The 72,089-nt window shown below is 35.9% G+C and overlaps 3 protein-coding genes and 1 long non-coding RNA gene across 4 annotated transcripts; all 4 read left to right on the top strand.

Annotated features, from left to right (window-relative positions):
- Window positions 1–16,265: 16,265 nt before the first annotated feature.
- Window positions 16,266–26,184, top strand: LOC117317947. Its single transcript, XM_033872917.1, has 3 exons — window positions 16,266–16,668; window positions 20,860–20,950; window positions 24,759–26,184. Exons 1-3 carry the CDS (start codon window positions 16,363–16,365, stop codon window positions 25,331–25,333), a joined length of 972 nt encoding a protein of 323 aa, XP_033728808.1. The 5' UTR covers window positions 16,266–16,362; the 3' UTR covers window positions 25,334–26,184.
- Window positions 26,185–26,191: 7 nt separating this feature from the next.
- Window positions 26,192–28,690, top strand: LOC117317948. The gene is made up of 2 exons (XR_004530277.1): window positions 26,192–26,578; window positions 26,949–28,690. It is a non-coding gene; the product is annotated as an uncharacterized LOC117317948 (long non-coding RNA).
- Window positions 28,691–32,906: 4,216 nt separating this feature from the next.
- LOC117317417 lies at window positions 32,907–47,056 on the top strand. The gene is made up of 3 exons (XM_033872227.1): window positions 32,907–33,973; window positions 34,205–34,386; window positions 46,974–47,056. Exons 1-3 carry the CDS (start codon window positions 32,907–32,909, stop codon window positions 47,054–47,056), a joined length of 1,332 nt encoding a protein of 443 aa, XP_033728118.1.
- A 1,072-nt stretch (window positions 47,057–48,128) lies between these two features.
- On the top strand, window positions 48,129–70,982 carry LOC117317945 (acetylcholine receptor subunit delta-like). The gene is made up of 6 exons (XM_033872915.1): window positions 48,129–48,221; window positions 56,275–56,426; window positions 57,782–57,826; window positions 58,308–58,423; window positions 62,990–63,523; window positions 64,001–70,982. Exons 1-6 carry the CDS (start codon window positions 48,176–48,178, stop codon window positions 64,191–64,193), a joined length of 1,086 nt encoding a protein of 361 aa, XP_033728806.1. The 5' UTR covers window positions 48,129–48,175; the 3' UTR covers window positions 64,194–70,982.
- Window positions 70,983–72,089: the final 1,107 nt, after the last annotated feature.

The following is a 72,089-nucleotide window of genomic DNA, read 5'->3' as shown; positions in this document are numbered from 1 at the left end:
ATTTTAATTTTTCTTACAAAGTTGGAATGGGTTTTGGAAACCCCATTTTCATTCCGTCAATTTGGGGGTAGGAAAGAAATTCGGGGGCTCCGTAATGCGATATAAACAAAGTCGCAATTTTTTCCCAGGAAATTTTTTAAACATTTTTCCCGGAACCTTTTATTTAAAAGCTTTAAAGGCCCCCCCTTGTAAGGATATTACAACTTTTAAGTTATACGGATGTTGGTTTCCGGGAATTTAAATTAAAAATTTAACCCCGGCACGTAAATTTTCCCATCAGGGAAATCACTTTTAATTCATTTTCAGGCCCCCGGCACGGAATTTTCCCCTACCCCTCACGTAATGTCAATCCCCGGCACCACTGTAAGTCATATCACGGGCCTCACGAATGGCCCTATTTACGGCAAACCCCTTTACTGTAATGTATAAACACGTTTACTGTAATGGGCATATCACAAATTCCACTGTAATTTCAATACGGGGACCTCACTGTAATGTAATCAACCCCCTCAATGTCGGGTTTTTCAAGGCATTTTACGTAAATTTATATCAAGGCACTTAAGGGAATTAACGGCACCCACTGTAATGTCAATAAAGGGCCCTCACTGTAAAGGATATCACGGCATTTCCCCCGTAAAAGTCATATCCAGGCACCCCAAATTGGGAATTTTAAAAATCACGGGAAATCCCGTAATGTCATATCACGCACGTTAAAAATTTCTATGGCCCCCCCAATGGAATGCATATCACACAATCACTTTAAAGTTATAACACCACGCATGTAATTTTTCTATCAACCCCCTTTACTGAAAGTCATTCACGACCCTTCCCCTGTAATGTTTTTTCACGGCACCCCCCCCTGTAATGTTAAAGCACGGATTTACTGTAAGGGGATATCACTCATTTTACTTAAAGTCATATTAGGTTACTGAATTGTCATTCAAATCAAGACAGAAAGTCCCTGAATAACAAAACCCCTCAATAATTATACAACCCCTCATTTTTTTCAATTCCCCTTTGTACACTTCAAAACAAAGTCTTTTATTTCTATTGCCTTTAAGGGAAACAAAGGGGACGCAATTCTTTTCAGGAGTATTTTCCCCGGGAACCCTATTTGATATTACCCCTAAAAATGCAAAAAGGATTTCCCTAATTTTCCACGGAAACTGTTTTTACAATTTTCCGGAAATCACGACCCGATATTGGGGTTGCCACAAATTTCATTTAGGACCTCAATTTTTCCGTAAGGGGAGATGGAAAAATTTCCCAGCCCCCCGAATTTTATACAGAAAGCATTCTACACATTACCGGATTTAAGTCAACAATTCCCCTGTAACTTTCATGGACGTTACTGTTTTTTTTTCCCCCTTGTTTTTTATCACCAAAAAATTTTTTTTGTTATACCCCTATTTGGGGTTTCCGGGAAAATTATTAATGGGGCCCCACTGTTAATTTAATCACCACGTCACGTAATGCCTATCAGACAGGGCCCTTAATGTCCCAAACAGGGCCCCTCCCCTGTAAAAATTTATATCCGGCATTCCCCTGTAATGTCCCTATCCCGACCCTCATGTTTTTTAAAATAAGGGAAAGGGCACTGTAATTCCAAACACGACACTCCCCTGTAAAATTTATTCACCACGTAAGGTAATGTCATATCACGACACGTCACTGTAAGTCCCTATCCCGGGAGCCCCTGTAAGTCATTCAAAGGCACCTAATTCCAAAAAAATTTAAAAATCAAGGCCCGATCCTTTTTTGTTATTTCACCCAAAAAATTCATTTTTTCACGGTTGCCCACTGAATTTTTCATTCTTAAGGGGGGAAAATTTTTATGTAAAAATTTATAAAAGGCCCCCCGAACGTAAATTTAAAATCATTACCCGGGTCCCAAATGTATTAGGGCCTTAAAAAAAGTTTCCCTTTTTACGGCAATTTTACCGTAATTTATACGGCCCCCACGTAAAGTCAAAATTAAGGGCCCCTTTTCCGGGCGGGCATTTTTCAATTGGGGTTTTAAAAACAGGGGCCGTTAAATGGGAATTCCATTCCCCGGACGTTTCCAAAATTTTAAATTATACAGGAGGGTTTTAAGTTCATTTCCCGGGCAACACTTAATGTTTCCATCCAAGTCACGTAAAGTCAATCAGACAAATTTACTGTAAGGGCATATCAAAGGGCCCCCCCCTGTAAATTAATCCCCGGCAAGCACTGGGAAAAGTCATTTCACGGCACTTTAAGAAAGTCCCTATCAAGGCACGTCCGTTTAAAATTCCCCCTTCACGGGACAAAACGTCACTGTAATTTTTTAAAATCAAGGGACGGCATGTAATGTCAATACGGCACGTCACCCGTAATTCATTCAGGACGTCACTTTAATGTAAATCACGGGATGCACTGTTAAAGGAAAACACGGCCGTCACTGAATTTTAATCACGGCCCCCCACGTAATGTCATATCACGGGCCCCCGGCAACTTTAAAATCATAAGTAAAACGGTAATTAAAATTTGGGCAAAACAACCCATTCACTGTAATTAAAAACACGGGAACCCTCACTGTTAAAGTCATATCACGGACCTTTACTGTAAAGTCATATCAAGGGAAGCACTGTAATGGTCAATCACGTCACGGAATGTCCTAAAACTACCTTTCCCGTAAGGGCCCAAACCAAAGCACGTCCCCGGAAGGGCATATCACGGGAGTCATTTTAAAGAAATCAGGCATGCCACTGTTAAATTCCCCAAACACACATCAATGTAATGTAAAATCACGGAAACGCCCCTGTAAGGGCATTTTCAAAGGTCCCCTGGGAAAGGGAATACGCACCACGTAAAGTAACTCACGCACGTCACGGGAATGTATATTAAACCGGGACCCCCACTGTAAGGGCCAATAGGCCCCTAAAGGGAATGTCATATAAAGGCACGGGCCCTAAAGTAAAACACCCTTTCACGTTTTGTTGGACTTCTTTTTCAAAAGGCAGTCACTGTAAAGTCAATCACGGCACGTCACTGTATGTATAACGGAATTCAAATGTATTTTTAATAAACACGACTCCCTGTAATGTCATATCACGGGACTTTTACCCGTAAAGTCATATACGGCACGTTTACTTGTAATTGGCAATTAATAAACCCCTCACTTCTTTAAAGTCATACCAACGCCGGCAAAAAGTCACCCGTAATGTCATAACACGCTTAAAATTGATGTTTTATATCACGTCACGTCACTGTTTAAAGTCCCTATCACTTTCCTAAATGTAAAGTCATATTTCCCCACCTCACTGTAAGTAAAAAAACGGAGTCCAAAGTAATGTAAGCACGGCAGCCCCTGTTTTATATCCCCCTTAAAGAAAAGACACGTCACTTTTAATTTCAAAACAACACGTCACTGTAAAGTCATATTTCCCCACTTTACTGTAATTCCCTATCACGACCGTTTTAACTTTTATGTTCATATCCCTCCTTTACTGTAATGTTATATCACGGCACCTCACTTTTAATGTCATAACAAGGGCATGGGCACTGTAAGTAAATACGGGACCACGTAAGTCATAAAATCCCCCGAACAACCCCCAAAGGTTAAAGTCCAAAAGCACGTCACTGTAATGTCCCTATCAGGACCTCACTGTTTAAAGTCAATACACCACGGGAAATGTAATGTTAAAATTTACCACCACTGTAATGTCATATCACGATTACCAAAAACATTCCAAAATGTTTAAAGTCATTCACGGGCCCCCCATGTAATGTCATATCAGGGACTCCCCGTAAAAACATAAACCCGGGGGTCACTTTGGGATTAAATTTTAAGGATTCCAAAGGGACAAAAGGTCAACTGGTAAATGTTCATATCCCGGGGCGTTAAATGTAATGGATTCACGGCACGTCACCCTAAATTTTAAAACCCCGGCAGCACCTAAAGTCATATCAAAGGCACCCCACTTAATGTCATATCCCCGGCACTTTCCCCCTAAAAATCAATAGGGCCCCACTGTAATGGCCTACACCCGGAAAGTCACTGTAATGGCATATAAACGCCTGTAAGTCAATCACGGCAGCCACTGTTTTAGGCACACGGCCCCCTCACTTTAAAGGCATATCACGGCCCCGTAATGTTAAAATTTAGACACGTCCTTAAGGCTATCACGGCACCCCCCCTGTAATGTCATATCACGGCCCCCTCCCCTGAAGTCCCTTACGGCACCTTTACTGTAAGTTATATCAAGGCACTCATGTAAGAACATAAAACACGAAAAAAACCCCCCCCAAAAAAATCAAAGGCACCCCTGGAAAATTTAATCAAGGCCCCGCACCTTTAAAGTCATTAAAGGCCCCCTCAAGGGAAATTTATATCCGACCCCGTTTTTTTATTTTTATCACGGCCGGGCACGTAATGCAATTTTCCCCCCCGCACTGTAAAGTAGACAAGGCACGGAAAATGTAATGGATATCACGGGACCTCCCTGAAAAATTTATTCAGGACCCGGGATTAAAAATTTTCACCAACCTCACTGGAATATACACGGGACGTACTGTTAAAGTTTCATAAAATCACCGGAAATTTACTGTAATTGGTTCCCTTTTTTCACGGAAAAGCACTGTAAGCCCCACACGAAACTTTACGTAATGTAAAAATAGGCACTCAAATGAATTCATATCACGGCAGGGACTGTTAAAGTCATATCACGGAAAAAGTCATTAATTTCATATCACGGACCCCGAATGTAAAAATCACGGCACGTCACTGAAAAGTATATCAAAGGAAATCACTGTAATGTCCCAAACCGGCCCCGGCACTGTAATGTTTTATCACGGCACTCCCCGAAAGTAAAATTTACACCCCGGAATCAACCCCGGCAAGCCCCTGTTAAAAATTTTATCACGGCACTCACTGTAAGGTTTTTACAAGGGGGACGTAATGTTGTCAAAATAAACGGCCCTCAAAATTTAAGGGGGTATAACGGCCCCGGGCATGTAATTCAATCACGGCACCCCACTGTAATGTATATCACGGGAAAGTCACTTAAAATTTTTTCACGGCCACGTCCTTTTTAAAAGTTTATATCACGGCAAATTTACTGTAATGTCATAAACAGGCCGTCCCTGTAATTTCTATCACCCCCCACCGACTTTCATTTTAAACGGCACCTCACTGAATGTCATATCACCAAGCCACTAAAGTTATATCACGCCCCGCCCCGGGAAGTCATATCATCCGTCCCTGTAATGTTTTAAACACGGCCCCCGGGACCCGGGAATGCCATTCAGGGCCCCGGTTTTTTTTTAATGGGCATTTAACGGCACTTTACTGTAATTTCAAAATCAAAGGAAAGTCACGTAATTTATATCACGGCCCCCTCCTTTATTCATATCAGGCATTTCCGGGAAAGCCCTATCAAAGGCCTCACTGTAAGTCATTACGGCACGCCCCCTTAAAGTCATATAAGCCCCCGTCCTGTAAGTCATTCCACGGCACGTCCCCTTTAAAGTATTCAAAAGGACGCAAGAAAAGTTAAACACCCCCGTTTTAAAGTCATACCCGGCGGATGCACTTAAAAATTTATTTTTTCAGGGACCCATTGGAAAAGCAAAGAAACATGGCCGGAAAAAATTAAATTTTAATTTTCAAAAAGGCCCCCCCAACCCAAGCCCTTAACTTAAAAACCATTTTCCCCGGAAAAGGCAAAATGTAGGTCAAAATTTCAGGGAACGCCAATTTTTAAAATCCGAATTCTGAATGGATTTCACCCCCTCCACTGAAATTTCATAAAAACCCGGCAAATTCCCCTTTAAGGGCATTTTCCCCCAAGTAAATTTTTTTGGATCCAAAATGGGACTCTTTTCCTCCCGTCATTTTTTAATTCCCAACCGTTTGGGGTTTAAAAGTTTTGTCCAAAAATCAAACCGGCACCTTTATAGAATTTTACCGGGCATCACTGTAATGTCAATAAACACGTCCCCCTTTTAATGTCATATCCCTTTTCCTACTGTATGTCCCTATCACGGCACGTCACTGGAATTCCTATCACGGCACGGGCACGTTTTCATATCACAAAATTTTTTTAATTCAAACACGGGACGTACTGTAAGTCATATCACGGCCGTTACAAATAAGGTATATCACGGCACGGCCCTTTAATTCTATCACGCACGCCAACTGTAATGCAAATCCCGGCCCCTCAAAAATAATTCCAAACACGGCAACCCACTGTAATGCTTTTCACGGCATGTCAATGTAAGGGCATATCAGGCAATCCTGTTAAAGTTATAATCACGGAAGGCAAACCTTCAATTTTATGTTTATATAGCATGTCCCCTGTAAGGGCATATCACGGCAATCCTGGGAAGTATCACGGGGAAACCCACTTAAGGTATATATGGCACGTCACTGTAATTCAAAACACGCAGTCAATTTTAATTTTTATTCACGGGCCCCCTCACTGTAAAGTTTTTCACGGCAGGCAATGTAAAGGGCATATCCCCGGCATGCCCCGGGAATGGGATATCACGGCCTCACTGTAATTTCTATCATTGGGACTAAATGTAAGGGAAAATAGGCAAAGTCCCTTTAATGTCATATCGGCCCCATGGGCGTAACGGGTAATTTTCATTTTCACGGCAGTCACCCGTAAGTCATATTTCCCCACGCCCCTTTTAATGCTTTTAAAGGGAAGTTAATGTAAAGTTATATCACGGCACGCCCCCGGGAATGTCATGTCACGGCACTTCAATGTAAAATCATTCCCAAAAGAAAAAACGTCCCCTGTTAAATGGGCCCCTAATTAAAAAACATGGGACTCAATGTCAACACGGCACGTCACTGTAAATTTTCAATATTTAGTTTCACCTCCCCTGTATGTCAATCACTCATTTCATAATTTAAAAGTCATTTCAGGCACTCCCTGTAATGGCATAAAACGTCCATTTCAATTTTTAAAAGTCATACAAGGCAAAATTACTGTAATGTCCCTAAACACGGCCCGTTCACGTAATTCATATCACGCACGTCACTGAAAGTCATATCACGGCAGTTTACTTAATGCTTAGGGAAGTCACGGGCAAAAAAAGAATGTAAGTTAATTTTCACGCAAAGTCCCCTTTTAATTTTCAAATTTACCACGCCCCTGTTAATTTTATATTAACCCGGGATTTATGTAATGTCATATAAGGGAGTTACTTAAAGGGCTACAAAAATACGGAACACTGATGTCACGGGGGCCCCCATTCTTTTAAAAAACAATCCCGTCCCTACCGTTCAATTCAGGGCATTCCCCCAACATGTTTTAATTTTCCTATTGCTTTTGAAATTCCCCCCAAACGCAATTTTTTTGTTAAATATTAACGGGGCCAAAGTTATCTTCCCCCCCTTAATTATTGAACCAATTAGAAAATGCAAAATGGAAAAGCCGGTATTCCACTAAATGGAAAAACATTACCCCGGAAAACAAGGGAAATTTCCCGAAATATTAGGCTCCCTTTTACAATTGGGGAAGTTGGGTTTTGGAAATCAAATTTTTATTCCGGAAGGCCCTTTTAAAGGATTCCGGACGCCTTTCCAAACACGAAAGGATTAAATTTTTTGGGACACCCCATTAATTTATAAACTTTTTTCCCAAAGTAATGCATTATCGGTTAAATGGGAATTTTTTCCCCGGGAATTTGGTATTTACCAAACTTTTTAAAATTATACCCCGGAAAGTTTTTCCCCAATTAATTAATTTTTAAAACCGGCCCCCTTGTTTAAGCATATCACCACGTCACTGTAATTCTATAACACGTCCTGTTTCTGTCATAAAAAGGGGGGTAATTTTAATGTCAAATCACACCTCACTGTAAAGTCATAATCAGCAGTCAATTGTAAGGGCATATCACCCCAGTCAATGTAAAGTTAATCACGGACCCCTCACCGGGGAAACATTCAGGCCCCCTCACTGTTAATTTATTTTCCGGGGTTTTAGTAATGTCATATCCCCGTCACGTAAGCTATGCGGCCCCGTCACTGTAATGTATAATCACGGCCCCCGAAATGTTTAAAGGGCTATCAAAGGCCAAAAAACCTGTCAAGGGAATGTGCTTAACCCCACCCATTTTAATGTAATTTAACAGGGCCCCCTTTACTGTAAGGGCATATCAAGGCAATTACTGTAAAAACATATCATGGAAATCCCTTTTAATGTAAAATAAAGGGCCCCCGTCCTGAATTCATATCAAGGACGTCAGTAATGGTTCCCCTCACGGCAAAAGCACCCCTTATGTCTATCAGGCCGTCATGGAGGGTTTTTCACACCTGCCATGTAAATGTCAATATTTAACCCCGGGGCCCCCCCCTGTAAAGTCAATCACGCCCCGTAAAAATAATGTCCCTTCACGGCACTCCCTGTATGTAAAATTTACGGCAGCCCCTGTTTAAGTTATATCAGGGCACCTCACTGAATGTTTTTATCACGATTTTAAAGTTTAAAGTCCCTATCCCCGGACCACCCCCCAAATTGTCTTAAAAACCAAACCCGTCAATTTCAATGTAATGTAAGAAAACCGGCAACCCACTGGAATGTCAATACGGCATTCAATTAATGTCATATCAAAAAGGGGCCCCCTTTTTAAATGGAATGTAAAAATAAAATAAAGGAAAAATCACGGGAAAGTCTAATTTAGGCCTTTAATGAATTTTATATCAGGCACCTTTACTGTAATTTTCATTAATTTGTCAATGGAATCAAAATCACGGCCCCCTCCCTGTAAGTCATAAACAAAAGGGCATTTGTTTTAAGGTAATGTCATATCACGGAAGTTAATTAAGTCTATCACGGCCCACTGTAAAATCAAATCATTTTGGGCACGGCACTGTTTTAAGGGAAAATCACGGCAAGGTTCACCGGTAAATTTTAAAAACGGCAAAATCATTTTTAAAATCATATAAGGGGACGTCCCCTGTAAGGGATTTTACGGGGATTCCTGGGAATTCCATTACGGCACGTCACGGAATTGTCATACACGGCCCCGTCAATGTATGTCATATCACGGCAGTTTATTGTAAGTAAAATCCAAGGCAATTAAGGGAAAAACAGACCCCCGCCCCTGTTAAAATTCAGTCCCCGGCAAATTTATGAATGTCCTATCAAGGAAGTTACTGTTAAATTTATATCAGGCACGTCACTGTAATGGGCATTCAAAGGGAACGTCACGGGAAATTTATTTTTAGGACCCCCGTAATGTTATACACGGCCCCTAAAAAATAGGGCACCACGGGCATTTTTATGTCGTTCAGGCCCCCCCCCTGTAAATTTTATAATCAGGCAAAGGAAAATTTTAAACGGCATTCAATGTAAGCCCTAATTTACCAATTTAATGTAAGTCATATCACTTTATTTTCAATGTTTAAATCCTATCACGGCCCCCTCACTGTAAGGGCATATCAGGGCACGTCACCCGTAATTCATATAGGCCGCCTTTTTTTAAATGCCCTATCAACAGTCCAAAAGTTTAAAGTCATTTTCATGGGAAGCCCACTGTAAAGTCATATCAAAGGCCGTCTGTAATGTTTTTCACCGGGATTTAATTTTAATTCAAATCACGGCCGCCACTTTAATTTTAATCAGGCACCTCCTGTAATTCTTTACCCATGTAATGTAAGTCATATACGGCCCTCACTGGAATGTCCTTTTCACCAGTCAATGTAAGGGAATCAGGCACTCATGTAAGTCAAACACTCATGTCCAAAGGAATGTCATAACGGCACCCACTTAATTATGTCCCATTTACGTCCAAAAGGCAATTTTAAAGTCCATATAAGGAAATCACTGTAATTTTCATTCACCCCAGTCATGAATTCCCTATCAGGGACTCACTGTAATGTCCAAAATCCCCCTCACTGTAATTCAAATCAGGACGTCACTGTAATGTATCAGGGCTTCAAGGGAAATTTATATCCGACGGAACCCTTTATGTAATGCATATCAACTTCAAAAAGGGTTTCCCCCCAATGTAATGGGCTATCACGTTGTCATTAATTTTTCCCAAAATTCACGGGCACCTTTATTTTTAAAATTTAAAATCAGGGCCCCTTCCCCCTGTTTAATGTCATATCACGGCACGTCACTGTAATGTCATATGACGGCACGTCACTGTAATGTCATATCACGGCACGTCACTGTAATGTCATATCACGACACGTCATTGTCAAGTCATATCACGACATGTCAATGTAATGTCAATTATCACGACACGCCACTGTAATGTCATATCACGGCACTTCACTGTAATGTCATATCAAGGCAAGTTACTGTAAAATCATATCATGGTACGTCACTGTAAATTTATCAAAGGGGCCCCGGGCACGGGAAAATTTTATCAAGACGAAGTCTACAGGATGGAAAATTTGTAGGCACCTTTACTGTTTGTCTAACCGTCATGTAATTTTTATATCAGGCCCCCCTCAGTAAAGTCATATCACTTTATGTCAATGTAATTCATATCAAGGAAACCCCCTCCCCTGGGAAAATTTAATCAAGGGGGGTCCCGGGAATTCCTATACGGCCTCATGTAAGGTTTTATACGGCAAGTCACTGTAATTTTTTATCAAAGGGACGGTTTTCCTGAAGTCAATCACGGCACCTTTATTTTAAGTCATAATTTTACGGCATTCAAGGGGAAAGTCAAAAATCAGACAAAGCATTTTAAGTCATATCACGGACTTCCAATGTTTTAATCAATTTCACGACAAAAATTTCCCCCTGGGAATGTTATATCAAACCCGGGACCTTCACTGTAATCATAAACAAGGCAAGTTCCGTTAAATTTAATTTAGGACGGCAATGTAAATTCAACCCCGGCAAAGTCACGTTAAAAACTATCAGGACCCGCCCTGTAAAGTTAATCAGGACACCTACTTAAGGGCCCTTTACGTCAAAGTCAATGTTTAAGGTTTATATCAGGCACCCCACGTAAGGGCTTTTCACGTTTATTAAATTTTTTAAATTTGGTCAATTAAAATCAAGTCAGTCAATTTTAATTGGGGGTTTTAATAATTTAAGGGAACAAACAAGGGCCCCTCACTGTAAAAATCATATCACGGCACGCCACTGTAATGTCATATCACGGCACGTCACTGTAATGTCATATCACGGCACGTCACTGTAATGTCATATCACGGCACCTCACTGCAATGTCATATTCACGGGCCCTTTTTGTAAGGTTTAAATTTACGGCATGTCAATTAATGTCTATCCGGAAAATCCCCCTGTAATTCATAACGGCACCTTTACTGTTTTGTCATATCAAGGCAAGTTACTGTAAATCATATCCGGAAAGTCACTGTTTTTTCAATCACGGCACCCACTGTAAAATTATATCAGGGCCCTCACTGTTTTTTGGGCTTAACGCGGAAGGGGAATTTTCATATCCCCGGCACCTCCCCCTGTAATGTCTTTTTACTGGTCACTTTTAATGAAAATCACACCGGGGGCCCCCCTAATGGGAATTCAAATTGGGCTTCAATTTTAAAACCAAAAATTTTACGATGGGGAATTTTGGGTTTTTTACTGCCACCCTGAAAAAGCAAAAATTCCCCAAAGAGTAAAATTTTGGGATTATGGAAGACAATTTTTTGGGTTATTCGTTTAAATTTAAATTTTTTCAAACGGAAAAAACCCACCCGTAAAGCTATATCCACCGGTTAAATTTTCAAAAAGTAAGTTTCCCCGGTTTATGTAATTAATGGGGGTTTTTTTTTTTTTTTTTTTTTTTTTTTTTTTTTTTTTTTTTTTTTTTTTTTTTTTTTTTTTTTTTTTTTTTTTTTTTTTTTTTTCACGGCAAATTTTAAACCCCCCCGGAAAAAATTAATCCAAAAAAATTTAAATTTTTTTTTGGCAACCGGTTCAAACGGGTTAAATTTGGGTTTTATTAATTTTAAACCCGGTCAAAAAAGCCCAAAAAATGTTTTAAGGGGTTTTTTTTATGACGGCCAAAAAAAAAGGGGCAAAAAAATTTAAAAAATTTTTTAATTTTAACACTGTTATGTCGTATCAGGACGCGTCACTGTATTGTCATATCAGGACACCTCAGTGTAATGTCATATCACGGCACGTCACTGTAATGACATATCACGACACGTCACTATATAGAGGATATCTAACAGTGTCTTCAGTAATACCAAATATATTTCACGAGTGGGGCTAATACTTTGATATTTTTCACGAGTGCGCAGCACTCGTGAAAAATATCAAAATATTAGCCACACGAGTGAAATATATTTGGTATTACTGAAGACACTGTTAGATATTCTGTTTATTACATTTCTTATCAGCGAAAAAACCTACCCCGTATGCTAACTAGGCCTACAGCGATAATTTGTAAACAAAAAAAGTAGTTCCCCATGTTCAGGTGCTGACATATATGTCGGGCTTTCTGATTGGTCAATTATTTTGGTATTTTCTAATCATTAATTTGATTGGTCAAATCAGCAAAAGTGATATTTGTCACTAGTGAAAAATATCACTTTTATAAAATGAATAATTTTTGATATTTCACTGGTAAAAATGTAATAAAATGTTATATCACGTCACGTCACTGTAATGTCATATCACGGCATGTCACTCTAATGTCATATCACGGCACGTCACTGTAATGTCATATCACGGCATGTCACTGTAATGTCATATCACGGCACGTCACTGTAATGTCATATCACGGCACGTCACTGTAATGTCATATCACGGCACGTCACTGTAATGTCATATCACGGCACGTCACTGTAATGTCATATCACGACACGTCACTGTAATGTCATATCACGACGCGTTACTTTTATGTCATATCACGTCACGTCACTGTAATGTCATATCACGACACGTCACTGTAATGTCATATCACGTCACGTCACTGTAATGTCATATCACGGCACGTCACTGTAATGTCATCACGACACGTCACTGTAATGTCATATCACGTCACTGTAATGTCATAACCCTGCTCGCCTTCCTGTCACACTACACATGAACCCCTATAACGCTATTCGAACTACGGAATAATTGATAATATCAAAGTGAAAGTTACTGTCAAACCTCGTTTTCTCGAGCTTTTGTAATTCGAAGATCCTGGTCTAAAAGCAAAATTTCGATATAAGATACCCTCTGTTACCATGAGTACTCGAAGTTTTATCATCGTCCACTGACTTCGAGATAACGCCATTGTATAGTCATAAGCTAGATGCCATCATTAGTATTAACATGAATTATGCATTTTGTGTTCTATGGATCCTTATCACTATAATAGAAATTAGATACCGATGCTATGGTTTAACACATAAAATCTATGGAATTTAAAAAGAGAAAACAATATTACTGTAGGAAATGTCCAAGTAAAAATTCCTCTTAAACTATGTAAATAACAGGTTATTTGAAATGACGATGTAATGCCATTTGAACATATGGCACATGTTAAGTTAGTAATATACTTAGTTTTACACGTCTTATTTCGGAAAGAAAACCTTTACTCTAGTCATTTGTATATATTAACCAAAAATGATCAATACGCATCCGTCCATCGAGCGCGCAGATGTGTACAGATAGTTCGCACATCGTCCACGTGACTCGCGCAGACATGTAACAATGGAAAATTCCTCATTTGTTATTTGCATTTGCTTTTCTTATGTCTCTATTACTACCAGTTACTGTGTGATTACCACACTATATCGTATACATGTAATGAAATGATTTATGAATTCAAATAAAACATGTACAATAAATACCCGTTACACTGTAAAAGTGCAATGAAACCAGACGCTAAATAATTTATTCCATCATGTCATCTGCCACCGACACCAGGGAACAATATTTACTTTATTTATTACCAACTCTTATAAATCATGTATATAAAACAATTTTACATCCATGTTAAACAACAGAAGCAGTATACAGTATATATCATACCCAGAACAAGTGCACATGGGGATTTCCATTTCCATATAAATTCCTTTATGTTGCACATAAATACAATTATACTATCGTGTTTAAGCTGTAATTTCCCCAGTGTACCACACATGTGAACTCTACTATGTTTTATGCTAACAAAAAACGCACAACCCAATATTGTCGAAAATTGAGCATTTATTAAATGCCATTAGATAAATCAACAACAATATCAATAAACTCTTTGCATAAAAGGTTGGGTAAAAATAATACTTAAAAAACGCCACTTTATATTGACAAGTAAACACTATTCTACATCTGAAAATTACCTCTTCGTACATAATTATTGTACATATACCAATTTGTTTCAATGCAATACGTAAATCTACGGCATTCTGTGGCAATGCAGACAATTATTTGGCATAAAAAAAGAAATGGATTTTTGTTTTTTGTTTTTTTCAATGTTCACTTAATACATGATACTTGATAACATAGTCATAATATATGGCACAAGCATACTGACATTATACCAAACTGTAGTATTAATACATATAAATGTTTATCTTAAGCAAAAAGAGTTCTCGATTGTTCGTTGTGTTCAGATAAGCATCTTTCTAAATAACGTACACTTTATATTGTTTTTGTTTATTTTTGTGCATTTTATTCAACTGCCTGATAGTTCAGCTTGACTTTCTCCTCTTGGCGATATGCATTCGATTTTCAAAAGTATACCAGAAACGCCCGGAGTAGGACTCTGTACAGAGGCGGTTTTCTTTCTAGGAATAGTACAAAAGATACACTATGGAAAGTACGACTCGTGCAAAGCATATTGATTTAACAAATGTGTATGCAAAATGCATCATACAACTTTTTTCCCCAGAATTCATCATTAAACCTCACTGCGCATGTGCTTTTTGAGCGACGGCATGAACGGAAATTAAATGCAATGTCTATATATGATTAAAACTTTTGCGTTGCACCCCACACGTTCACAGACAAAAGACTATACCCCATAACGCATTCTTGTCTGTATGTCCGTCCTCAAAAACCAAAAGAATCTTCGAATTCGAAAGTGATTTTAAAAACTAATTAAATGTACTTAATCCATGAGTGTTACCATGAAAATGTATTAAGCCAATCTCTTTGAGAACTTTCCAATAACAGAGATATTGCCCAATGGTTCTAAAAAATACACCAAGATATCATATTTCAGCTTATATATTTACGTGAAAAATTGTATTTATTACATTTTTACCAGTGAAATATCAAAAATTATTCATTCTATAAAAGTGATATTTTTCACTAGTGAAAATATCACTTTTGCTGATTTGACCAATCAAATTAATGATTAGAAAATACAAAAATAATTGACCAATCAGAAAGCCCGACATATATGTCAGCACCTGGACAGGGGGAACTACTTTTTTTGTTTACATTAGGCCTTGTTACCATACGGGGTAGGTTTTTCGTTGATAAAAAATGTAATAAACAGAATATCTAACAGTGTCTTCAGTAATACCAAATATATTTCACTCGTGTGGCTAATATTTTGATATTTTTCACTCGTGCTGCGCACTCGTGAAAAATATCTAGATATTAGCCCCACTCGTGAAATATATTTAGTATTACTGAAGACACTGTTAGATATCCTCTATTTATCAATTTACCACGTGATTGGTAAATCTATGTGTATACAGGCACATCAATGGCCGTTAGACGATTAATGCAGTGTTGCAAAATAATAAAAACATAGATAAATTGTCCTGTCAAAATCATGTTACGCAGTTTGTATTTATCAGTCATACTTAAATATGTTGCATCTCGCGCAGAAAATAATTTGGACAATAATGTATTACCTTTCATATAATATAAAGCCGAAGATAGGCAAACAGGACCTCTATCATCGGTCGTGTCAAATTCGATATTTTGATTTCTCCTTCTGTTCCGATTTAATTTCTCTTTGGCCTTCATGTTCGATATAATTGTCAATTTATTTTAGCGTTTCAAAACAATCAATATTCAAAACAATACCTTTCTAATTCATTGTGTACACTTCATACAATGTAATTTCATTCTATTGTTAATGAAACATGCAGTCACAAATACGTATACATTTGGGATGATCTCGGGCGGAAGTCATCTCTGATATTGTCATAGAAACGGCACAACCGACGCGCGTATTGCCACTGAACTATAGACATTACCTGGAAATCGAGCAATACCTGATATTGATTAGCTCTTACAAAGTTTGGCCAGTGGTTATGACGTCAATATCATTCCGTCAATTGGCTAGATGGATTTCAAACGCCTTCTATCAGTGCTAGAGATATATATAACTGTTAAGTACGTCACTTATCCAGGATTTAGATAAACATTTATCCAAGGTAACATTCGTTGGATACTGTTTCAGGTACTCTTTCCTCCCGTGTACATACAGATATTGTGCCACAGTATGAAAAATATACAGACATTTCTCTTGTGCTTTACTTTGACATATACTTCAGCTTCAAACTGCATAATGACAGAACGCCGTAATCAACAACCTGGATACCGGATAGATCATGGTGTCTTTAAAACAATAAACAGTATCGGAATTGCAGGTTGTCAAAAGGCATGCCTAAAGCTATCTGTGTGTCAAAGTGTCAGTTATGATAAAGTTACGTTAGTCTGCTTACTTGGACAGTTCCTGGACAATAAAACATTTACTGGACTCAACACAGACATCTTTATCTGGCGAAATACGTCGGATGAAGCATTTGTAAGTATGAGCTTCTTATATGCACATACAGTGTTTAAAACATCAATTTCGGATTAACAAATGTTCTTAATGAAAAAAATAGTTAAATAGCCGTTGTTGGGTCTTCATGTGAACATGCAGATTCGGAGAGTATACTGTTATTTTAGCTGATGTGATTACATTGTGTCATCGCGCTCGTAAGACAAACACTTTAATACAATATAATGATAGGATAAAAGATGTTATATAATTACGCAAAATATGTTAAATGATTGTAAGCTACAAGTACATGTCTTGATGGCGTTTACACCAAATAGAAATAACATTTTGGGTTCTTAGCCGCTTATCAAGTTTTAATTAATTGTAATAGTTGCAGGATACTCAATATAAATGTACAGTTAACATTCTTTTGTATTCCAATATTAAATATCATGACCTTTATTTAATCATTGATCTTCACACCTCACCATCTAGACTTTTTTTGTTATTCTCTTTCGAGTTTTATGGTCGCCTCCTGTTATCATTACAGTACGCACCCCTGACGAGTCCAAGCAGGACAAAACCGCTGGTGTATCGTGCTGTTTTATTCATTTTGTCCTACTGTATATAATATTCAATGAGATTGCTTTGAAACATGTGAAATGTCTTCTTTTTTGCAGTTCTTCAAAGCTCTCGCTTTAAATAATAGTTGAACTAGGTTTAATAATCTAATAAGGTTATTGGTTTGTGTATGGTAGCTGGTTACGACCATATCTTGTAGGCGCTTTGGTGTGGTGGCGCATAGGACGACATTTTTGCTATCAAATCTCGCTTTTGCGCGTTTTGAGTAACCACCAACATTCCAACACGAGATGGCCGTAATCAACATCATATTATTGATCTTGTCTATCACCTATTTATGCTTCAAATTTGCCGAGAAGAATGTTTTTTTTTTCGGTTTTATTCAGATGGGAAACTAAAGGAAAACATGAAGCATACCACATTTAAAGAAACGGTTGATCAATTAAATCATGCTGAAACTGTTGTATATGAAGATCATGCGATATTGTTTTACTTAAATTTATCACTTTGAAACTTACTTATATAGCGCCCAAAAATGTAAGCGAATGACAATATCTAAGAGGTTTACTTAATTGATACCTCGTCAAAATGCGTACTTTATAAATATCTGGTTGATCATTTTACTTTGCAGTTTTATTTGACAAAGTATATACCTGTAAAATACAGATCATGTTTATCGAAATTACGTCTGTCTGCTCATAACTATGCTATCGAGACAGGTAGATATGTTCACTTACCAAGAGAACAAAGACTTTGTACTAAATGTAGACAAGACATTAAAGATGAGTATCATTTTATTCTGGTATGCAAAAGTTTTCATGATTTAAGAAATAAATACATAAAACCATTTTACTGGCGCAAACCATCAATGTATAAACTTATCCATTACTGTGAGTTAATAATATTGGCGAAATTCGTAAGTTAGCAAGATATGTATATGATGCCAATAAAGTCATAGTGTAATTAGCATACTATAGACATGTCACCTGTATTGTATAATTTTTGTGTGGTTCAGTAATAGTCAGAATTAGTTCTCCGCCATTTTGTATGCATGCATTGTTATATGATATATATGTATCTTGGAATCCTATATGCTATGTAGCATTTGGAATTGAATTGAATACATTTGACTGATTTAAAACTGATTATTGTCATGATGTATTAGCGCTAACACAATGCTAGCAATAAAACAATAGGATCCAGATGTTATGATTAGCGCAATTACATTTCAATAAATGATCAATCAAGCGTGAAAGGCACTGAAGAAAAGTTACAGCTAGAATAGTTACATTAATAGATTTTGGTACCGTATTTATTAACGTGTAATTTAAACTTCAAACATTCGAGATAAAAGGATTTTCAGCAGAAGTCAGTACTTTATATGTCGTTTTTGATAAAAATTGCATTAAAACATCTACACATGTACAACATAAACAAACATTTAATCTGTAGAAATTCTAAACTTATCTAGCTAAATCGATTTACAAACGGTCGCGCGGCCCTGATTGTGCCACAGCAGGTTTGCAATTTATTAGCCAAACAGCGTAACATATCTATATACTGTACAATGTACATGTAAATAGCATGGTATCTGGCATCACATTTCGGATCTAATGAACAAAAACCCACCTCTGGTAGATATTTTCTGGTCCTTATTAATGGCTGGTTATCATTTTTACTTTTGAATATTCAGTTACTTTTTATGGTCAACATTGAATCCAAATAGTAGCAGATGTATTCATATCTATAGAATGTTCAACATATTTAGTCACAGAAAATGTCATTGCTATTTTTATTTTCTAGAAGTAGAAAAATCTTTATTTGTACTATTTTTAATCAAGCTAACGAGGCTTGTTTACACCGCGTATCACCTTTTATTTGTTATTGGTTCGCAAATAAAATAAATAATTCATTACAGTTTCTGTTTTTTTATTCCCAAATGAGAGAAAAATGAAATAGCTAAAATGATGTTCGACTCAGATTACATGTCAGCCATGCTTTAATGTTATCACAAACGTACAACGGGTACGTTAGGCTACATCGCATGACAATGTCTAACGAATAGCCGATTTTGATATGAATCGTATAATTCATATAATTATAACAAAATATATGGGTTTTTCAGTTGTTAACCAATAACTACTTGTAATTAAACCTGACATTGATCTAATTGTTAGTACACTGCATTTGAGAATTACATATTTTCATCAAATTATCATATTTTCATCAAATTATCATATTTTCATCAAATTATCAGGAGTCTATGAGGAGTCACCATAACCCAAAGGTGAAGTTCGGGGCAAACCACGAGACTTAACTGCCCAACAGCAGAGCTTACTATTGGCCAATCACAAAGGATTGAGCCAAATAGCACATAAGGGAATATTACAGTGTACGTTGAATATGAATTTAGAAAGTTAACGAGAAATAATTGCCTCAAAGCGAAAACTTTAATTGGAATGGATTGTCCTAAAACTTTAATGATTTTAGAAGACCATAGAAATCGCCATTGTGTGTCACGTGTAATACTTTATATTAGGTTATTTATCATATGTTTGTGCATTAGTAAAAACATGATAACGATCGTGATACACTGAGTGGCATTACATGAATGAATATTTATACAGTCATGGGAATATTTACTTTCACTTAAACGTCAGACAATATGTAATCATTATCACAGGTATCTACTGAACGGACACGGCGGTTTGGACCCACCATGAAACAATAGTTGTTCTGTGTACTAATAAATAGTAATTTAGCCAGTCATTTTCACGGTGAATTATGCTTTGTTTTTACCAGTGAAACATAAAGAAATGTTAAAACAGTAATGGTATTATATTTCATTGTTTTTATAAACAAAGACCGATGCAAACACAGAACACAAAACACTGTATACAAATGACCCATCAGAACGATTGACACATCAATTTCGTTAGCGTTTTCTATGAGGTCTGGACACATGACCTTTTTATTGAATTTCTTGATAAAATAAATGCTATTAACATAATGCAAACAATGAATTTTATTATGTGAAATGACCATGGGTACTTATATAAAGCTTTCACGTGAGTCAAACAGGGGTTTAGATTTTTTTTCCAAATACCTTTTAATTAAAGCGAAAAACCTAATGTGGTCAATGTAAATTTCTCAACTGATATACTTAGCCTGTCGTTCTTCAATCAACGACAATACTCCTCCTGTATGTGTGTAATACTGGAATTAGCGATTCCTTTTGCATATTGAATGAACACGCGACATGCTACTCCCGTATTTGTTTAATATTGACACAGTTTAAATACCATTTTTTTACAAAGAAAGCAGGAGAACAGACAAAGGAAAAGCGTCTGTGATGAATCTTATTTTTAATCCCGAGATATCGCAGTTTATTTATTAATTGATTTTTATCTGACATGCCAAATGATAATACAAACATATTTCGTACAAATTTCATAAGTACTGATATAGATTTGTACAAGCACAACACACTTATAACCTATATCTAAAATTAACCTAAAAGGAAATACGTGCATTCCGTTTAACTATCCGAAGCATATTATGATCAGGTTCTAGGTTCAGTAGTTTCCGTATCCAAAGTTTTTTTATTTCAAAATTGCCGGCAAAGCACACACTTTTTTATTTTCTTTCCAGATAAGCCTTGGACCTTGCAGGAATCGTCAGTGTTCCGTGACTGAAACCTGTGTCCCCCTTTCCAGTGGGAGTTTTACTTGCATGACAAATGGTAAATACATTTTCTATTATTGTGATTCTCAAGGAAACAATCTATATCATATTAATTGGTAATTCATTATTATCACATATACTCATTGGAGTCATATACCAAATAAAGCGAAGATTAATGTCTATACATCGCTCTTTATAACACTTCTGCTTACTTTTTAAACTGTCTTACTTACCAATGACACTGATATTTTCATTTGCTTTCATCCTCCTATTGCAAATGGACGATACAATATGTATTGTGAGTCTGCAATGGTTTATTCAATATTTTCTTAACGAAGGGGGAAATAGATATCATCAAAGATTCAGCGTTGGTCATCCTATGTGTGCAATATCATACACTCTTGTGTGATCTACTATGATCAACCTATTGCTGTAATCGTATCAAACAACTTAACGCTTGTTGGATTGTATTTATTGTCAATATATTTACATTTGGCGCCACAATGCTTATCTGGGGTACATCTAGATCTAGATCTATGAACAATAATTGCGTTAATATAACGTCATTGTAGCGCTATGCTGATCATTGTCATGGGAAGGCTTTGGACTGTGTGTCAGATTGCTTGCGAATTAATCGCAGGGATGGAATCGATTTTAAGACGCTATTCTCTTAAATTAACACACAAGGATACAGTTGAAAATATCAAAGAATGAGAGTTAAGCATAAGTTTATGTAGTTTAACAACTTAACGCCTGTTAAATTGTATTCATTATTAAATATATGCAATATTAGAGGCATATAATATTCATTGCTCCTGTTTATTATATTTACATTTACATAAGTTAAATTTTGTCTTTCTTGAATTGGTACTTGCTTTATTTCTACCAATTTCATTGTATATTCATTTAAATAATAATATGACCCTCGCAGTCGGTGTCCCCTTGATACCCGAAATCATATACAGGTACAGTCGCCTATACCTATATACATGTACATATAGACCTTATGCGCACATCGCAAATTATGTAGCATAACATTTGGGCTTGTTTCTACCATTTCGTTGTCTCGTTTTGACGCCCCGACAGAACGATTCTACAATCACACAACTGCACGAGGGAGCCTGAAGTTGGTTCCGAGTTCCGAGTTCCGAGTTCAATTTAAGAAAAACGGAACTCGGAACCAGTTCCGAGTTCCGTTTAAGATAAACGGAAATGCAATGTATAAGCTTTACGAGTTTTGGTCCCAGCTCCGAGTTCGGTTGAAGAAAAACTGAAATACTATGTATTAGCTTTACTGGTTTTGGTCCCAGTTCCGAGTTCCGTTTAAGATAAACGGAACTGCAATGGATACGCTTTACGAGTTTTGGTCCCAGTTCCGAGTTCGGTTTAAGAAAAACTGAAATACTATGTATTAGCTTTATTGGTTTTGGTCCCAGTTCCGATTTCCGTTTAAGAAAAACAGAACTAGGAACCAGTTCCGAGTTCCGTTTAAGAAAACATTCTTTGTACTTAATCTCAATATGAGACCCGAATCTGAAGAAGAAAATCTGCATGTGTCAAATGGGAGCAAAGTCATTTATCAGTCACGTATGAATTTCACGGGACTTGGTCCTAGTTTTCAGTTCTGTTGAAGAAAAACGAAACTAGGAACCAGTTCTGAGTTCCGTTTATGTAAAACGGAACTAGGAACCAGTTCCGAGTTCCGTTTAAGAAAATATTCTATGTACTTTTATCTCAATATGAGACCCGTATCTGAAGAAGAAAAACTACATGTGTCAAATGGGTGCAAAGTCATTTATCAGTCACGTATGAATTTTACGTGACTTGGTCCTAGTTTTCAGTTCTGTTGAAGAAAAACAAAACTAGGAACCAGTTCCGTGTTCCGTTTAAGTAAAACGGAACTGGGAACCAGATCCGAGTTCCGTTTAAGGATAACAACACGACTGGTGTTGTAAAATTACGAGAAATTGTTGTGTTGTAACCGCTGAGAGAGAATGTTACAACGCAGTTTTTGTTCATGGTACATTTCCTTATTTTTACTCTTTCGTAAATAACAAGTAGCTTGTAAAAGCAGCTTTCTAGATATCGCGAAATGTGAGTCCATGGAGGGAGATATGAGTTTTTAGTTGTAGTTGATGGATCTATATGTGTGAAGTTAAAGTACACAAAGTAAGCAATAACTACAAAGTATATATCATACACCATTTTGTTTTTCAATATGGCTTCTACTGTTGAGGTGAAATGTCTATATGACGACTGGGAAAAAATCTTTAATTGGTATTACTGAAGTATTATTCAACACAATTAAAAAAAACAATTTCATTGAATAATATTGAACAGTTCTTTCATTGGCACTTGGAAACATAGAAATACGCGGGGTAGCAGGAAACTTCTAAGGAGCTGTTGCCAAAGGCCTTTCCGTGTTATTCGCTGTCAATGGTTAGACTAAATGATTAGATTAAATCTACAATTTGTGATATCACTAATTCGAATATATGGTTTAACGATGTCATGAATTCTAATTTATGATATCATTAAATGAATAAATTATATCAACAATTCGTATTAATATCACTTTATTCCTTGAATTAATGATATCAATAATGGAATTATTCATATAAATAAATCGAATAAATGATAACGATTAATTGTGTCTCCCCCGTAAGTTTCGGAGAGACATATTGCTTTGTTCCCGCGAGGAGGGGATGCTTGGGATTGCATTTGAGTTTTGTAAATCAGAGCTCACATGATCTGCTACTGAAAATATTAAATGTATTCATACGTTTGTTTCCGTGCGATAACTTGTATCTTGTTAACAAATCGTCTCCATTTTTTATTTTTTTATTTTTTTTTTTTTTTTTGTATTTATTTCATTTTTCAAGTTTTTTTTAGCATAGTAAAATACAAAAATATAACCCATATACGTTTAACTTAAACGGAACGCGGAACTGGGACCAAAACCCGTAAAGCTTATACATAGTTGTTCCGTTTTTCTTAAACGGAACTCGGAACTGATTAAACGGAACTCGGAACTGGTTAAACGGATGGTTCCGAGTTCCGTTTATCTTAAACGGAACTCGGAACTGGTTCCTAGTTCCGTTTATCTTAAACGGAACTCAGAACTGGGACCAAAACCAATAAAGCTAATACTTAATATTTCAGTTTTTTATAAACGGAACTCGGAACTGGGACCAAAACCAATAAAGCTAATACATAATATTTCAGTTTTTCTTAAACGGAACTCGTAACTGGGACCAAAACTCGTAAAGCTAATACATTGCAGTTCCGTTTTTCTTAAACGGAACTCGGAACTGGGACCAAAACCAATAAAGCTATACATAGTATTTCAGTTTTTCTTAAACGGAACTCGGAACTCGGAACCAACTTCAGGCTCCAACTGCGGGACACATGTTTTCCGCATGATCGCAATAGCAGATGACCAAATATCATCCACGTTTCCTTTAAAAAAAAAATGACTAAAAGCAGATTTCACATTGATATTATGATTTCCATTTTAAAATATACTACAGGGAGATAGTTTAAATTAAATCAAAATAGTTGCGTTGATTTCAGTAAATTCTTGTTTTAACGTAAGTGTTCCATTATGGTTTGTTTTCATGAATCAGTTCATGGCCCTATGAACCGAAACGGAGATTACAAGCTCTATACAGGGACGCTGCAGTGCAAATATAATGGTACATTTTTCGGCTTGGTCGTGTACGCGAGAATCATAATACATTCACGCCAAAAACAAAATATGATTATTCAGTATGTAATTGTAATAGTTCAGCCAATATTTTTTGACAGTTGTCAGCATATCGTATGATAAATGTATTTAAAGCGATTTCTTGCATTTTACATTTCAGTTCGACCGATTGATCTGGCTGTAATTATTGATGGTTCAAGGACGATTGATGAGGATGAGTTTTACGACATAGTGAATTGCACTAAGTATCTAGTAAACGAACTCTTTGACCTCAGACTGGCTGTAACTATATTTAATGCGGATGTATCGACACCAATTTATTTTGACCAGTTCCAAAACAAGGCGGATATGCTATCTGGTATCGATGACAATGTGATTTATCCGTATAAAGTAGGGAATGAACTTGGACAAGCTCTCCAGGAAGTTTACAATAATGTGTTCAACCAATCGAGAGGCAATCGAGCGGAAGTTAATGATGTAGTTCTCGTTTTTTTGAGTCCTAATGATATGGCAGTAAATAATTTAGACATGTCGGACACGATCAAATCAGCCGGTATCTCGATCGTCACCGTAGCCATCGGGAGCTCCACGACAGGGATCGCGATATTACAGCAGGTTACTTCCGATCCGTTTGAAGACAATAATTTAAACGTCAATTCCACAGAAGAACTTTATCAGATTTCAGGAACAATTGTTGATACCATCAACAAAATGTCATATCTAGGGACCTTATGAAACAATTCAGAAAGTCAGTTTAACCCTTGACAAATAGGTTGACATTGTCGATATTGTCGTTTTAGTGTCGTCAAGGAGCATGATGGTTGATGTGCATAAATAAAGTACATAGAAAGAAATTTGTTTTGGCCAGGCCTATTTCTATGAGTTTTAGTGCCTGTGACATTTAGAATTTCTTCGAATCGCTATGTAGACATTGTTAACGCAGGCATATATTGATGAGTTGAACCTCATGTATAGCATACTTGAATTTCAAATTTGTCGATAGGTATTTCATGTATTAATAGGCTAAAAATAATCATGCTTTTATTACGAAATGTGTCTTAAACGGTGACCAGCCGAGCTGTAGTATAAAAGGGTTAATCAAAGTTGTAATAGATATTATCTTAGTAATTGTTTCTTAGCTTTCATACTTTTCTTTTCTTGTATTGATTACTAAGCGTGTGTGTACGTTTACCTGTGGAGTCGCATATGTCTTACCTGTGCTGTTTATGTCACGTGGCATATGTGTGATATACATGTATGCACATGTAAGTGTGAATGCATGGAAATGTCTCGTTTTAGTGTTTAATTTTTGTGTGGACTTTGTCGCCAAAGAGAGTCAGACCGCCCAGCTGACAAAGGACGGACACAGACGTATTTATTGTGAGTCCAGTTCAAATAATTGTTTATGTGCTATAATAATACCTTATCAACTACAAATAGTAAGTATTATTATTCTTAATGAAATATCCATTTAGATGTATTTAAATCAGAATAGTGTTTATTTTTATAAACAATACATTACCATTTTTGTAGATCAACGCCTGTAGGCTCAGTTTTCCTTACATATGTAAATCTCATTTGACATGTACATTGTATATTTTTATTACAGTTATAATGTATGATCGGAGAGTGAATTACATTGCATTTTCATAATACTCTGCGCAGTGCCCTTGACCCATTGTTGGGGTAGATATATGTAAAGGTAATTTATGGAATATTGATTATTGATGAACTAACCGTATTTATAAACCAGATGAATAATCTGTGGAATTCATTGTATTTTTAGCTATTCAAAATAGTAAGATATATGTACATGTAATAAGTCTAGGTTTAGTGACGATCTAAGTTTAGGTTTTGTGACGGTCTAAGTTTAGGTTAAGTAAATGATCAAAGTTAAGGTTTAGTGAAGGTCTAAGTTTAGATGAAGTAAATGATCAAAGTTAAGGTTTAGTGAATGGTCAAAGTTTAGGTTTAGTGAAGGTAAAAGTTTAGGTTTAGTAAATGGTCAAAGTTTAGGTTTAGTGAAGGTCTAAGTTTAGGTTGAATAAATGGTCAAAGTTAAGGTTTAGTGAAGGTCTAAGTTTAGGTTTAGTAAATGGTCAAAGTTTAGGTTTAGTGAAGGTCTAAGTTTAGGTTTAGTAAATGATCAAAGTTAAGGTTTAGTGAAGGTATAAGTTTAGGTTGAATAAATGGTCAAAGTTAAGGTTTAGTGAAGGTCTAAGTTTAGGTTGAATAAATGGTCAAAGTTAAGGTTTAGTGAAGGTCTAAATTTAGGTTAAGTAAATGATCAAAGTTAAGGTTTAGTGAAGGTCTAAGTTTAGGTTTAGTAAATGATCAAAGTTTAGTGAAGGTCTAAGTTTAGGTTAAGTAAATGGTCAAAGTTTAGGTTTAGTGAAGGTCTAAGTTTAGCTTAAGTAAATGGTCAAAGTTTAGGTTTAGTGAAGGTCTAAGTTAGGTACAGTAAATGGTCAAAGTTAAGGTTTAGTGAAGGTCTAAGTTTAGGTTAAGTAAATGGTCAAAGTTAAGGTTTAGTGAAGGTCTAAATTTAGGTTAAATAAATGGTCAAAGTTTAGGTTTAGTGAAGGTCTAAGTTTAGGTTAAGTAAATGGTCAAAGTTTAGGTTTAGTGAAGGTCTAAGTTTAGGTTAAGTAAATGGTCACAGTTTAGGTTTAGTGAAGGTCTAAGTTTAGGTTGAATAAATGGTCAAAGTTCAGGTTTAGTGAAGGTCTAAGTTTAGGTTAAGTAAATGGTCAAAGTTTAGGTTTAGTGAAGGTATAAGTTTAGGTTGAGTAAATGGTCAAAGTTTAAGTTTAATGAAGGTCTATGTCCAGATTGAATAATGTCCATTCAAACTAATTTAGTTATATGTTATTTTATGTTTCATTGTAGGGTATTAACGTACCTATCATGATGCACGTGTATTCATTGACCTTATTGATAACCGGAAATGAAAAGCAAATACATGTATAGAATAACGCGTGCGTGTTTGAATTCGAATAAAATAAATTACATGTATTCATCGCTGACAATATAAGCCTTTAAATGGAACGCCATTGTGACGTCACAGCGGTCACTAGTGAATATAATACGTAAATATGTATATCCTATGCAGGCTAATGGTATGTACTTAACTTGGAGTTGACCACATGTACACTGGACTACTAAATTCATACAATTATACACAGAATACAATATTATATGAAAATATGCAAATTATTTATATTACATGTATCTTATTTAGATTTTTTTTCTTCTTTCTTTATTTTTATAATAAAATCTAGCTTTTTCCTACAATTTTTTAAAAGAAATAAAACCTTTGTGAATATCTGATAATACTCCAAATATCTGCGCTTGTCAAGTTTTCTCTTTTTATTTGCAATTTTTACTAAAATTGACGATATGGCAACAAAACAGAATAGTTTCGAGTTATCCTCCTTACAATGGTTAACGGTACAGTAGACAACACGCCTTGTTTCATTAATCGTTTTATTAAAAGAAATTAACATTAAATATTTGCACTTGAAGAAAATGTTTCACGGGTTTTGTATTTGTTTCCTTAAATGTATAAAGAAATTCAATACTATTTATTTAAGCATTGAACTGTTTTAATGGGCTGATAATGCCAACTGGACAAAGCCAAATTTGACAAGAAGTATTAGTGCGTTTCACTAAATTTGCCTTTGTCCAGTTGGTATTATCAGCCCATAACTGCCAACTGAAAGCTGTTAAATGTTTATATTTAACACTTGTGATTTTAAAACAAAAAAGATCACTTTAATGAACGGAATTCAAGTTTCCCCGAAATCCTCGACTGTGAGCCTGTTAACAGCTCTACCATATGTTTCCGCGTAAAACATAGTGCGGTGTGCTTCATCTGACACATCATTAATGCGCCGGCTGTCAGTTTATGAAATGGTAATGCAAAAACTGCTGTTGGTAAGGTTATATACTGACAATGTCATAGAGTGTCAATATCATGCAGTTTAGGGGTTAAATAGATACAACTTTCTACATCGGTTGAATCTCATTTCTGTTAATCATTTTAAATATGTTTTATCGCCTCATGTTTACACAATAAACTGTGAAACTCTTTCTTCCTCGTGAATTTGTTTTCATTTCGCTTCACTGACAAAGCGATGCTAAGAGTGGCCGATAGAATCTATTAGCAAACCTGTACACACCAGTTTACTGTAAATGTGAAGTATCATAACTAATTACAAACGAGACAAGGTAGTGTATCATTATAACCACTGTCCGGATTCATTGAACAACAATTTAAATATTAGAGCCTGGGTTCCCTATAAACGGTTGTCCGTCAGTATACTCGCCTTTCCCGTCCGTCCAAACATCCGTCTGTTTCATTGTATCTTGATATTGGTTCGGTTGCTGCAAGTTATCCAGTGCTTCCTTCAACAAAATGCCCGCTTGGGATAGTGTAACAGGACCGGGGAGGCACATATACCCGTATAAAATGACTAAGGAATGAACATAACTTCTGAATTAGCCCTGACAGGACCTTTACGATGCCAAAAACCTTAGCTTGTTCATAACTTATCAAGGGAAGTTACTCTTGAGGATATACAATGTTATGTTTAACGGGAAGTACAGGTATAATTTTTTTTTTAATTGTTGTGCGAAATTTGTACATTCTTCATGTTCTATCATTTCAATAGTGCACACCTGCATGTATCATCGCATATTGTCTCCTTATCATCTGCGTCATTGCAAGATATCTTTATGTATTTAAAATGTCATAAAAATAAAGGAAGTTGAAAACACTTGATCACTGATGTATTATTAAAAGGAAAAAAGACCACACGCACAAACAGGTTGGATTTTATTTCATTTTTCATGTAAATATCAGGAGAGAAATAAAAAAACTCCTGATATTGCATCAAATATAAACGAGCAAAAACTTAAATATGTCCACATTGCTATACAATCTAAAAATAAAGAAGAAGAAGAAGAAGAAGACGAATAAAATCACAATAAAGCATAACAATACAAAGACCATGAGTTCCGGAAGACTAACCGTCTTGTGTGTTCGGCTTTAATTCAAGGAAGTATGTTTTATGATAGTGTTAGCTAGTCTTTCGTATCGTGTTTGACTTAGGACAAATGAGGATCCTACCGCACCCATACAATGTATCCCCAGGGAGCTGTCTCCGCCAGGTGGACATAACGAATGGCGAGGCTAACTGCCCCCCCCCCCCCCCCCCCCCTCGCCCTCATCTGCGTTGTCTGAGTATGAACATTTTGCCTATGTACTGACATAGTGACACTAATGGAAGCAATTCTGATAGATAAAAATACAAATTGCTGTGATGGGAGACGAAAAACTTTTAACAAACCAACCAAGTGCAAGTCTACTTTATACCAGGGTGAATTCCCTTCAAAAGCACTCGTAATTTATTGGGGGGTGGGGGGGGGGGGACAAAAACAAAACTTAATATACTAATGGGGAAAAGCTGATGAATTAGGCCATCACTAATGAGAAACGCAATTTTAAAAGAATTAATGAATTTAAAGAATTTATATTGGATTGCTGTATAAAGTAATGTAGTAGGTCCTGGTTACGGCACCATTTTGAAATGGAACATATGTTTAATATTTCTCGACAACCTCCGTTATATACACTCAGGGGTTCCGCCTCTGTAGTCAACCACAAAGTACGTTATATAATCTAAATATATGATGTGCCTTTACAAATGAACCATTTTATCGTATTTTGACTTAGCCACGCACATGTTTGTAATAAGGTAATAAACGAATCACCATGACCCTAGACATTCAAGGATATTTTCCAGCCGAATAAATCACTATTCTGGTACAATTAAACAGAAGTAACTTGATCAATTGTTAATATATATCATTGTTAATCAATGGTCTTGCTGTTGACATTTATTTTGTTTAGCTACCTATTAATTTCGGCAAAATATTCGTAAAATGCAAGTTTCAGGAGAACACAGTAAGCTCATGTGGATCACGTATATTACACAAGTTAACAATGCCGTTACCCTTACACGTGTCTATAGCAGGTAGTGCGAGCATAAACATAAATTCTGTCTTCATTCAGTTAGTACCGGAACCACGGGAGATGCGTGCGCAGCTTCATTATTCATAGCGTGCTTTCTACTTCAGAAAATTCAGTGCGAACTCTGTTTCACTGAAAATTTCTTCGTTTTTTATCACATTTATAACGATTGTATAGTTATAAAAAGTGATTATTTTGATTGTGTAGTGTACGATACACAATTTGACTTAAAAATTGTCGGGTGCGTACCATAGAGGCGCAGTTATTCCCGAGACTTTGCCCGAGGGGCTGGTCATCCTTTGTCCACTTGGCGGGTCGTATGGCCGCCATCTTGGGGACTCAAAGGATTTTGAAAGAGTTTGATTTAGTTGGGGAAATTCTCGGCAACATGGAGCCCCTGCCTTCTATTAAAGGATCTAGAAAATCCGAGAAACATTCAAAGGCAAAATCTGTGACTGGTAACTCAAATACTGTCAAAAGTATCCCTTCAAAACCGTGTCAGGAAAACGACCTCGACCTGTCAAAGGAGATCGAAACACAGTCAAGTGAAGGCCTAGGTCACACTCCGAGGAGTGAAAGTCGGCCCGCACTGGAGACAAATCCTGTACAGAACAAAGACTCCAATGATTTGTCAAATACCATGGCAGCATTTATGGGTAATATGCAAAGTCTCATGGAACAACAAATGCGTATGTTCCAGATGATACCCATGGATAATGGCGGTCACACCCGCGACTATTCCGACAGTGATGAGGAGTCAGAAATGGACGTCTGTGATAAAATTGACGAAATTTTACAGGACGATGCTCGGTCTATGCCAACATCGGTAGCTGGTGAGAGCTCTGGGACTAAAGCTAGTTCGTCAAACGACGATCTCCCACAGTATCTTACGGAAACGGCGAAAGAAATTACTGCCGAGGAACCGACTGGTCCGGACATAAAAAATGAAAATTGGCGGCCTTAATCACAGACATGATCAGTAAACGTATGTCTGAGGACAAAATCAAGGCAAAGATGGCCGATTATCCTCGCCCAGCTAATATAAAAATGTTAGTGGCGCCCAGATGTAACAGCACAATATACAGAAGCTTAAATCAACATATTAAGCAGCGTGACGTCACATTTCAACAAACGCAGAAGCGACTTGTGTCGGGGTTAACTCCCCTTGCCCGAGCTCTCGAACTTTTGACAGAAATGAGGAAAAAAGAAAACACCTCACGTGCCGACATCGATGAGCTGCTTAAGCTGACTATGGATGGATTTCTTCTTGTGGGAAATGCATCACAGATGTTTAGTCAACGGCGTCGTGAATTGATCAAGCCTGATCTTAACACTTAACACTTCGCAAATCTGTGCTCCGTGAGTAACCCTGTTACAACAGAGCTGTTCGGGGACGAACTTTCACAGGCTGTCAGAGACATAAGCGAAACGAACAAACTTTCACATAGCGTGTCCAAATACGCTTATGGTAACGTCAAGGGTGCTTCCCGATATAACAACAAAGGGAAGGCTGGCTGGAGGCCTTACAACAACAAACCCTATGACAGGCCGCACTACAATCATGGCGGACCAGGTGGTGGTAACTACCGTCAACAAAATCATGGCCATGGGGGCCCACCAAACTATCACAAGAAGTCAAAAAACTTCAAGAAGGGACAGGAGCGAAAATAGCTTTGCCCGACACTACTCCTGTCCTTACCGAGGTAAGTGCTGATAAAGATTGGCAATATTTTTTAACATGCACTCTTCCACAACTGCCAAGGCAGGTGGAAAACTTTGTAGCAGGTAACATTAAGAGCAAAATTCAATTTTGGAAAACTCTTACATCTGATTTTGTACTGCTGGAAGCTATCAATGGTGTAAAGATTGAATTTTTTGATGAACCCTGTAACAGTCTGTCATATAGCAATGTTCAATACAAATTCAGTGAAAAAGAAAAACTGATAATCTCTCAAGAAATTGAAAAACTACTAAAAAAGGCAAGTTTTGGTGGAGGTAAAAACCTCAAGAGATCAAGTTCTTTCAAACATTTTTATACGTCCCAAGAAGGATGGTTCATTTAGAATGATTTTAAATCTGAAAGAAGTCAACGAATCTGTTATTTATCGCCATTTTAAAATGGATACTTTGAAGACTGCCATAAATTTAATATCGCCAGGCTGTTACATGGCATCAATAGATTGGAAAGATGCATATGATTCAGTCCCAATACATCATAAACATCAAAAATATCTGAGATTCATGTTTGAGGGGAAAGTGTATCAATATACTGCAATGCCTAATGGCCTTGCCTCAGCCCCACGTATGTTTACTAAAATCACAAAACCATTTTTTTCAAAGTTAAGGAAACTAGGTCACACTAATACATCATATATTGATGATTCCCTGTTAGTAGGTGATACAAAAAGAGAGTGTAGACGGAACGTGATCGACACAGTGTCATTGTCAGCAAGCTGTGGGTTTGTGATCCACCCACAGAAGTCTATTTTTGAACCTGTACAACAAATTGAGTATCTTGGTTTCATTGTGGACTCTGTGAATATGACAATCTCTCTGCCGCTGCGTAAGCGAGTTAAAGTGAAAGATATGTCTTTGTTGCTCTTAAATACACCATGTCCTACAATAGAAACAGTCGCACAGTGTATTGGGGTACTAGTGTCGTCATTCCCAGGGGTACAGTATGGTCCACGTCATTACAGGTCACTTGAAAAGGACAAAATAAGGGCTTTACAGAAGTCAAGGGGTAATTATAGTGCCCAACTGCAGCTTTCGAAGGAAAGCAAAACTGATCTCCAATGGTGGATCAATAATGTTGATAGTGCTATGGCTCTCATTTCGCACCTACCTCCATCAGTCATCCTTACATCTGATGCTTCAAAGAAAGGATGGGGAGGTATTAGGTATGACAAAGATGGCACTATAATGCAATCAGCAGGGGGAAGATGGTCAGAATTAGAAGCTAATCAACATATCAATGTCTTAGAACTGAAGGCTGCATGGTTTTCTTGTTTAGCATTGTGCAGAAACGAGAAGAATTGTCATATACGCATTAATATAGACAACACCACTGCGATTGCATACATATCGCACATGGGGGGTAAAACTCCAACTTGTAATGCATTAGCAGGGCAAATATGGGACTGGTGTGTTGACAATAAGTTATGGTTATCAGCTGCGCATATAGCAGGTCGAAATAACTCTGACGCAGATCTTGAGAGCAGACTTGAGCATGACAATACTGAATGGAAGCTAGATTCCAATTTATTTCATAAGGTCACTCAACAGTTTGGTAAGCCTGAGATGGATCTTTTTGCGAGTCGTCTCAACAATCAACTGCCAAAGTATGTCTCTTGGCGTCCTGATCCATATGCTCTAGCTGTAGATGCATTTACATTTCCCTGGAACTCTTTTGTGTACATTTTCCCTCCATTTACACTTTATGGGAAAATTTTGCAAAAAATTAGACTTGATAAAACAGAAGCAATTATTATTGCTCCATATTGGACCACTCAAGCTTGGTTCACACAAATTGTGAAATGTCTGATAGATTGTGTTTTTATTATTCCCTACAGCAAGAAGACATTGACTCATCCTCATCAGAGGGAAAAACAACCGCCCAGGATGACACTTCTAGCATGCAAGGTTTCCGGAGTGCAATCCAAAAATGGAGACTTTCTCAAGAGACTCAATCAATCTTGTTGTCCTCATGGCGTGATGGAACCTACAAACAATACAACACTTACATTCAGAAGTGGTATCAGTATTCAGACCAGAGGTCATGTGATCCCATGTCACCATCTGTGACGGACATATTGGAATTTCTCACAAATTTATTCCATGGAGGCATTGGGTATAGTGCACTGAATACGGCGCGGTCAGCCTTATCAACATTTATATATATTGACAATCTACCGTGTGGAAACCACCCGTTAGTTAAAAGGTTTTTATGAGGTGTATTTCAACTACGACCAGCGCTACCGCGTATCCAGATGGATTAAGACAGTGTTGTCCCAGGCTGGGATTGATATGACAATTTTTACGCCACATAGTACGAGGTCAGCTTCTACTTCCGCTTCACTACGGACTGCAGTACCTTTGAGTACTATCCTTAAAACAGCAGGTTGGACTAATAAGTGTACCTTTGGGACATACTATAACAAACCTGTGACAGACCCTGTCTACAAGATTTGTTTGTAAAAATGTTGCAAATTTGCCTTTTTAGTGAGATTGGACTTACATGTGTTACATATGATGGATACAGCATTGACTTGTATTGCTCGAATAAATATGTGTGTTGATCATGAACCTCCTAATAGATCAGATATGAACTGATGACTTTACAGTTATAGTAGAATAGTAGTTATACTTAGAGTAGTTATTAAGTACATTGTACTATCATTTTTCTTTGGATTGGTATTTATAGTGAGGAACAGATATTGTTATTACTTGTGAATGCCTGTACAAGTAGTGTGATTTCAGTTCATGTTCTAGTCAGGATGAAGTCATTTTTATCATGTTATTGGTAATTATAATGATGTTTGAGAATAAGTTTTTGTTGCATTGTCATGACATTACTTGAATTGATACTGGTGATTATTTTGAATATAACATTTGACGTTATTTCGTTCTTTGTTCTTTTGTTCATGAACGCTGTCTTTGAACATCTCCCGTGGTTCCGGTACTAACTGAATGAAGACAGAATTTGATAATTAAATGAGACTTACCTGGAAGTTGAAATTTGATTGTAATTCTGTCTTCATTCTGGTTAGTACAAGGGATCACGGGCCCTCCCTTGTTTACCCCATCCCTTGGTTGGTAATTGTAAGGTTTAATTTATATTGGTTACACAGTTAGTACTAGTGGTTGTGTACTTTTCTCTGTGTGATCCCTGATAGTTTATGATAGCGTTCATTCAACTGCTTTGAAGAATGAATAATGAAGCTGCGCACGCATCTCCCGTGATCCCTTGTACTAACCAGAATGAAGACAGAATTACAATCAAATTTCAACTTCCAGGTAAGTCTCATTTAATTATCAAATTAAATGTTGATCTTTAAATGCAAATGGCAGCTGTTAATAATATTAAACAATTATGGCATAAAGGGAGGAATTTCAGTCATCAAAAACGCTCTTATTAGACACTATGAGGAACTCTGAACACAGCAAGAAGCCCGTTTTTAGAAGAAGAAAAAGTAAAAAATGCAGATTTCTGAAAAAGGCACCAAACTGTTAAACTATTTGTTTAGAAAACATTCAATTTCTTACAGTGCTCAAACGTCTTAAAAGTATATAATATAGGCAATTTTATTAATTGAAATGCCTCCCTATATGCCATATGTGTGCAATATAATCCAAAGTCGTCATTTGCATTTCCAGGTCAAAAGAGAATCAATATTCATTTTTGTATAAAGTCAAATCAGGTTAAATAAATGCTCGCACTACTTGCTATAGACACCTGTGAGCATAACGACATGGTTATTTTGTGCACTATATCTGAACCAAATGAACTTTATTTGTTCTCCCGAAACTTGCATTTTACGCGTGTTTAATGAACAAAAAGTTTAACAAATTAAATGTCAAAAGCCAGTGTTTTTGGTGGAATAACAGGCGCAACGAGCATATAGCTTAGGCTATACAAACAAGCTACAGGAGGAAGCCCATCGTAAGTGATTATGATCTTAGATCTGAAATTTTAATCCAAGCAAATAATTTGAGCGATGTTTTTAATTATATGAACAAACCCGAACAGTTTAGATATGTGTTATCCAAAAGCATTAGCTACTCAACTTTCTCTTACGTGGAGGGGAAGAATAATATTCCTCCAACATTAATGTGTTTTAATATTAAGATGTACCCGGGAACATAACAAGGTTTTACTGTCGATATATAAATCAAAGAGATTGGGAGATGGAGGATTCATCGGTATGGGCTGGCGCAATCACTTTCATCCACCTCACATTCTTGGACGGTCTTATGTCATTATTTACCTATAAGTATATAGAAATGTTGAGTAGCAAATGTTTATATATATACATTGTATGTTTATGTTTCTCTCTTTTTAATGTCTTTAAATAAATTGAATATATATTTATCATTTGATCATATGATCAGATATAGCTGTTTCTGCCAGTTTATTTGGATTAGTGGTAGGGCTGTCCCCAACCACTCTCGCATTCCCCCACCATTGGATCTTAACACACTAATTGAATAAAATATACATGTAAGTACATGTATGTTTTAATACTAGTTATTATCTTTAAACGTAACTACTTTTTTTTTTATAGATAAGTGAAGACCTTTACATATTATGCCTTAAACATGTTAAGCTCTAATAAAATATCACAGGTGAGTGAGTGAGTGAGTGAGTGATTGAGTGAGTGAGTGAGTGAGTGAGTGAGTGAGTGAGTGAGTGAGTGTAAAATTATGAACCGGTGCTACCGATATACATGATTTAGCTGATATAATTATTAAACTATCCAACAATAAAAGCATAGAGAGCATTCTTCCATACACAGGATTGTTCATTCACTATACAAACCCTGGCCAGGACTCACAATGCTTCGATTCAGTCACAGCAATGACGCCACAGCATTATTGTGATGTGGCGATGATTTTTTAGACAAATAATCGAATCCAAGGAAAGAATCATTATATACTAAATTGATTTATTGTTTTTCTCTGCAATAATGACAATATCCTAGATACAAAACCCTATTGTTACTTGATTTCTCTGACAGATAACATACTATTCACATTAATAGAGAATGTCCATTTATATTCTAGTGTTCGATCCAGTCAGACAGTAAATATAATTATTTAGTATGTCATCAATAATGTATGGTGAATGTTACTATACGTCAGTCCAAGTGATTTTAAATCTATTTTAGGTTTGTTAAATAACTAATGGAGTTTTAATCAAAATTAAAATCTACATTAGACCGCACAACTCGAAAAGGTAAAAAGAGATAAAGATGTGTATTGACGAACGCTTATGTCAGCTTAAACATGAATTAGAAAATTAATTTTTGAATAGTCGGATGTAGCAGAATACATTGGATAAACGAACAACGCACTCCCTAAATAAATCTATGTTAATTGATTGAGTTATCTTTCTAACTGTATATCTCCGATCTGATAGATGACAGTACGGCAGCGTATTAGGGCCAATATAAAAAAATATTAAATCGTACGTACGATTTACTAATTCGTACGTACGATTTACTAATCCGTACGTACGGATTACTAATTCGTACGTACGATTTACTAATTCGTACGTACGGATTACTAATTCGTACGTACGATTTACTAATTCGTACGTACGATTTACTAATTCGTACGTACGGATTACTAATCCGTACGTACGGTTTACTAATTAGTTCGTACGATTTACTAGTTCCAGAGACATATACAAGCAGATACATAACAATACATATGTCTAATGATACACAATCCAATCAAACGTTTATAAGAGAAGGGAGCTAACTCTTGGAAAAAAAATTAAAAGAAAACGGTACAAACTCAAATTACATGTAACACATCTTTACACATTTGATTATAAGAATCAAGTCTTGAATTTCTTTGCAAAGTACTAAATGCTAGCAAAAATATGATATACCAGTATATAATAATAGCTAGCATACCTGGGTGTGACAGAGCCGTTGTATTCTACACCAAGCTACATAATAATTCCTTGAACTAACATCAGTTCTGTACAGCTACGGTCTTACAAAGTTGTCAAATCGTGGAATAAAATGAGAACATATGTACAGAAGCGGTCCAAACTAGAGAGAAAAATACAATTGACACTGATGATTATTACTGGGCTCATGAGAGATGATAGAGAATAAGTTGATGTCCATTTACCTGACAAGGTTCGCTAATCCGTATTTATACACCTCATTTTTAAATCATAATGTACGAAGAGCTTTTATAAGAAAGTTATGTTACGTAATAAGTATTGGAATTTGAAAAGCTATAGAAAACTATGTAGTGAAACTTCATCGGCAGACTGTAAGGTTTTACTTTCAAGAGTGATATGGTGGAGGACCAGTCGCTAAAGAGTTTTGGCTTACAGTTACGCCCTTTTTTCAATAAATGTTTTAATTTTAAGAAAATTGATTTATAATGAAATGACCAAATTGTATCTAAACAGAATGAAGTTTGTGATAGTTTTAATATTTTTTCTGTAGTGTTATCTGCGATGTTGGCAAAGATATTGATAGATCTTTACATTTAAACCTGAAAACTTTCTCTTCACTGAAGCTTAAATAGACGACGGTCTTTGAAGGTATTTCAGCTAGTTTACACCTATTTTACATCACGTTTTAGCCATTCTACTACTGTTTCTCCTTTACTAGCTGACATTAAGAAGGTTATACCTATTTTTCCATGGATAAGTGATAGTTTTGACGGTTAGTATTCTAACTACATTTGTATACTATCCAAGATTTTTGAAGGAATCATGTATGATCAGATGACCGGAATTTTTCTTGATGACTGGAGGCAGGTCTTGGACAACTTTTAATATGTTAGAGCGATTCTTATGGATCATGTCAAAGGCCTTTGACTGCATTCCTCAAAATCTACTGCTTGTGAAGCGTGTGGTCTGGGTAAGTCAATAGTGGCCGGCAGCAGTGGGTCAAACTAGGGGACATGAAACTAGTAAATTACCCCTCAAGGATGAATAGTAGGACCTCTGTTTTTCAAAATTTTCATTAAAGATAGTTAAACTTTGTAGATAAATGCAGTTTATATAATTTCGCAATGTTGACACCATCTCAATATGAAATACTTTTATATTTGAAAGAGTTAGTAGAAAGCGAGAGAAAATTTCTAGTGATTGGCTCAGTTTTAACGGTATGAAGACTAATCCAAAAAAATCCAGGCAATATGTTTTCGTAAAAAGACAGGTGGTGTAATCAGATAATTGTATGTTGAATGCTATGGAACTAATATGTGAAAGTGTGAAGTTACTGGATGTTGACATAGATTTTCTAATTGATTATGATACTCAATTTTCACGTCTCTTCTCTTTTAAAAAGACTGGGGCACAATCTTCCTAAGAAAGGGAAACTGACTATTTTAACTCTTTTATTTTGTCAAATGTTAATTATTGTCCACTTGCCTGGCACTTTTGTTAAAAAAGAATTATCCAAGTATGGAAAAATCTAAGAGAGAGCTCTTCGTTTTATACAAAATGATCGTATTGCTCCAGTTGTGATATTTTAAGAAAATACCAGCTTGATTTTTTACATGTTACTCGTATTAAATGCATAGCCGCTGTGATTTTTAATATTCCTAGTGGTATTTCTCTATCTATTTTGCATAATTGTGTTGAAAGAAGAGTTTTTTTCATAATTTTTAGGAAAGATATTTGGTGAATATTCTCAACGTATGGGAAAATATTTCTTGTTTTATGGCCTCCCAGCTGTGGAACCGTCTGCCTAATGATCTCAGAATAGCTGAAAATGACAGATCTTATCGCCGGATGCTCTTCACCTGTGACACCCATGTCTGCTTGCAATCATCCAAACACTGTGAATTGTCCCCCGTTGAAGTGCATGTAGTTTTCAACCAGATAAATGCGTCTGCCTAAATTACTTTTAACAATGATTTTTCTGATTCAGTACTTTTATTTCCTGACTTCTTTGCCAATTTTTAATACACACATTTTTAAGATCACATCACGTGATACAAAACGCTGACACGATATTTAAACGAACACGGTACTAACAAGGACAGTTGGAGAGTGATGACAGAATAAATATTCATTCTGGATGATACATATACTAGATTAAGTTATATATCTTAATATTAAAATATATTTCAAGGGTATTAGTATCCTGTGTATCTAATGGATCCACTCCTGCTTGAGGGCAGCTAATTGTATGTTTTCTTCTTTTATTAAGCAATAAAATTATTTGAACCTGAATAAAATGTACACTTTTTTCTCCCAGCTACACTCAGATGGACTAAACCTGTCTTGCGTGACTTCCGTGACGAGGAGGCATAGTGTATTGACGTATTTTTATTCTGGTAAATCCTGTGTATACGTGTTATTCATTATCTTTACGGTACAGTCAATTACCAAAACAAGTTGTTTTATATATCAATTTAAATGTTCAATTTTACCTCTTTTTATTTTAAATAGATAACCATCATTTACGTTTAAAATTTACCAACACGCATTGAATACATTAAAATTCATTACCATAATGCTGACGTCAGTAATGGAATTTTGGCCCAAGTTCGACGTTTAAATTTATTATTAAGGTTTCAAAATCTTAAGAATGTGTTGATCATAACACTGCTTTGGTTAATAAAAGAAATATAATCAGGGTTTTAAAATAAATTGTATTTACTGTAATAACTTCAATGATAATTTGACTGATTGCAATCCTAAGGATACCAAATTCTGTCGGACTTTCAAATAGGCCAAAGAAAATACACCCGCTGACTCCACTTGCATGATCATAAAAGGCGACTACATTTGGTATCTAATCTAATATCTTCTCCCTAGCAACGTTTTTCCTAATGTCTTCTTTGGTTCTGCCTCACTTTTGGCCTTAAGTTGAGCGTTCGCCCCATGTGAGGAAGGCTTTGGGAGCTTCTGTCCCTTTGCCGAGACATATCAGAGTCTATGAAAATGGTAGTTGTTACTCCTGCTGAACGCTCTTACTTTTGGGAGTGAGAAGACTGGCCGTTGTCATTGTAATGTGACCGGGTGTGGCATGCTGCTGGATATCTTCGGCAGTATGTTTCTGTGAGGTATCCATATATGGATTGAATAGATTTTTTTAATTTTATATCCTCCGAGGCGCGCTACCGCGCGCCACGGGATATGTAGCTAGCTACTGGTATTCATAGCCGCAATGAAAATTAAAAAAAATCTATTCAATTCATATATTTACATAACCTTGATTTAAAAAATTTATTTCGAAAAAACGAGAAATTTTATTAAAAAGACAAATTTGTCATGTATACGACGAAACGCCAAATTATTAGAACAGCCGGGAGATCCCGCCTATGCACCACGCCATTGTTTTAATGTCGTTCCGCATTTTCCGGTCTTTTTTTGTTTAATTTAGACGGGTTGTTAAAAGAACGAATGAGAACAGGTGTAGCACGGCCAGCCGCACACAAAGAAATCATAACACCATTCAATTCAAATCATATTTGATTTATGTGAACAAATTGCAACAAAAACACAATATTTTCATAATTGAAAGGCGGACTTTTTTTTTGATAGCGTATTAATATGACCCGATTAATCAGGTGATTTGCACGAGAGACAATGTTTTCATACGGTTTTCAAAGTGTATTCATGGTCATATGTTTGTTGTTTTAACTTGGTATGTTCATATCAGCAAACCACATTAGGAATGTAAATATATATGGATTGAATAGATTTTTTTAATTTTCATTGCGGCTATGAATACCAGTAGCTAGCTACATATCCCGTGGCGCGCGGTAGCGTTTACTGTAGGTTATTACAGAAATAACCCAATAGATTGAAAAATCTATTCAATTCATATATTTACATAACCTTGATTTAAAAAATTTATATCGAGAAAACGAGAAATTTTAGTAAAAAGAAAAATTTGTGATGTATACGACGGAACGCCAAATTATTAGAACAGCCGGGAGATCCCGCCTATGCACCACGCCATTGTTTTAATGTCGTTCCGCATTTTCCGGTCTTTTTTGTTTAATTTAGACGGGTTGTTAAAAGAACGAATGAGAACAGGTGTAGCACGGCCAACCGCACACAAAGAAAGCATAACACCATTAGATCTAAATAAAATATATCTCAATATTTTTAACACTTATCTCGTAAATCGTTATCGATCCAAGGGAAGCTACTCTTCCTGCCTTACTGTCGATGGCGTATTAATATGACCCGATTAATCAGGTGATTTGCACGAGAGACAATGTTTTCATACGGTTTTCATAGTGTATTCATGGTCATATGTTTGTTGTTTTCACTTGGTATGTTCATATCAGCAAACCACATTAGGAATGTAAATATTTAAGCATTGAACTGTTACCAAATGGTAGTATACAGTCGATATGAATACAATTTGGGTGACAGATAAATAGAATGAAATATTTATCTGTCACCCAAATTGTATTCATATCGACTGTATACTACCATTTGGTAACAGTTCAATGCTTATATTTACATTCATAAAGATTTTTTATTTACCGTAGGTTATGACCCGTTTAAATTTGCCGCTTACCCTATCACTGACGTCATCAAGTTCAAATATCGGAACAGCCGAATTTTCCAGAAGGAATAATATAGTCCCTGATGACGTTATTAATAGCAAGCACATAAGATCGTTTTTGTACAAATTTGGCTTTATTTTTTATTTCATATATGCTTGTAGGTATCGTCAAAATGTTCACAATTGCATAATTTCTGATTGTTCAAAATCGAAACCGTTTTTTCTGCGCAATGATATAAAGTTAACATTTAGAAGTGATGCGGCTTTGAACGGGCATTGCCCAGGACAGACTCGATTCCTCGGAAACACTTATGTTTCTATCGACTGGATTTACGTTATTTTAAGAAGAATACCAGCGTTTAGATTCTAAATGAAAGTCGTCTTGACAGTAGGGGAAAACGATTCCAAGGATATTTCGTTCGAAACAGATTCCAGTCTAACCGGTCAACTCAGTGTCGCTAGGCTAACTTAGCAGACGAATTTCAACTTCACAGGGGCTCGATTTTGTAAGGTAGGCCTTTGACATCAGTTAATAACCACAAAACTAAAATCCAGTAGGCCTACACACACACAACCGGAATACCATGTCGATACTCCCGATATTTATACAAGATTGATTGTTACTAGGCCATAGTCTTATCCAGCTTTTACACTCAATTCAAATTTCATTACATTATAAGTCCCGCCTCTCTCTCTCTCTCTCTCTCTCTCTCTCTCTCTCTCTCTCTCTCTCTCTCTCTCTCTCTCTCATATAAAAGCAACATATGAATGAGATTTAAGATCGATGTACCATGTATTTGAATGATGATGATGATGATGATGATAAAGATGATGAGGATGATGCTGATGATGCTGCTGCTGATGATGATGATGATAAAGATGATGAGGATGATGCTGATGATGATGCTGCTGCTGCTGATGATGATGATGATGATGATGATGATGATGATGATGATGATGATGAACGGAAGGGAATTTGAATGAATTATTTTATTATGTACATCATATGTTGTTGATGAAAATGCTTTAAAAATAAAAAATTACAAAAAAAAAAATGTGGGTCAAATCGAGGACACCCGCCATACAAATCTGGGTCAAATCTGTATTAATCACATACTCAAAATGGGCAAAGTTGTTGACAATGGAGCCACTAGGTGGATGAACAAGCATCGAACATTTCTGACTTCATATCGTACAAGGAAATAGAATATTCCCAAAATGAGATCACGATGTCGGCCATAAAATAAACAAAGTGTGCTTTAGTTAGGGAAGATGATGACAGGTACCCAAACGCTTTGTTATTGAAAAATATGACTTTGGTTTTGTTAATTTTAATGTTATCAACAGCCAGGTTCATTAGGGGAAAAAATGGTACCTTAACGTACACACCTACATGTACAAACCTACATTTTGACAAACAGTTAATTTCTCATCTGTATTTGTTGTCCATGTGTAATTCTAGCAATCTCTACTGCTACACATGTATACTATAGAAAATCATCGATCACAGCGTTACTGTCATTAATGCTCTTACTCCAATAATATTAGAGGTTTACACGAGAGGAAACATTTGACAGGCTGTCCTGTACATCCACCAATGTAATCAGGTGGAATAAGACCTCATATACGTATAGGAGTACAATACTCTGTGATGTGTATTATATTGATCGAATAGTCTATAGGCAGTATCCATCAAACCAAATCGAATTCGATTATCCGGTGATACTCTGTACAACAGTGTAGAGCGCTTCTGTGAAGGGAGTGTATATATTCTGATATCAACACCCCTAACTATTAATCAGGGTGGTAATCTATCAGATTTTTTTAATATTAAACGCGGTTGTAGACAAGGGGACCCAATTGCACCGTATATCTTCATACTTTGCGTAGAAATACTAGCGATTAGAATAAAAAATAACAAAAAAATATTAGGTATAAACGTTGATAACATTCCGATACTTCTATCTCAGTATGCAGACGATACATCTCTTATTCTTGAAGGATCTGAGAGCTCCTTGCTAGAATCTATTAAAGAATTAAACGATTTTGCACAAATATCTGGGCTCATGATCAATACACATAAAACACAAGTAATCTGGATTGGGAGTAAAAAATATAGTAATGAAACATATCTGCCTGATCTAAACCTACAATGGGGGAGGGAGAAATTTACACTGTTAGGAATAGATTTTAGTGTCAACCTACATGAAATACCTAGACTTAATTTTGATAAAAAATTATTAAACTAAAATCCATAATTAAAATTTGGAATAGAAGGATATTGACCCCTATAGGTAAAATACACATTATTAAATCCCTCCTTATTTCTCTATTTAACCATTTATTTATTTCACTCCCAAACCCCAGTACGGCCTTTTTGAAACAACTCAATACCATTATTTTTAATTTCTTATGGAATGGTAAAGCTGATAAGGTGAAGAGAAAAGTAATAACTAAGGAGTATTCAAAGGGTGGGTTAAAAATGATAAATATCTAGGCCTTTGTTGATTCCCTTAAACTAGGATGGTTAAAAAGATTACTCCATAATACATGTATAAGAAAATGGCAGGTTTTATTCAACAATCTGTTTAACTGGAACTATTGCATAAATTTTGGGATTGATTGTATACGGTTATGTCAAAAACAATGTAAAAATGAATTCTGGGCCGATGTTTTCAAAGCTTGGGAAAGATTATTGACATCAGAAACTAATACGAAACATCAACAACTCTTTTTTCTAAAAAGTCCACTATGGCATAATCCACATATTAGTATTGGTGGACACTCTGTTTTCTATAAAGACTGGTTTAGGAAGGGTGTTCAAGTAGTTAATGATGTGTTAAAAGATTCGAATACTCTTTCTTTTCATACATTCAACGAATTTACTCAGAAATACAATATACAAACAAACTTTCTTAAATATCAGGGTGTTATTAATTCTATCCGTAAAAACTTCCATTTACAGGAGATCATGGATAAAGACCTGATATTACCATATATTCCACATAATATATATTTATTTCTCAAATCACAACAGGACAATAAAATTATATATAAAAGTCTTTCAAAAAATACAGAAATTGCTACAGGAAAAAAAAAGTGGAATGAAGTGTTTGATTTTACAGATTCAACATGGGCAAATATCTTTTCCATACCTTTTAAAGTAACAAATAACTCAAAACTTCAGTGGTTTCAATTTAGAATCTTGCACAATATTTTAACTCTAAATTCAGTTCTTTTTAAAGCAAACATTGTTACAAGTCCGTTGTGTACTTTTTGTAAATTGCACCCTGAAACAATAATTCATATTTTTTGGGAATGTGAAAAAGTTCAGTTCTTTTTGCAAAGTTTTGAATCACTTCTCGATGCACTAGTTATCCCGTTCACTTACAATAAAGAATCATTTATTTTTGTTTTTTTGCCACTTGGAAAGTATAACAGTATTGATAATGAAATTACCATGGTTATTAAGCATTATATATATAAAACCAGATGTTCCAGTAGCTCTTTAAATGTACATGCATTAATAAATGTAATTAAGGACCACCACAACCTGAAAAAATATATAGCAACATCAAAGGGAGTTTGTTTTCTTGAAAAGTTTAATCTGGATTGGAATAAATGGAAAAACATATTATCTATTTAAGACCTCTAAAAGCTTAAAAAGTGTTTATTTTCTGTTTTATCAATATGTATGTTTAGTTCTATTGATTTATGTGGGTTTTTTGGGGGGTTTTTTCCCCCTCCATTTTGACCCTGACAGTCTGTCCCAGGACTCATCATTTTTAAAATTAGTATTATGAAATTTCGAATTATAGTATTTTTAATACTCTGTCATTTGTTGTTACTAGGCCATAGTCTTATCCAGCTTTTACACTCAATTCAAATTTCATTACATTATAAGTCCCGCCTCTCTCTCTCTCTCTCTCTCTCTCTCTCTCTCTCTCTCTCTCTCTCTCTCTCTCTCTCTCTCTCTCTCTCTCTCATATAAAAGCAACATATGAATGATTTAAGATCGATGTACCATGTATTTGAATGATGACGATGACGATGATGATGATGATGATGGTGATGATGTGTTTGGATGAAATATGGTGATGATGCATGTGTTTAGATGATGATGATGATGATGATGATGATGATGATGATAATGCTTGTATTTGGATGAAATACGATGATGATGTGTTTGGACAATGATGATGATTATGATGAAGTGTTTGGGTAATGATGATGATAATGATGATGATGTGTTTTTTGGATGATGATGATGATGTGTCCGGATGAAAGATGATGACGATGATGATGATGATTTGTTTGCTGGATAATGATGATGATAAAGATGATGAGGATGATGCTGATGATGCTGCTGCTGCTGCTGATGATGATGATGATGATGATGATGATGATGATGATGATGATGATGATGATGATGATGAACGGAAGGGAATTTGAATGAATTATTTTATTATGTACATCATATGTTGTTGATGAAAATGCTTTAAAAATAAAAAATTACAAAAAAAAAAATGTGGGTCAAATCGAGGACACCCGCCATACAAATCTGGGTCAAATCTGTATTAATCACATACTCAAAATGGGCAAAGTTGTTGACAATTGAGCCACTAGGTGGATGAACAAGCATCGAACATTTCTGACTTCATATCGTACAAGGAAATAGAATATTCCCAAAATGAGATCACGATGTCGGCCATTAAATAAACAGAGTGTGCTTTAGTTAGGGAAGATGATAACAGGCACCCAAACGCTTTGTTATTGAAAAATATTACTTTGGTTTTGTTAATTTTAATGTTATCAACAGCCAGGTTCATTAGAAAAAAAATTGGTACATTAACGTACACACCTACATGTACAAACCTACATTTTGACAAACAGTTAATTTCCCATCTGTATTTGTTGTCCATGTGTAATTCTAGCAGTCTCTACTGCTACACACTGTACCAAAAGTATAGAAAATCATCGCTCACAGCGTTACTGTCATTAATGCTCTTACTCCAATAACATTAGAGGTTTACACGACAGGAAACTTTTGACAGGCTGTCCTGTAACATCCACCAATGTAATCAGGTGGAATAAGACCTCATATACGTATAGGAGTATAATACTCTGTGATGTGTATTATATTGATCGAATAGTCTATAGGCAGTATCCATCAAACCAAATCGAATTCGATTATCCCGGTGATACTCTGTACAACAGTGTAGAGCGCTTCTGTGAAGGCAGTGTATATATTCTGATATCAACACCCCTAACACGTTAGTACTACACTGTGGAGAATATCATACGGTCACGAGACAAATGGGGACATTTCGGATTTTAGTTTTCCTCACTTTCGTCTCAACAGGTAAGTGTTTTATACAGAAATATCAATTATTCTGAGTCTCGATAGTATTAAAGTTGTAGCTGACAAATTTATTTAAGAAATCAGGATACAGCGGGCGTAGAAAATGCTTGTATTCCGAATTCGAATCTGAAAAACATTTTAAGCCAGTTTTTTAATTTCAAACGATCGGAAATCATTGCTTTGTACAGAACGGGATCAGCATATGTATTTTACCTGAAAAAATATGTTTATTTCGGTTTTACTTTCAAATGGATCACAAATTGTTTTTAAATTACCATTTGAATAGAAATGAATGCACTGTTTCTTATAATCCGCCTTTATTAAGGTTGTGTTGATGGCACGATATGAGTTTATTTTCCCTCTGTTTTACGTGTCTAAAATGGTTATAAGACGCCATTGCTCAATATTTGCGTAAGAGATTAGTTTATACTGAATGATAATGATTATAAGTTTAATTAAAAGTCATTTCTTGACTTAGTCTCAATGATAACCAACATATCGTCAGTGTTCAATAAATAAGAAATGTTCGTCACTGCACATTCTTTGCGTGAGCGATTTGTTGACACGGTATAGCGAATATTAGGAGACTTAAGACAATTTTGGATCTCAGAGAATTGTACAAAAGGCACGAGATGTTAGTACCTTTCAAAACAAATTGAGAATAAGATACAGTATAGACAACATGAATTAAACGGCACCACCCACCTATTTTGTCCTTCTAGGACTCGTCAGTGATGTTATTCCAAGACTCATCAGTTATAGGGCAAGTGATGTTAGAATTATCGTACAGCTGTTTTGTTCTTTCAGAACTTTCGGTTATGTTAGGGGCATCATATTTCGCCCTCCTTTGACTCGTCGGTGATGCTAGGGACATTATACAACTGGTTTGTCCTTTTTGGACTTGTCAGTGATGTTACTGATATCATACAGCTGTTTCGTCCTATTAGGACTCGTCAGTGATACTACGGACATCATATATCTCAAAAACTCGAAAGGTTGTTTTTTAAAAAATGTCAAAATCTATGTAAAAGAGATTAGGTTCAACATCAATCACCGAGATAAGAAGTCAATATTGCTGTCAGATATTCATTAGCTACATCAGACTAATGAAAAATGTTTTGGTCAGCGTGCAACCTTCGTGCCCGTAACTAACTCGCATTATTATCATTAGAGGAAACCCTGACACAAATTTGGAAAGAAAAATATAAAATACAGACTCACAGGAAGACTTTTGTGATGAGAACCCACATAAAAATAAAACCAGGTGGTTAAGGATAAAGGGCGTCTTCTGCTGAATAGACGACACCAATTTAAATCTTTATCAAATCCTGGTTATGTCACTCCCTCAAAGCAACGAAACAGGGAAGTGACATCTTCCGAGATTTAATACCTAATTGTATAATAGTATCCATACTGTTCACTCTCTGTGAATACTGTCAGTATAGATGTTATATGTTATTTCAAGTGTGATATTTTATATTCATTGACAAGAAGACTGAAACTAAACATTTGCTTACATTAACAAGTTAACTCAACCGGAGGTCGCTCGCTCTGAATCGAGGTTCCGCTGTGCGAAATTTTATGATCTTGGAGTTAAATAATTATATCAAATTTTGTTTGGATAAACGCTTCATTGTATAAGGCCATTCAGCTTCTAAATTCGCAAAGTATGAATGAACTATGTGCTTTCGGTAAATGCATGCACTTGGATATGTTTTGATTTGATACAATCTTATATTGTATGTTAATTAAACTAAGTAAGACATTCCTTCTCTATACATTGTTTGGCTTTGTATATCTATTGTATTTTCGCTCTTGTACACTGATGGACCAATTGCCTTAAGTTATGAATAAAACTCGGAACTTGATTCAAGATTATCAACCAGAGTGATCAGAATTTTGTTTCGTTTTAGGGTTGGGAATTTCCTTTTTTCTACCCATTTCATTCAAGTTCCACGTTGGAAGCACGAAATTATGTTTCAAATATGTAAAGAATTTCGGAATGTATAAACACATTCTAATTTGTTTTAACATTAGTCTGGTATTTAGACGTCACTCACTTCCCGTTAAGCTAGAAAGTCAACACGATTAATCGATAAAGTTCACCTTTTTGTTTTTACATCTTCAGCTACATTTTATAGAACTTAAATGAACTGTTTGCAACTGGTTTGTTTAAAATGTACACAATTCAGAGAACAATTTATTTATTTATTATTGGATTTGTTTGTTTATTTTGTTTTGTTTTGTTGGGGGTTTTTTTTTGGGGGGGGGGGGGGCTTTTTTTAGAGGCTTTTCAAGTAATTATTTGCCATTGTCATATATTAGGACAGTTTTCATCAAGAATAAATGGTTTAAAATGCCATTGACTGGAAAGTATTTCTCATTAGTTGATGATGCATACGTTAAGTCACGACCATACGTCGTCCTAAAATATGATTGTTATGTTTACAATTAATCGAATGATATTGGTCAAAATATATTTCCTACAGAAAGTCATCACATCGTATTGGATTAAGCCGACTTAATGCATTATCAGAAACGTGCGTTAAATAATTGATCGTTAAGTCTGAACAGATTGACAATTGTTATGATGGGGTATTGATGTATACCTGACGACTGGGCAACAATAGAACAATGTTAACTTGTTAATGGTGCCAATTCATCATAGAGGCCGGTCCACCAGACAGAAGGAAAACATTGGTAATTGGTATAGCGATACTGAGAGCCGACTAGTTCCATCAAACACAAAAGAGACGGCGGGATAATTAGTGATTTTTAGTTCCAATCAGACAGGTTTAATTGTATAACTGCTTAGCTCTTGTTTCCCTGTATCATAGCTGGTGTGTTACTATTAATACAAAGGTCAAATGTGTAAAACCATAGAATAAAACGTAGTAATATATAAATCTTAATTGAAGAAAAAAAAATCTAATCAGTATGATAATATTGAATAATTAATCATTCACAAAATCATACCTAGGTCGGTGACTACGGAATCAATTTCTTAATTTATGCTGAAATAGTTATATAACTGAAATCGTGATATTGGGAACAAGTCCTTGAATATCAAATCATCTACGACATGCAAATACCGAATGTGGCCTGGGGAGAAGGATGCTGCTATCGAGAAAGGGAAAGTTTAAAGATTTGTTTAAGTTACAAGCCAATTACATTTTGCATTTAAGACTTCAAAAACTGAAACACAAACGCATGATTATTTGGTTATTGTTGACGGAGTTGTCTTGTAAACTTTGCCAGTTATACAATGTAGTTATATTAGTTAAAGGAGATGAGTGTAGAATGCCTGTAGAATGGTACCAATTTTCTATTAGCTTAACCTTTGTATGTTCATAGCTGGACTGACATAAAATACCGAATTGTTAGAACTGCATGACTCTCTGTATTGACAGATTAACAGTATAACTCCTACCACATCGGCATTAGAATTATCAACAAGATTTTGAATTATAATGGTCCGAAAGATCAAACGTTAAAGGAAAGTAAATATGATGATGTTTTAACATGATGGTCACTTGATAGTTTAGTTTCAAAGAAAAGTTTTGAAAATATTGCGCTGCTGTGCCAAGAGGTGTTGTAATGTTCATCTTACTTGTTACGGATCAGGGTATAGAGTGTAGGGTATTTCGATAATTGCTAACTTCTTTACAATACTAACTCTCATAATCAATTACGAATGGTCAGTATTTTAACTTATTCTTTTTGTTGACTTCATTCGATAGAAATCGTTTCTATACACTTAGCTAAGTTATTTACTTTTCTAATTTATTTATTTATTTATTTGTTTGTTTGTTATTTGACATATCATGTCATTTGTACCTGCCTCGAAATGTCTTTATCAACCCCCGAAGATGAACTCTAAAACCCCATAACGTGACGATTTTACTGATCTTCGATATCGTGACACTTCTAAAATAGAATTTCATATATACTACTTACATCAGTGACGGATGATTTCACACACATATCTCCGTAAAAAACCTAATGTAGTGAGTATATACACGGTAGCTTCTCACTCAGAGGCGGTAAAAGATTAAACTAATGTATCCAGCATTGATAGCTTTATAACAAATTACTAAAATTCATTGCTAGAAATATTCAAAGTTTTGTCAGGAAATACATGAATTATGCAGTTTTTATATTGTAGGAAAGGATTTGTCAATAGTAGGAGAAACCAAAATTTGATAAATTAAAAAAGATTTCCCAAAACGCAGAATCTATATCGTCGTAGAAAGTGTGCTAAGGTTGTCTGAGCAAAGTGTAAATATACGAAACATATCTAACATATTCGATCAGTGTTTATCGCTACTTGTTTATATAGAGTGGCCTGCGGTCTGCGTAATACTCATCGATAGATAAATAATTCATGAAATCCTCAGGATTTTTCCAATAACCTTATTTGAATAGACAAAACGGCGATGTTGCTCAATTGTAAAACATCTATTTGAAGTATCTGAATAAAACTTGCAAATGAATTCAGGCGATTTTTTCAACAGCCATAACAAGCCTTTAATATCCGGATCTCGTTATTAAGGTTCGTCAAGTGCCAAAAATAAGTTTCACTAGAGAGCACGTATTATCAACCTGCTAGCATGACGTCATGCATCCTAATTGTGTCATTTCGTAACGTTAAATATAGAGAATATTTACGTAGATTAAAAATAGATTTAGGCCACTCCAATTTCAGGAGGTAGGAACCATACGTCACATGCATGTACTCAGTAACACAAAAAAAGGCGTCTCCACGGCCCGTTTCGGAGTAAGTTTGTGCACATTTCTTTTGTTTTCCTTTCAATTTGTAAAAAACTGAAAAACAAATTTAAAATCATACGTGAAAATCAGTCAAACCTTTGTAATCGTGAGGGTCTGACTCGGGATATGAGTGTATGGCAGAAAGATTTTTAGAATTACCTAATTTAGACTTAGATTCAATAATTTTATACTCCTCCCTTTCTTATAAGAACTGCATGGAGTTCATGGCATTTATTTCCATTAAAGGTATACAACGCATCTGAATATTTTTTTACGCAACAATTCAACCGTATCATCAAACCAGGGCTTGTCATGACAGCTGTAATGAGTATCAGTATTACTGTATCGGTTATTAGGGGTTTATTAGGGATTTGGATGGGTGGCTTCTTCAGAAAGAACGGTTTTATAATCCCAGTTAAAACAATTAAAACAGATTCTTTAGAACTGTAATACTGAACGGATAAACATGACTATGGTATCGTTTTATATTTGATACTTAGGATTGGCACTATTCGCTGTACATGTGTACATATTTTGTTATTACTTCACAGATCTTTCTATATTTCAGGCATATTCTCATAATGTGAAAAAATCACAAGTGTTATCATTTTCACTTATAAAAAAATCACAATAACTTCTTGTTACGTCACTGCTATGTCACACGCTACATATTCAGCCTGTTATCCAATTCGCTTATCTAATATTTTTGCATTTACCACTAGCGTTTTTCATTGGCTACGCCATGGCCAGTCAGAAATCGATTGTGATAGTATAATATGAAAAATGATGTTGAATTTGAATTTGAATCAGTTTTATTGTAAACAATACACAAATGAATTATAACAACTTAGCAATGTCCTCTCCGTAATAGAATTATACATATGCAAAACTTAATAATTGCCTGATGATAACATCTTAAATTAATTTTATCACAGTATCTTAAACAGAGTAGAAAAAAAAACAAAAGATTTTATCAATTGAAGATTGAAGTTATGACCCCACAAAATGTCTGTCTCTATCAAATTGTGTCTTTTCTGAAGTATGCGATTAAAAAACCTTAAAATTTGTTTTTGTTTTTATGTACGATTTCATCAACTAGTCTCGGAGTAGCTTTTACCTACCATGGCTCGCAAAACTATTACTTCTATGAATCAATTCATGACATCTAATATGAAGACGCGTTTAATATGCTATAGTTTTGATTGTTTCTTATTATAGATTCTCATTTTGCAATCATGGAGTCATAACTTGAAGGCGTCAGATAACGAAAGACGAATGGAGTACAATCATCGCCATTTTCTTTAAAGTTTAAAACAAACTACATATACGTTGTTCTGATGTCTGCGGGGATGTGGTCGGATGGGGGTACACATTATTTATATTCTATTCCATGGGCTGTGTTTTAAGTACTGCTAATCATATTTCATGCCATATGATATACATATTTGAGTACATTCTCAGGTGTGTAAGGGGTTATAATTATCATGAATGCTCAACGAAAATCTGTAGACCATTCTGATCGGTGTATTTTTGTATGAGACTTTCTAATTTGTCAATTTTATACTTTGATATCTCTTCTTAATTTTCATCGGTGGTCTGGAATAAGAGTTATGTTTCTCGAACACTCATTACAATATTAATATACAAATGTACTTACTATAGTGAAAATAATTATATTTCCTTTATTGCATCTTCGGTAGTCAAGGCTTCTGATTGGTTTACACTCCACTCATTCTTGGAGTGTTACACAATCAGAAGACTTGGCTAGCGAAGATGGTGAAAGTCGTGAGCCAAGAACTTCATGCAGATTCAAATGGAATACCGCAGTCTCCTAAATCAAACGCACGCTCACTCACACAACCAGGTAAGGCTGCCTTAAACGATCATAATTATTGATAGGACATTAAACAATACAAAACAATAAAAAGTACATCTGACCATTAAACCTACGCAGATGAAAGCAGATAAGACAACTCCATCCGTATTTACACACGTGATTTATGATGAGTTCACTAATGATTCCCTTATGTGCCTATGTCAACAAAACCAATGATACGTAAACAATGTAAGCGATACTGTCCGTTACTACGCACATCTATTGACGAGACTATAGCAAAATCGTCCAAAACGTCCACCAATGTCAGGTACAATGTAGTTGTTTAATAACAATACCTCCTAATGTGTAAATATATATCCTCCCTAATCTAATTAAAAATCATCGATTCAACAAATAGCTGGTGATTGAAAATCATTTACAGTAACTATTTAAACATTCAGAACGGAGAGTTATTTTGACGAGTTTTCACAAGTTTTGATAGGGATAATTGATTTTTTTTTTTTAATTTTAAAGTTGGTCAAGATTGCTATCTGATACGTGTCTGGACAGTATTGGTATATTATAGATATAAATTATAGTACCTATTGACTATATGTTACGTTAGGCCATAAGTCAATGCGTCATACAACAAAGGAAGTTTCCGATCTCCATTCAAGCTTCTAGAACTAGGTTTACAGTAATATAATACGCATCGTAACACTAGTTAAATGTCCTCAGTGTGAACATTCATTTAGAAAAAGAGGGGGTGTTGATTTCCTTGGGTACTCTATACACACATACCCAAGAAACAGTATTTTTGAGAAGACCAAGAAAATATGTGATTTCACAGGACAGCAAAGGTTATTCGAGAAATCTTTTCTGCAAAATTTATAAAATGGACAATATTTTTTGCTATTGCTTTCATTTCTGTAAATATTTTTACTGAATATATATATTCACTGGTGAAAGATATCACTTTTTCTGATTTGACCAGTAAAGATACTGCTTAGTTCCGGTATATATTTTGCTATAAAATGTAATAAACAGAATATCTAACAGTATCTTCAGCAACACCAAATATATTTCACTCGTGAGGCTAATATTTTGAATATATATAGATATTAGCCCCTTTCTTGAAATAAATTAGGCATTACTGAAGACACTGCTGGATATTTTCTATATTTTTATATAACTGGTGCTAATTTCCCTGCAACTCGATGGTCAAATAACATTTATTGTCACATATTACACATGTTACTTGTATTTACCTTACTCAAATGTATGTTATTTGTATTTGAAGTTTTGAAGTACTCCACAAGGTCATTAAAACGAACCTTGCTTGAAGTGCAGAATTGTATAATATTAATTTCATATTTAACCTTGATGCTCTCTTGAGTCTTGTTCATTAATTAATTAATATTCAAATTAAATTTATTTGAATTAAATATTGATTAATTAATATTTCAGGATTACAAAATGTTGATTCAACGTACACTTACGCAGCGGAAAACGCACTTCGAAATCTGATCTTCACGATAAATTCTTACCAGATACAAGCCAGGCCGACGGGAACAGTGGAAGTTAATATCACTCTCAACATCATCACCTTTAACTCACTGGTAAGTACGCTGAAATCTGACCGAGAAAGTCTTCATTACACCGACGTTGATTTATAAAGATTGTATAGGTAAATTTAAGGTTAATATAGGTTTGAATTATGTAGGTATTTCATGACAATCCATTTTCAAACAATAAATGAGCATTAGAATAGGCATGTCTGCCCTTCTCCTTTTGATCCTTTATCGTTTACTAGAATGGAATACACATGAAAAGGAAAATGTCGTATTGAATACGAAAAGTTGTATTTTGAATACAAGATATGATTCTTAATTAAAGAAAAAACACCGATGAGTGGTTCCATTGGTATACTACCGGTATGTAAAATAGTCACTATGACCTTAAGATATCGGCTTAACCCAATCACCATCAAACGATAAATCCATGTTACCTTGTATATGTCAAAGAATTTCTATTTAGCTCAACAATATTTGAGCGGTTTATTAGAAAGTTCCTCGAAAAGTTTTTTTATGTAAGCATATTGAAAATCGTCTTTCAATTGAGTTTTATGTAAAGCCTCTCTTTGTATTTTGTTTACTTTTTGTTTATTGTTTACTAATTTGTTTATTTAACTTAATCAAGCTAAACTTCAGTAAACCTTATGGAATTATCGTCATTTAATTATCTTCAAATCTGTTCGATCAGTTACGTCAATAATTCATAAGTAAAGTACATTTTGTATGTAATAAACATCTAAGAATAGAACGTGAATCAACCCTTCACGCGCCGAGTTGCATATCCGGAGTATCCTATGCCGAGACGTTCCACTAACAATTCTTGGTAGCTTTTCACATTTAACCTGTCTTAATTATTTGTCTAACACACTCATGATTATACTCTGTTAGTCGTAGATGATGTTCTGATTCACCGTATCCTTTAAATTTCCTTTGCCTTCGCGGTAGCAACCATAGTGTACGCCTGGTTACCAGGCCGTCATTCTTCATAACAAACCAGTTTGCGCATGCGTGTCTGGCATATTTTCCGAAGCTTATTTAAATACAGAGATTGGAGATTTCCCGTAATCTGTGTGTAGTTTTCGGGCTTTAATTGCAAGTATGAAGAACTACGATATTGATTCTCAAATGATATCAACATTAGGGTAAATTCCATCATTTAACACATTTTTTGTAATTGTGTCAAAATGTAAGTGTTAGATAGAGGCTTTTAATAAGTACATACCTAAAAATAGTGATAAGTTGTGATAATTTGTGTGAGAAAAAAATATTTCGCGGGGGAGGGGGGGGGGGAGGTATGTGGTCCTTCCGTCATAATTGTAGCAGCGTAATTTGCAATGCCAATAACACTGTAAAGTTACCAGGTGTTTGGTTCAATCACAAATTCACTTTTCTTTGCCAAGGATGTCCGTAACCAGGCATTGACCACGACTGGATACTTCAGGCTGGTAAGTGATTATTTCATTTTGAATGAAAGACAAAAGACAGCTTAATATTATGGGATTAAACTGATTCAGACAAAAATACCAACGTATGGAAAATCAGGAAATCTTTTAAACTAATAAGGGAATATTATTTGATACATTTATCCTTCTCTGTATACATTGAAGCCGAAATTTGCTTAATTTATAGATCACCTAAATTTTCATTTTCATACATTTTTGACAGTATAAAATTTATATCAAATGGGTTTTCACCAATTAGTTACCACATGACTTGCGACATATTTTTAATTAAAACACGACTATAGAAATGTATATTGTCAAAATTATAATATTCTCAAGACAATGGACCCATTATCACGCAAGAATCTCTCATGTTATTACAAATTATCGTGCGCTTTAAAACAATTATTGAACTTTAAATCATGAAAACAGATGATATAAAACGTTACATTGTAAACATTTGCAGTTATTGACATGTTTCTAGGCGTGGAGCGACAGAAGGCTGGACTGGAGTAACAAAACGCCATACAACTCGGATATCAACGCCATTTACTCGGATGAAGACACGATATGGCGACCTCCTCTCATACTAGAAAACTCGTGAGTATTTACTGATAACACATTCCATCAAATGTTATATAAAATATATAAAATATTCCATCAAATGTTGTTAAATATTATAAATCTTGTTAAATATTTACAACACATTCGAACAAATCTTGTTAAATATCAATTTCACATTACATCAAATCTTGTTTAATATTGACAACGCATTCCCTCAAATCTTGTTAAATATGGACAACACATTCCATCAAATCTTGTTAAATATATCAATTACACATACCATCAAATCTCGTTAAATATTGACAACGCATTCCATCAAATCTTGTTAAATATATCAATTAGACATTCCATCAAATCTTGCTTTATATTAATAAAGCATTCCATCAAATAATTTTAAATATTGATAATATATCCCGTCAAGTTTTAATTATTATGAATAACACACTTTGTCTTCGTCTTATATATATAGATATTCATGACACATATCTACAACTATTCATTAACGTGTTCGTGATGATAACTCCCCCTGTCAAATATTGAGTAAAAATAACGTATCTGTGAAATAAGAATTAACTAAGAAAGCCCGTTACTAATAAACAGTTTTATGAAATATAATACTAAATGTTTAGAAGTGGTTTCAAAACTACACCAGAATACTAATGGATTTACTCAGTATTAAAACACGGGTTGAAATGTTAAACTACAAATTGTATCCTGCAGAATATCTCCCTCCGCAGTTTACAGAGACTAACCAACCAATTATTTTTCTATAGACTTTAGTGTTAACGTTTTGAAGTATATCATTAAAATTCTTGACTTCAACATGGCAATTATGGTTTGTAACAAAAGTTTAGGGTTTCATGTAACACCTAATAAAAAATTGGGTCCTTCAGCTCAAACTTTTTCCAGTGTAGCCATTTTGAAAATGGGTGAATTTCGCAGTAAAATTCTCAAACATCTTCAATGTTTACCTGTTAATTGTCATGATCTGAACTTCTGAAGAAAAAAAAAATCAATCGGACTTACGAAATTTATATCAACATTTCTTATGGATAGTTACCTATCAGGCTACATGTCTATTTTGTAACTTCATAATATACTGGCCAATCAGTGGCTGCCAGACATTTTATCCATGGATCAACTTTCTATACACAGGGGCTGTTTCAAAAGTCTATTTTCTCAATTGGTTGGTTGTTTCCTACACGTCAAACTTTGATAAGGGTGTGCGTTCCCCGTTCAACTGTGTTATAGTTTGTAATGCTGTAGGCTTTCTCTATCCTCAATTCTCGAATTTCCATTAGTAAGGTAAACGAGGCGAGTGTTCAGGTGAGTTTGTTCTGTCCTGATGGCAGATAAAAATCCTGACAATTGTGCGGTAAAAACTAGACGGTTTTGCAATTAAGGTAAGGCTCATGAGACCTGTTATTTTATATTATTGTTTAACAGTGCACACACAATCGTTAATCAGTGGTATGAATAACGCTTTAATATAAAAATTGTTTTATTAACAAACTTCATTCGTTTGACATGAAACTATAGCAAATGAATTCTTTTTTTTCTGCAGAAAAGAACGAAGAAATCAATGACAGATTTCTGTAAACTACTCTAGCATACATTTGTAATTATAAACGGATGTTATAAATGCTGCTAGCCGATAATCTTGGATAATGGTGCACAAAATTATTGCGACGTTTCATTACCAATCTGTCTTATTACGCATATATATATATATATATATATATATAGTATAATCTTTCTCAAACATATTTTTAATTAAATGTTATTGATTGAAAAAATGGTTTCTGATTTTTATAGCAAGTTATCAAATTTCAATAACTTCTGAAGTGTACCGTGAAAGTATGTTTACTTAGTAAACCAGTTATCTGTTGGGAAATACATTGTATTGGGGCCGATCCTGTTACGCGTCGCTATCACGGTAAATAACTCGTACATCAATAATCTAGATCTCACATGGGATTAGCTATATATTGGAATTCTCTCTTGACCTAGTTTTTAAATACAGCGTTATCAATCAGCATCACATTTACCCCGTTATCAGATCAGTTATATTGGTATAACTATGATATGCTCAAGCCTAAAATCCATAATATTTTCTATTTATTTATTCATTTACTTATAACATATATAAAATAACTAAGTCGCAGGATATACGATATTCGTTTGAAAAAGAAATAAACAGTTTTCAGGGAAATGCCTCTTTTAAAAAAAGGAATGAAAAAAAGCTACCTTCGTTTTGTTTTAATTTTAAGATATATTCAACTGAATCCTTTTGATTTAATTCTATTTAATTAAGTTCTATACCCTGCAAAATTTATTTTATTGATGAACTTTTTTCTCTTACAAATCAATATGTTGCTCATTCCGCAAATCAAAAGCGACGTTTTAAACGGCGACGTCATTTTTACGCTATGGACTGATAACATAAATTTCTAAGCCAATTAAAATGCTTGTTACAAACAAGATTGAATTATAATCGTTATGAAGGGAATATTGACGATTGACTCATTAATATCGTAGTGATGATAATAACCTACCCATTTGCATCAGACAAAACCCCGATTTCTCGTATAATATTTAATGTAAACGAAAGCTTCATACGCGTTTCATTACACATTATATAAATCAATTAAATCAGACCTTTTTTCCGTGAAGAAATGTCGTACATGTAGATCTTTTGTTTTAATGTATTTTCAAGACGTGTAAGATTTGATATTGCTTAATTAGGTCTAACTACATTATATTACTGCGCTGCATGTAAGGCGTCATGATTGTACCTTCTGCCCCCATTGCATGATCGTAAGAGGCGACAAAATTTTGGATCTTATCTTTTCTTTTATTCTTAAACCATTGACTTCTTCCTAATACATCCCTTAAGACTGCCGAACATTTGGCTTTTAGATGTGTGTTCAAGATCTAAAATCAATGAAGGACGGATTCATCTGTGTGCGAGATGTGTGTTGTGTATGTATGTATACTGTGAAGCTGTGGTATGTTCGTGTTTGTCTCCTTGTGATAACGCTGACTAGATGCTAACTTTAATGTGCTACCCTTTTTTTCTTTTTTATTTTGAGAATATTTTTATAACTGCCGAACGCTTCAGGGTGTGGACCCTGGTGACGTTTTAGTATCTTACACGCTTTCCTGTTTTCCAGTTATATGTAGCTTTGGTGGTTCATAGATATGGGCATTTCACCTTCATAATCCAATAGCTAGCTTTTGTGGCTGTGTGGTTAAGTGTCGTGTCTATAAACCGTGGAGTGAGGTCAGCTCTGGGTTGGTTTCTGCTCTTTTATACCCCAGGTGCATCACTAACGAGTCCTTAAAGCACGAAACATCTTGCTCTTTTATACCCCAGGTGCATCACTAACGAGTCCTTAAAGCACGAAACATCTGTATGATGCAGTTAAATCCGTTTTGGCTCTACTTTGTTTACCTTAAAGTTTTGAAAGGTGCTTATATCTTGTGTGCCTATTGTATAATCCTTTGATGTATTTATACAAAAGAAAGTTATATTTAAAATATTTCAGAAGATAATTCAGAAGCGGCTGGCGACATATCAATTCAGCGAGTACCATACTAAAAAGTCATATGAGTCTTAAATTTTGAGTTGGAGTGTTCTGACTAACTTTAAACAATGGGTCATCGGAAATCTCCTTATGGTTAATGATAATATATGTATTTATTGCATTTTTGCCAGTGATATATAGAAATTTATCAAACTAATAAAACTTAAATTTTCACTGCAGTATTGAGCAGTGAATATATAAGAATTTGCAGTGAAAATATGTATACGTTTTTTTTTTTTTTACCAATTAGAGAAAACCTTTGAATTCACTGAATTGAAACTTGCCGTTTTTCCAATCGACGCGAAGATAGATATATTGGTTATTTTGCTGTATTTCTGAAATAGACTAGCTTTTGTTTTACAAAATACTCACTTAACGTTAGCAATTCATGCACAGATTCTCCGATAACAGTAGAAAACGCGATTTTTAAATTACGTTCATCAGTCCTTTCAAAATGGCGCCGTCAAGTTGACGTGGAGTAACGCCACAAAGAGATGACGTCATGAATTATGTTACTGATTTCCACACTTTTTGACACTATTAATCTCCCGATGTTTTTACTTTTGTTTTTAATTACATTGTGTATATACAATGCAATTAAAAGAAAATTGAATGGTTTCCCGTTTGATATAACATATATTTCACGAGTATACAGAATATCAATAACTTTACGAGTGCGAAGCACGAGTGAAAAAATTCGAAATATTCTGTCATACGAGTGAAATATATGTCATATTAAAGGGCAACCATTTAATACCCTCTCTATATATGTATCTAATATAAGATTTGTCACTATGATTATGCCAAGGTTTCGGGCCGACCCTCACTGCGCCATTGAAACGTTCTTTTTAAGAACGTGGATGAGGCTCAGTGGTATAAGGTGCGGGTATTTCTGGCTAGTCGAAGAGGTACGTATGGTCGAGGCCCGTTCAGAGCACGAGTCATAAAATGTTCTGACTTTGTTCATCTTTGTACACTATATATATTATAACATTTGTTTGCTTCTAAATTTAAGGGTAAATGATATATCGGTTATGAGTGACGACTCCATTCCAATACGGGTGGCAAATGATGGAACACTCTCTTGGACACCGTCTGGAATATACACCACACAGTGCGAGACTGACGTCACCTTCTACCCGTTTGATACCCAGGTGTGTGACATCAGTATAAGTACATGGGGGTATACTTCATCTGAAATAACTCTAAACTTAGATTTACCACCTGTAGAATCCACATATTTCAAGGAAAATGGTGAATGGAGATATATATCATATAGCACAAGCACTACAAATAGAGGGAGGGGAGGCAACTCATTTTCGTCTGTGACTTTCCACTTGACATTAAAACGTCGACCAATGTACCATATACTCAATACATTGACACCTACTATACTTTCTGGCATTTCTGAGTTGTATGGCGTTCAAACTTCCTGCCGAGTCGGGAGAAAGGATAGGCTACTCGTTGACTGTACTGTTGTCGTACGCAGTGTACCTGACTCTGGTGGCAGACAACATCCCAACAACTTCCGTCAACACATCTCTGCTGTGTAAGTATTATCAACGATATATTTGAGAAAAAAGTTTAACGAAGGCAATAGTAGATGTGTTCAAAGTCGTTTATAACTGCGATTGTACTTCGTAGCTGTTTAATTTCTAATACATCACTTCTGAGACGTTGATAGTTTGCTGGTATTGAATTTTGCCCAACACCGCCTATCTTGTCCAAAGTCTACAGCAAATAAATGTTTGTGAATATGTCCGTAGGCATATCATATACATATACTTACAGTGAGATCATAATTCCAGGCACAAATACTATTTGCTGGGTATATATCTCGCTTCACTGAGAATTTATGGCGACATTAAATTCTCTCACAACCTTTTTTATGTTCAAAATAAGAAACATTATCGCAATATATTAAATTCGATGTAAATTGATGTTTTAACAGAAGAATGCATCGCCATTTAAGGTGAAAAGAGTTGTAATTATATTAACTAAATATCATCTCTAAATTCTGTTTCAGCCGTGTATCTTGTATTCATCTTGGCTCTAGGAATGATATCTGTCCTACTGACAATACTGGTTCTGGAGTGCCATCATTCAGATCCGGAAACGGAAGTTCCAAATTGGTTGCTGAAGACTGTCAATGTACTGATGATGATAACCTTCCAGAAAAGAAAAGGATATTCCCGTTTCTGCTGTTGTTTATGTGTTAGAAACAAAAACAACATTAGAAGTATTGACACGTCGAAGGAGACACCACACAATCTCAATATGAAATCGAAGTCCACGACAATAGAATCTGTACCGGAGAATAAGGGTAGTGAAACATTACCTGACTTTACTTGGATGGAAGTTGGAAGGCTGTTGGACAAAAGCTTCCTGAGGATGTTCCTTTTTACAGTTCTCATTGTCACCTTTACCTTCATGACTTCACTTGGTATTAGCTACGCCATACATTAATACAACAGCACATGAGCTCGACGTTCATTGTAATCACTAATACCAACTTCAAAGACATGCAACGATCTTCTAACACTTTTTTTGATCGTAAAATCACAGATAACGTAATGGAAAGTGACATCATACATACGTGATGTTGGCTGGTTAAAAAGCCACATGCATTTGATTTTCACAATTAAATCCGTTCTTCCTACTAACTACTTATCGTTATGGAGGTATGTGGTAGCTATGGAGATTTGTGGTAGTTTTGAGGACTGTGGTTGTGGAGGTATGTGGTAGTTACGGAGGACTGTGGTTATGGAGATATGTGGTAGTTACGGAGGACTGTGGTTACGGAGATGTGTGGTGGTAACGGAGGACTGTGGTTATTGAGATGTTTGGTAGTTACAGAGGACTGTGGTTATAGAGATATGTGGTAGTTACGGAGAACTGCGGTTACGGAGATGTGTAGTAGTTACAGAGGACTGCTGTTACGGATATGTGTGGTAGTTACGGAGGACTGTGGTTACGGATATGTGTGGTAGTTACGGAGGACTGTGGTTACGGAAATATGTGGTAGTTACGGAGGACTGTGGTTATAGAGATGTTTGGTAGTTACGGAGGACTGTGGTTATGGCGATGTGTGATAGTTACGGAGGACTGTGGTTACGGAGATGTGTGGTAGTTACAGAGGACCCTGGTTATGGAGATATGTGGTAGGTACGGAGGACTGTGGTTATCGAGATGTGTGGTAGTTACAGAGGACTGTGGTTACGGAGATGTGTGGTAGTTACAGAGGACCCTGGTTATGGAGATATGTGGTAGTTACAGAGGACTGTGGTTATAGAGATATGTGGTAGTTACGGAGAACGGTGGTTATGGAGATGTTTGGTAGTTACGGAGGACTGTGGTTATGGAGATGTGTGGTAGTTACGGAGGACTGTGGTTACGGAGATATGTGAAGTTACGGAGGATTGTGGTTTTGGGGGTATGTGGTAGTTACGGAGAACGGTGGTTATGGAGATGTGTGGTAGTTACGGAGGACCCTGGTTATGGAGATGTGTGGTAGTTACAGAGGACTGTGGTTGCGGAGGTATGTGGTAGTTACGGAGGACTGTGCTTATGGAGATGTGTGGTAGTTACGGAGGACTGTGGTTATAGAGATGTTTGGTAGTGACGGAGGAGGACTGTGGTTATGGAGATATGTGTAGTTACGGAGGACTGTGGTTACGGAGATATGTGGTATTTACGAAGGGCTGTGGTTATGGAGATGTGTGGTAGTTACGTATGACTGGTTATGGAGATATGTGGTAGTTACGGAGGACTGTGGTTATGGAGATATGTGGTAGTTACGGAGGAGGACTGTGGTTATGGAGATGTGTGGTAGTTACGGAGGACTGTGGTTATGGAGATATGTGGTAGTTACGAAGGACTGTGGTTATGGAGATGTGTGGTAGTTACGGAGGACTGTGGTTACGGAGATGTGTGGTGGTAACGGAGGACTGTGGTTATTGAGATGTTTGGTAGTTACAGAGGACTGTGGTTACGGAGATATGTGGTAGTTACAGAGGACTGTGGTTATAGAGATATGTGGTAGTTACGGAGAACGGTGGTTTTGAAGTTATGTGGTAGTTACGGAGGACTGTGGTTATGGAGATATGTGGTAGTTACAAAGGACTGTGGTTATGGAGATGTGTGGTAGTTACGGAGGACTGTGGTTACGGAGATGTGTGGTGGTAACGGAGGACTGTGGTTATTGAGATGTTTGGTAGTTACAGAGGACTGTGGTTACGGAGATATGTGGTAGTTACAGAGGACTGTGGTTATAGAGATATGTGGTAGTTACGGAGAACTGTGGTTAACGGAGATGTGTGGTAGTTACGGAGGACTGTGGTTACGGAGATGTGTATTAGTTACAGAGGACTGCTGTTACGGATATGTGTGGTAGTTACGGAGGACTGTGGTTACGGAGATATGTGGTAGTTACGGAGGACTGTGGTTATGGAGATATGTGGTAGTTACGGAGGACTGTGGTTATAGAGATGTTTGGTAGTTACGGAGGACTGTGGTTATGGCGATGTGTGATAGTTACGGAGGACTGTGGTTACGGAGATGTGTGGTAGTTACAGAGGACCCTGGTTATGGAGATATGTGGTAGGTACGGAGGACTGTGGTTATCGAGATGTGTGGTAGTTACAGAGGACTGTGGTTACGGAGATGTGTGGTAGTTACAGAGGACCCTGGTTATGGAGATATGTGGTAGTTACAGAGGACTGTGGTTATAGAGATATGTGGTAGTTACGGAGAACGGTGGTTATGGAGATATGTGGTAGTTACGAAGGACTGTGGTTATGGAGATGTGTGGTAGTTACGGAGGACTGTGGTTACGGAGATGTGTGGTGGTAACGGAGGACTGTGGTTATTGAGATGTTTGGTAGTTACAGAGGACTGTGGTTACGGAGATATGTGGTAGTTACAGAGGACTGTGGTTATAGAGATATGTGGTAGTTACGGAGAACGGTGGTTTTGAAGTTATGTGGTAGTTACGGAGGACTGTGGTTATGGAGATATGTGGTAGTTACAAAGGACTGTGGTTATGGAGATGTGTGGTAGTTACGGAGGACTGTGGTTACGGAGATGTGTGGTGGTAACGGAGGACTGTGGTTATTGAGATGTTTGGTAGTTACAGAGGACTGTGGTTACGGAGATATGTGGTAGTTACAGAGGACTGTGGTTATAGAGATATGTGGTAGTTACGGAGAACTGTGGTTAACGGAGATGTGTGGTAGTTACGGAGGACTGTGGTTACGGAGATGTGTATTAGTTACAGAGGACTGCTGTTACGGATATGTGTGGTAGTTACGGAGGACTGTGGTTACGGAGATATGTGGTAGTTACGGAGGACTGTGGTTATGGAGATATGTGGTAGTTACGGAGGACTGTGGTTATAGAGATGTTTGGTAGTTACGGAGGACTGTGGTTATGGCGATGTGTGATAGTTACGGAGGACTGTGGTTACGGAGATGTGTGGTAGTTACAGAGGACCCTGGTTATGGAGATATGTGGTAGGTACGGAGGACTGTGGTTATCGAGATGTGTGGTAGTTACAGAGGACTGTGGTTACGGAGATGTGTGGTAGTTACAGAGGACCCTGGTTATGGAGATATGTGGTAGTTACAGAGGACTGTGGTTATAGAGATATGTGGTAGTTACGGAGAACGGTGGTTACGGAGATGTGTGGTAGTTACGAAGGGCTGTGGTTATGGAGATGTGTGGTAGTTACGTATGACTGTGGTTATGGAGATATGTGGTAGTTACGGAGGACTGTGGTTATGGAGATATGTGGTAGTTACGGAGGACTGTGGTTATGGCGATGTGTGGTAGTTACGGAGGAGGACTGTGGTTATGGAGATGTGTGGTAGTTACGGAGGACTGTGGTTATGGAGATATGTGGTAGTTACGGGGGACTGTAGTTACGGAGATATGTGGTAGTTACGGGGGATTGTAGTTACGGAGATGTGTGGTAGTTACGGAGGACTGTGGTTATGGAGATATGTGGTAGTTACGGGGGACTGTAGTTACGGAGATATGTGGTAGTTACGGGGGATTGTAGTTACGGAGATGTGTGGTAGTTACGGAGGACTGTGGTTATGGAGATATGTGGTAGTTACGGGGGACTGTAGTTACGGAGATGTGTGGTAGTTACGGAGGACTGTGGTTATGGAGATGTGTGGTAAGATATGGATTTGTTTCTTCCAAGAGTCTCACTATTGACTACAAGTATCCGTTTTCTTTTCCTTATTCCATGCCAGAATGTATATATCTAGATATTACAAGATGTACATATGCTATATTTGTTACACATACTTACCGAATTACAAAGATTATCATCAAATTATAATTTGGGCTGCACAATATTGAAAACTTCATTCGATGATCCATTTTGGTACTGACTTTTGGAAGCAAACTGGAAAAGCTAATAAGTGACGTCAGAGCGTCCAAGAAATAATTCAAACTAACTAAGGGTGATTCTGTTTTTTGGAAGATTTGTAGATATTCTACCTCTCATGTTACCCTAATTATGTATGCTTTATCTTCGGAATTTATAAGGAATGAACAAAATGCCTGCATTCACCTTCGGATAGTTTTTCATGTCATCAGGAATCATTGCCACACTTCTCATTTTACGTTAATACTATATTGTACTTTAATATTGTATTTGAAAAGCTTGCTAGCTGTGATAAAAATAAGCATTGTATCAGTTTATAGTATACGCCGCAACAAAACTAAATGTTATGTTGCTATGAGCTATTAAACTGTTATGAAAGTTAATCGTAAGATGGGGGAAATCTAGATGCCAAGTTAAAACAATATCATAAGGGGAGATAGTTGTTTAAGACATGTCATATGATATGCTAATGCCATATCCAAGGTAACTTAATAGATTCAAACACGACATTCATCTGCTGTATTGTGATATATCAATGTGTAGTTTCAAATGCGTTACTCCAATGCGTCGGATGCTGTGGATTGCTTTCTTGTTATAAATAATGTTTATTGCTATTTATGGTTATTCAATATATTTACACATTGGCAATTGATTTCATTTCATTAAAAACATATACTTCATACTTCATATTACAATATTGCCCCCTTTTTAGTTTTATTTTCTGAGGTAATATGGAAAACAAAAACAAAAAACAAAAAATAAAAAATTGGTTTTATGCTTATGTTTTTCAAACATGCTCGGTTGTGCAATTGCTTAATTTTCAATTAAATTGTAATGAATTATTGCCTTTTCTTTCTATCGTAATTCAAATGAATACTCTATAAACACTTAAAACACAGATTAATCCATGCACAAAAACGAATGTTAAGTTAAGACATCCTATGTATGTAAAATGTGTCTATTTACTCAGTTGTCATATGTTGACAGGATGTTGAAGAGAAATATATTTCTTGTATACGCCAAGTGTTGTATATTCTCTTTCCGTTTTCGTAAGGACATCTCACCGAGTCCAGTGTTTTCGTCAGTGAGACCTAACGTCTTGTTAACAACACTTATGTGATAAACTAGACATATCGGGTAGACCTGCATTCATGACACTGTGATCATTGCAATATTAAGAGATTTGCTGGCGACTTCGTATCATCAGGGCTAACTTGTCAGAAATAGAATCGGGTGCACACTCCCTTCTCTGAAATTATATACCGGTTGTCTTGTTCAGATGACATATTTTATTAACCTCAGTTGCCGTTTGTCATCCCTCTAAATCGGGGTCTTTCCGGTATACGCTGTAGGTAACTGTTGCTGACTTGGTCTTTGATAGTGACGTCTTTTTTTACTATGCTGTGGTAACTGCTGTTAATTGTTGCTGGCAAGTTCTGTGATAGTGGCGTCTTTTGGTCTTAGTAACTGGCATGGTCTTTGGTAGTGTGATGATTTATGGTAAAATTGTTTTTAGTAAATGTTTCTTCTCTGTCTGATAGAATATCCTTGGAAATGTTTCAGCAGTTATTTGTCAATTATTGGCTATTAAACAACCATAATTTGGAGCAATTTTTCCTTATATATATATCAATGCGTTGATGTACACAGACAAACAGCAAGACCAGATGTTTCCGTGATGATACAAAAGTTTCTAAATCATCATCTTGATAAAATAAAGTTGCAATGATACCTTTCCTTAGTTTACAACCCATGATTTTAAGGCACTCCTTCACTGATATTATCAAAATGCTGGTATTAAAAAATTATATCAACTCAAACGTTATATGTTTTATACAATACCAACGATAACCTCCTTTACGATATTTCCACTCCGAAACGCTGGAGATTTTCTTATAGCAGTTTAAATCAAAATTGAATAAATATTTAAATCCTTGCCCCTCCTCTGTAATTTGTTAATTAGTTTGGGTCTTTAAAGCAATCGCTTTTCTGACGATTGGGTTTTTTGTATTGATATGTATATATTTATATATCATGGTTTTCACTTGGAGGAATTTCGTCCCAAGCAGTATATACACAGTCGGCGCTATAACATCTTTATTCTAGTATTCAAAGTCGGACGCCTATTGGAATTAGTTATTAATTACAAAGTTGAAACTCCTTAAAGGACCGTGTGGGGTTTGTGATCAAATGCTGTATTTTACCAGTTGATCATACGTCAACTAGGCAAAAAAAAGTACAGTATCGCGTTATTTGAATATATACGTGAATATTATAAATCATAAATATAAATACTATTACTACCAACACGGCGAATTATTCTTGTCGCAGTGTATAAAAAGCATAGACAAATAGTATTTGCGTAATTGCGACAACCATTCTTCTAGGAGTGTCACTATATAAAGCACCTATAGCAGCTATGGATATTACATATAAGGTCTACTTGTGTTATTGTTGTGTCTTCTGAACTGATATGTTGCAATGCAGTGGCGTAGCCAGAGTAGAAACAATTTGGGAGCAATATTCCCCACTCGGCAAAGCAGAACGACCTACTCTTCTAGGTAGGTCCAGGGACATGCTTCCCCGGAGGAAAATGAACATGGATCGTCTGGTGAGAATTTGAGAGCAAAATTACTTCCTTGTTTTCTGTTGAAACTGGATTATTTCAAATAAACATAAACAATAAATTCCTCTAAACACGAGATAAATTTGTATTAATTAAGATATAATACGCACGGTGAGTGTAACGTAGGATGCATATATTCAGTAAAAATATATTTATTTATCAGATGTTTGCTTTTTTAAATATGACTCAAAAAGCAGTTAAGTACCGATACGAGGTCATAAACCTGCAATTTCCTTCTTGATTTTCAATTACATTATTGAACTTTTACCAGTACAAGATTATTTTCAAAAATAAATTAAACTGCTAAAATCAACAAATTATTTGATTTTCACCGTGGAGATCTATGGAGAACTTAAGAGGGTGAAATATTGAACCTTTATGTAATAGCCAAATTATCAATTTCTTACACGATTAGTCTTAGTAGCGATTTCTTGACTAATAATATCACTAATATTAGCTATTTACATGACCCTTAAGCCATGCTCTCGTTTTCCCGTCGTCTAATGGACCTATAGTTCGCAACAAAAGCTATGATATGTCTGCTAGAATACAGTTGCATAGAGACACAAAACACGAAAATGCTAAAGGGAAAAAGAAGTGTTAGAAAATTTGTACAAAAGACACATTATACCGGTATATTGGCACCTTTTAAAACAAATAGCTATATATAGAGCCAAAACAATAAAACTGCATCATAATAAGGATGCTTATATTTGTGTTTGTCATCTAATGCTCATAATCAGATGTATTTCTACACAGAGTGTGCAATTCTATATATTTTGTTTTGAGATGGCAGGTCAATCTGTTTAAAATACTTATAAGCATACACTACGCTTCATAGCAGTGATCTGTATTTAATCAGATTTGAATCGTTGGAGGCGATGGATCATCTTCAAAGTATTGTATAAAAGACGTACAAGGTATTAGCACCTTCAAAATAAATTGAGAGTTAGATACAGTAGAGCAAATACTAAATCATACTGCATCATACAGCTGTTTCGTCTTTCTATTACTCGTCAGTGATATCAGAGACATCATACAGCTGTTTCGTTCTTCTATTACTCGTCAGTGATGTCAGAGACATCATACTGCTGT

This window comes from Pecten maximus, chromosome 19, assembly GCF_902652985.1.
Source record: "Pecten maximus chromosome 19, xPecMax1.1, whole genome shotgun sequence".
NCBI lineage: Eukaryota > Metazoa > Mollusca > Bivalvia > Pectinida > Pectinidae > Pecten > Pecten maximus.
Note: the sequence above shows the minus strand (reverse complement) of the source record. Positions and strands in the feature narration are given on the sequence as shown.

Bases quoted from the DNA above. Each gene is read 5' to 3' on its own strand.
- LOC117317947 (XM_033872917.1), top strand. From the start codon at position 16,363: ATGAAAAATATACAGACATTTCTCTTGTGCTTTACTTTGACATATACT. The intron at 16,669-20,859 runs GTAAGTATGAGC...TTTTCTTTCCAG, and splicing joins ATACGTCGGATGAAGCATTT to ATAAGCCTTGGACCTTGCAG. The intron at 20,951-24,758 runs GTAAATACATTT...TTTACATTTCAG, and splicing joins TTTTACTTGCATGACAAATG to TTCGACCGATTGATCTGGCT.
- LOC117317417 (XM_033872227.1), top strand. From the start codon at position 32,907: ATGCCTAATGGCCTTGCCTCAGCCCCACGTATGTTTACTAAAATCACA. The intron at 33,974-34,204 runs GTATGTCTCTTG...TATTCCCTACAG, and splicing joins CTCAACAATCAACTGCCAAA to CAAGAAGACATTGACTCATC. The intron at 34,387-46,973 runs GTATCAGTATTC...GCATGTGTTTAG, and splicing joins AACACTTACATTCAGAAGTG to ATGATGATGATGATGATGAT.
- LOC117317945 (XM_033872915.1), top strand. From the start codon at position 48,176: ATGGGGACATTTCGGATTTTAGTTTTCCTCACTTTCGTCTCAACAG. The intron at 56,427-57,781 runs GTAAGTACGCTG...TTCTTTGCCAAG, and splicing joins TCATCACCTTTAACTCACTG to GATGTCCGTAACCAGGCATT. The intron at 57,827-58,307 runs GTAAGTGATTAT...ACATGTTTCTAG, and splicing joins CGACTGGATACTTCAGGCTG to GCGTGGAGCGACAGAAGGCT.